Consider the following 72,089-nt stretch of genomic DNA (forward strand, 5'->3'; position numbering starts at 1 on the left):
TTATTTGCCTTTARCAATTTACCAGTTCTCACCATGGACAACAAAAGGATGTAGTAAAAAAGTAAATGGGACCTATGCTTTTAAATTCCTAGCTGGGAACTTGATTCAGAATTATCAAATTACAATTGCATCATTTAGTAAACAAACTGAATTCTTTTCCAATATTTTACAGCTGAAAAGATTTGCTAGCAGAGTCTTATTAATTGCATTTAATAATCTTTTGTAAGAAGTCTGTGCAGAATGTGCCAAAAGCTATTCAGCCCAAGGTTTAAAGGTATAGATCTAGATAATGCTMTATTGACAGCAACAGAATTGTACAGAATTCATTTTGGCTTTGCAATTATTCATGTGTAACACTGAGATTTTTGTATTAAAGTAAGAATTGATTTGTGCATAAATATTAGCCTCCTGAAACAGATCTGAGAAAAGGACATAGCTGACATAAGACTCTAAAGTGGCAGAAGCTAGGCATCTAAATCTGAAACTGAGGTACTGAAACCTTCTATTCAGAAATCTCATTCAGCTATTGCTGACCAGGGAGACCACTGCTGTCCTGGGTTAAGTGTGGTTCCTCAGGAACTGAAGTGCTGCCTCTCTGCAAGCACAGGTACCCTGTTCTTCACAAAAGGTACAAGTCAGCCTGATGTCAAACACACCACAAAGCCTTGTCTGCTTTTAGGAACTAGTGGAGAAACATCTCCTCTTACTCTCTAACTTTCTGGCAAYCTGCAGTTATATTCTAAGAACACATTATACAACCTGTGGACCAGGACCTTCTACACAATTCAGTAAGAGCCACACAATGACTTTCTGGTAAAAATTCTTTTGCACTTCTTTAGGAAGAGTCTTAATCTGCAGTTTATCAGCTGTTTTGGGTATAGCTTCTTTGCAGTCTCTAGTTTCTGAAGCTGTTGTAAAGGAATCCAAGTTACCTAAGATAGAAAGGGAGAGGAAAGGACGTCTCTAATTTAGTTATTATCGTATGCTTCTGGAAAGCTGGAGACAGGCCAAAATCCACACCTGCATCAACAGTGGGACCAAAACCTGCRGTGCTTTCACCTCAGCCACACTCTCTGAGTACCAGGCTGCAAAGTTACACTTCCTCCCTCTGTCTCCCAGTTGGGTGCATCTTGAACTCCTCCTGCCCAGTGGCACAGGTTGGGCAGGAAAGACGGCTGACTCACTGGCAGTCAGAGCMAACTGTATATAGAGGATGTGGTTGGGAATCTACTTATGCAGGAGGAGGTATATAGACCCCCAACATCATGGACTCTATCTCCTGTAAATCACTTTGAAAGACAAAAGAAAGGGTTATAGGCCCTAATAGATGGGAGGAATAAGAGAAGTTATTTTCCTTTTTTCATGAATCATATATGTGTGTATATATGTTGGAAATACAAATTCTTTTTTTGTTGTTTTTGTAACCTATATAAATGAAATTTGGCTCCTCTAATCTCAGGCGTTCATCCTTGATGTCTTGCTGCTTCCATGTTGACACCCACAAAGCTTGATTCACAAAATCCAGTCAGTTCTGAGTAATTCTGTGAGAGCCTGTGTTACCTGTGGCATAGAAGAATAAATATGGCATTGTTATTGTACTTGCTTAGTTTGCATCTGCTTAGAGAGACTGACTTCCTAGGGACACTTGCAATATCCTTTATTCCTGCCTGTATAATGCTTTGCTGGGGAAGGGGGAGAGAGGCATTTGCAAAACAGACCTTGACATTTTCTTTTAAAAGCAAGTAAACAAATGAACAATGGATTTCTGGGAATTCTGGATTGCATTTGCATTTGTCATTTCATTTTCTACTGTTACTACCCCAAGAATTTATAGACTAGATTCTCAAACTCAATCTACCTATTGATAGCTCTTTTTTTCTAATTCCTTTTTCTGACCTTCTGTAATAAAAATACAGCTTTAAAAGTAGACAGATTCTAAAATTTTAATATTAACAGCCGAAGTAGCATCATATTATCCTTTAAAACTATTCTTGTAGAAAAGAAAGATAAGAAACATTATTTTAGCAAAAGAAATAGGCTTATCTAGAGAAAACAAATTTGATTTAAAGTATTTTGAAAATGTATTTGATAAATTGAGTGATACTAAGATATTTTGCATTTCCAGTGCTTTTAACTTGATARCCTCAAACCAGTCTGTAAGCACAGATAAATTAATTCTTGAAAGCTAACCACAAGAGAATGAAATTTCTGGTAATATGTCTCTGTGTGYGCATGTGTGAACGTGTGTGTGTGTGTGTATAAAATTGAATGTATTTCACATGTAATTGTATTTTTTTCTTCAGTTTGTCTTAGTTTTGACCAAGTTATTCTAGCATATTTTAAGGATGAAGATTTGTTTGCCATTGTATCAATGCTATGGGAAGTTCCCAAATTGTCAAAAACATCATTTCCTCTATTTGACCCTACCAACATATACACTGTGAAAGTTCTGTGAATTTTGTTTCATTTTGCCATTAAAAAGACCTAGGTGCAGAAACTTACTGACTTGAGTTTCCATTTTTATCTGTTTTTCTACAGAAACAAGCTTTTAGTGATCATACTTTCAGTTTGCATGTATCTCTACCTGTTGGTCCTCCCTCTTCCTTAGTAGCTCAAGACATGCTGGCCATGGCTGGTTTAACTTCACAGGTATATGTAGAGTCTCAAAAATTACTAATTTCCTTAAAGCATCATTAGAACAGATAGACACTCCAATAATTACCTTCTAAAGTGCTATGTGAGCTCATACCTTACAATACACCTGAGTTTACCTGGGAAAGGTGAAAGGAAGAAGAAAGACAAAGAAGAAAGAGCAGGACCTTCCAACAGCAAAAAAAGGACCAAAGTCAATCACACATGTGACACAAATAYGCAGAAAATCAGGTTTCCCTAGTTCTGGTGCTTATTGAATGACTTGTAGGTGTACACGTTACTCTTCACTGCCTAGAGACCAATATCTATCAAACAGGATTAAATACTGCATTTTGTGGTCTGCCTTTGTTTAGCTGCTGTTTGGTGGATACAGTCAGTGACTACATTTCTAGGACTATAAACTCAGTTATGCCGCTTCCTTTCTATGTGATGCCACCCTAAGCTTCTCTCAGCATTACTTTGTCCTTACACAAAACTGAGTATAAAAATGCTTATAACAGGTGTAGTGTAAATTCACTTGAGTAATCTAGCTGATAATACCTGGGGTTTATGTCCTTGAACTTGCTCTGATTGTGGACTATGAACAACAGAAGGTATTCTATTGTGCGTGTTCRTATGCTGTTAAATCAATATGCTGCTGGAGGGGAATCTTCCACATCATTTATAAATARTGGTGCGAGTTCTGCTCTCAGCAGCACTGGTGAACATGCAAAGTGCCTCCATTGACTTCTGCAGTGTTATGCATTTTGCTGCATGACTAATTTAATCCTCTTTTCCTCATTTAACTGTCCACACTGAGAATTAATGCTCTAACCAGAGATGTAACTGTTGCAGAGAACTGTCACCCCAGATCAGCCCTTCTAAAGAATCTATGTACTAAAATATATAAATGTAAATGGGGAAGCAGAAGAAAAGATGACAAATCAGGAAGACATGATATTAATATCAGATAGCTTCTGAACCATAGGATGCAGAGGAAACTGTCCAGGAAGGTATGGTCTCTGATGATAAAAAATGTTTATTTGCGCTCCTGGTGTTTCACAATACATTAGATTTCAAATCTGCCACTGGTCTCCTTCCCTAGCTTTGCTTTTTGGTGTTCAGCATGGAAAACGTCAAGTCCTGGGCTTTACACACATCTAACTTTCTGACCACGAACTTTATTATTATAGCAAATTATGGCCTAAAGCTGAACTCTCCTGAAAAGTCCTCATGTAGCTGATGCAAAAAATGAAACATGTCAAAAGCATACAAAGTCTTTAAATGAGTGTGGACACATATATTGGAATCTTACTTCACTAGCGAACACAAGTAAGAAATATGGGTGTTCGCAAATAGTGAAAAATCCTAGTCAGAATAATGAGCAAATTAATCAACATCTGGGACAAAAATTGTCAGATTTTTGACAATTGTCAAATTGGTCAAATCTAGAGAAGTCTGAAAGGATAACATTAATACATTCATGAATTACTTAGATGTTTTGGTGAATGGAATAGAAGTATAATTCAACAGATGAGCAATAGAGGTATTTAGCTGAAGGTTATCAAAGGATTTAAGTCTTAAGGAATAATTTTTCACAAGTAAGAGGGTTTTGAAGTGTATGCATTTTTTTCCTGATTCCACCAGTATTAACTTCTATTGCCCACATTTACTTATTTCCTGGTTCTGCTTGCAAAATACTCCACCATCACCTAAATTTCTAAATTGTTTTGTCTAATAAAGATTTCTAATTTTTGAAAACTGATTCAGAAAACTGTTAAAAAATGTTAAGAGTTCCAGCAAAGTGTCTTATTAAATCTTTCTGGGTCACCCAATAATATTGGAGAAGCTAAACTGAAAGTTGGACAACTTCAAGTTATACTGTCTACACTGTAAGATGTATTCCTTTCCTTTCATGCAAAGTTCAATTGTAAGTTATTTCCACTTTTTTGTCAATTTTTATGACATGGTGCAGAAGCTACGTTGGGCATGTCTAGAAGTCAGTCAAGAAGTTTGTACCTTTTGCTAATACAAACAAAGTGTTAGCCTTCTGATGARTGGGGATTATCTGGATTCTGAAACTCCTATACATGGGTCTTTGAACAAAGGTGATTTTAATTGGTGTGTAGCCAGCTGGCTCTTTTGGCARTCTCTGCCCAAACACTAGTGCTCATTTCCCTATAGCAAATCCTTTTGCAGTTGAAGTTATTTAGACAGAATAAAGAGTAAGCTTCCTTGTTGATCACTTGGCCAAATAAGCCACAAAAAAATAGGAACTGTGAAACACCACCAGCAGCAACCCTCCCTCCAGCATTTTCTTCTAACATTAAAAGACTATTTTGCAGTGCTAAGAAAACTAACCTGTAACCTTATGTGTCATATTATCATCTAGTCCCTTTGTAGTATTGGTTTCGATGTACAGAACCCTTAGACTGTAAGATCTCCATGTGTTAAATGGTGGCGTGTGTCTACTCATGTAAAATCATAACCYAATAACGCTGCTCTGCTAAGGCAATAACTGGAGACCTCAGCAGCCTCCAGCTGAAGCGGGAGTTGCCTAACACCGCAACCTGTACATGCAAAACATGTAGGAGCCAAGCCCATGTGCCCACAGGTAAGAGATCATGTAGGAAGCAAGGCAGCATAAGCAATTGCAAAGAGGCAGCTGCCGCTCCCTGAAKGCTGGTGCTCAATGTGATCAGCAGCACGATATACTTCAAAGACAATGTATGGAAGAGTCCCGGGGGGAACGGTCAGCCTTAACTCCTGCGTGCAGGACCAAGAGCAGAAAGGCAGTACCCTGAATGCTCACTTGCTGCACCTTCTACCTTTGGAAATGTTCTCGCTTTGCTCCTTGAGATCCTACACCTTAAAGAGGCTCTGTGCTTGCCTCCCACCAGTGGCTGGGCRTAACATTTTCTCCTCTTCTTAACTTCTGTTCTCGTTCTTACTAACTAGATTTTGGAATTCCCACATTTTTTCCCCCGAGACTCATTTTCCAGTACTTACAAATATACACTAGAAATTTCTGTTTAACACAGTAAATTTATCCAGAACTACTYGATCATTCAAGAACACTTTTTCTCTTAGTAAACATCCTGAGGATGTTGGCACTATGCAGAAAGGTCCATATTCCTCTTGATCTGCTTTATGTTTTCTAATTTCTTTTTTGCAATTACTGTCTTTAGCTTGTAGGGCTAACATGAGTAATACAGTAGAATTCTACTCAGCTATTTTTCATCCCTAGTTTATGACTCATAAAGGTTGTCTGGGAAAGTTTGTAAACATGAGAAATCTCTACTAAATATAATGATCCTATTATCAGTCTTACAAATCAAGGAAGTTCTTGCTGGGTCAGGATAAATAACAAAGGGTTAAGAGGTATACTTAGAAAGTAAATGCTTATGTAAGGTGAGTTAGCTGGTTTCACAAGCAGCAGAACTGAGAAGTTAGTGAAAGAACCAGTTCTCATAGAACTCCACCCATGCAACTCCAACAAAGACAGTAAACAAGCAGTAACATAGGATGAACCAGTTAAATGAAATGAATGTATACACACCCAGTCTTGGGTTACTTTCAGCATTTATATGGTAATGTATTAACCAAAATTGTTAAATGGGCTTATAGCACTATGGAATATGAATCTATCTAACAAGCACATTTCATATTTTACTTGAAACAATAAAAGAATATTTTCTAACGCAGCAGTTTACCAAACACTGGGAGACATGGATGCATGTATGCAATATCTTTAAGCTGTACAGAGAAACACCTCATACAATAGGAATGAAAGAGGGTTTTTTTGTTTTTTGTTGTGTTTTTGTTTTTTTTTTTGCTTAGAACACCTCCTCCTCTATCTTTTTTCTCTTCTGTTTTCTCCTATACATCGTTTGTTGTTTTCTCTTTATTTCTCCACATTTTACTTATTTCTGCTCTTTCTCTCTGCTGATGTTCTGGGCAGTGCACTACAAAAAGAAATCCCTGGCTCTGCTCCTGTTATCTGGTGCTAATGATGCTGTAAAGAGCAAATGCCTCGAGTTCCTGTTATTRCAAACAGCCCTGCTGTTGCCAGACTGCTGAGTGGAATAAGCTGATAGGAGAGGCAGCTCCTCTTCTGATGCTTATTATAGCTGAATCGCAAGAGAGTAAACCYGATTTGTAAAGCCAAATAAAGCTGCTCCCATTGACAGTAAGAGGCCGAAAATGTGCTTGTACAGACAAACCTTTAATGACAGTCTGTAAACATGGTTATCATAGTTAATTCATGGTAAATAATGCATGGCGGGTACCCACWTGTTGCCCTTGATGGCAGGGACAGGCTGCATTTGTTAACCTTCAAGTCACACCACTGACCTCCTTTTTCTTAGGTATCTGAAGGAAGAACAGATAGCTGGATATAACGTAATTAGATGTTGGGTTACCACTAAGGTAGATATTCTGGTCCATTTTATTGTGACATATGTTGGGGTATTTACTCTATGTGTTTGTGACAGATTATTTCTATTTTTAGTCCATGTAGATTTACAAAAGCACATACAGCCAGAGATAATCATTGTCTTATAAATAAAATAGCACATTAATTAATTGTTGATGTAGGATTATCATTGTTTTCCTTGATTGGAAAAAAATTCCCAGAAAGCACCATACCTCATTATCAGCAGCAAAGGAAAATAGCAGCATTGTTATTCTATTGATTGCACCTTTTCAATGGCTGAATTGCAAGCCTCAGGCTGTGTCTGGGTGAGCAAGGGGAGGGGGTGGGGGAAGGATTTGTCTGAAGTTCTTTGGTTTCAGGCTGTGTCATTTGTTTTCCTAGAAGATGATAGTGTTTTGGCAGGCTGTTGCAGTTTTTGTCTGGTCAGCTTTAACTCTGTRTATAGAGCTCTGTATATCTACTGTGTGTTGAGCTCTCACTTTTTGAGTAGCTGTTTTTGTTTATGTGCAAAAAAGTCTGGGAAAAAATGAGAAATTACTTAATAACGTCAAATAGTCAACATGCTGTTCCAGTGTTCTCTCTTAAATATTTTATTTTCCATCTGTTCTTCTTCTCCACCAAGCTGTTTGTAGCCTTTTCTGTCTACTGCTTTTTTGTCTGAACTGTGCATAATGAAATGTGACTCAGGGTTCACTTTGCTAATCATTCCTCCTTTGACCAAAAAGTGCTTTACAGGGCATACATCTAGCTTGGTGGTATCAGGTTTCAGTGTGAAAGTGCTACATTCCTGTCTGGCCTGCATTTTTCTTTGTGTTTGATTTTGGATGGTAGAATAAATGGAATACTTAGACTAAACCCAATTCACACAGAAACAAAAAAAGAACAGAAAAATAAAAAAATACAATTCAGCCAAAGGTATTTTCCATGCTTAATTCCAGTTTTCCACCTATTGTATTATTTTTAATTCTTTTTTTTTTGTAGCTGCCCTGCTCTCATTTTTCTACCTTTGATTTGCTTCAGGTTGATTCTAATTCCTGACTTTCACTTTTGAGCAGAAGAAAACATTGCACTAGGTCTCTGAAAGTTATAAAAAAAAATGTTTTAAAGTTACTTTGAAAGATAGTTGTAGCTTTCACCTTTCGCTTCTTCCTGTAGTTCATGACAGAACTAGCTGGTACTGGCAACATTGTTTTGAGAAATTTCAGAATCTTAAAAAATACTCTGGATTTATATATTATAATTATTTATTTTTGTTTCTTTTATGATGCTAAGGCTTAAATTTTTAAATATATCTTTTATTTTAAATGTTCATTTTTTCCTACCTTTGATCTTGTCTGTAACAGTCCAATTGCCTTATACGGAAGGTAATTTTTTTAAAACAGGCAATTGAGGAGGAGGAGGAAGAGCATTTCTGTCAGTGTAACCTCTTATATGAATGCAGTTATAGGGGTATAAAATAGTGTAGTTAAAGGAGGATGCCATTTTAAAGTGACAAGAATGTTGACTAGTTCTTAAAAACAGCAGACTTGAAAACAGTATTTGCTGTGAACTCCTAACATATAATTGAAAATCTGAAGAGCCTTTTCCATAGACAGTGAGTTTCTAATCCAAGGGAACACTCACATTTAAAAAAAAAATCCTTTCTGGCCATGTTAATTATCATAGTAAAAACAAAAAATCATTAGAACATCCCTTTGTTTTGAAAGTCACATTTACAACTTGAGCATCACCACAGTTGGAGTCATATATCAGAGAACTGCTTTACTTTGCTTTGCATGCAATGGAATTTTTGTGTCAGCTAGGTTTTTTTGGAAGGTTGGGCTTCTTTTAGCTTTTTAAAGGCTATCTTTTTGTTTACTCTCTTTTTGTACACTATCTTTTTCTCTGCTTCTGTATCTTATTTTGCCCTTAAATAGCTTCACTTACTTCAGAGCTAGAATCAAGACCTTCAAGAAAAGGAGGTCCTTAAATGAATTAATCTGAATATTTTCATATTTCTTTAAAAAAAGGTTTGCATATCTAAATATCCCTCCTGGTCTTTAAAAACTGAAGCTGGCATCTGTGTTGGCTTGAATTTAAATGGTCCCTGCAGGCTCTTTAACTCAGAGAGTTATTTATTTTATTCACTTGGTTGATTCTTATTTCTTCCTGTAGGGTAACTCCAAACCTAGCTCTTATATTTGTTTACTTGTCTCACTATGTTAAAAGATTATGTCTTCACCAGTGCTTACGAATTTATTAGTGTTTAAAATGCACTTAAATTGTTGAACTCAGTCCAGTTTGCCTTTATCACCCTATTTTACCTGGAGCATTTTTGCTTAGATTGTTCCCCATGTATCCCTAACAATAAGCTAACTGAATATAGAAAAGTACTGAGTTAGCTGAGCAGAGGATGTAGGGAAGTGTCAAATATACTCTAGCTTTATTTGCTATTAATATATCTTTCATTTGTATTGACTGCAGGGAACATTTTCAAACACAAAAAATTATAATTGCATACCCTACCTCGGCATCTATTAAGAAATGTCACTGACACTTTCTTTAACATGGACAAACTTGTCTCTCAGACAGTATTTCTTCCTGTCCTCTTTGTAATTTCTCCTGTGCTCAGGCCAGCATACTCTGTGCATTATATTCACCAGCCTAGCCCATTTAAAAAGCATCTCATCCATCTATCCCCTGCTTTTTCCTGTCTGTTTTTTCCTGACCCTGTCCTGCAGTTCACTGTCTTGCAGTTGTGCTGATGCAAATTTTGATTTTTTTTTTTTTTCATCAGAATTCCCTGAAAAGACTGGAGTTGAAGACAAGGGAGACATGGTGCAGATTAAGGCCTGAGGAGCAGAGAGTGTTCAGTCAGCATTGCCGAACAGCACCTTTCCCTGTCAAAAGTCTATAGCCTAACCTCAGGATAATGCAGTCAGTCTCTCCTAAAATGTCCTCTTAAATCCTATGCCATTCCATACTATGGACAGAGAGAGAGAATGATACTGTAGCTCAATGGGTAGGAGAATCATTGGATACTTCAGAAATCCAGGCACAAAATTTTGCTCTGAGTCAGCAGAATTTATGAGCTTCCTACCTCCCAGAGCATGCCTTAAATGGTGGGACAATAGCTAAACTGGCATCTCTTTCCATCTAGGAAAATTTCACAAGGTCATAGTGTGTTTCCAGTATAGATTTAAAACACATGTCATAGTCTCCTGTTTCCAACCTGATCAGCCTTTTATATTTGTAACATTGCTCTGTTCTCTGCTCTAAGGTACATGACCACTTTATAATGATAAACAAACATACAAACAGATAAAACAGATAAACAGTAGAATCATAAAAACTAGCATCTGTCACAATCATTTTCTTCTCTGTCAAGAAAAAATATATATATCATTTAGGGATTTGGGTTTGTTTTTTAGGAAATATGAATCTATGCTGTGATACTGAAGAAGGAAAGAATTGAAAAAAATCCAGTTTACATTTGTGTCAACATGGTGAGGTTTGAAATAGTCTTGAACTAGGTCCTGAGAAAAATGTTTCTTTTGCATAAAGATAACAGTCCCTGTGCAAGCAACAGATTGCTGTCAATGGCAGTGGAGCTTCTGAAGTGTGAGGAGAGTAGCTGCTGTGTGCGGTGAAATATACAGTTATTGTAATATTTGTAATAGCCCACTCAGTTCATATTTGTATATCAGCAAGGGAAGAGCAGAACATAAAAGGTGCAAAGATACCTGATCACTAACTGGTGAAGGGAAGTCTGTGTGGTCTTCAATTTAAATCCATGAAGCAAAATGTAAACTCATCAAATGCCAAGATTGTTTTGACTATCTGAAAAGATATTAGCCACTTCTAAAATGCTCTGAAAGATAATTATATACCTGCAGAGAAAGGCAACAGATTTTAATAGAACAAAACTTAAAGCATCTAGAAAAAAAAAAAAAACCTCACAAAGCAGAGGTCACACAGAGCCTTCTTCTGGTCTTAAGAGCACCACAAGATTCTCTGTCCCCCAAGCCACACTTGAGGCTCAGTTTATCCTCTGTCTTCAACTAGTGGCAAATTGTATCTGCATTGTAAGTAACTGTTGTGCAACTTCATGGAAAGCTGTTCTTAAATTACTAAGTGTTTGCTTCTTATGTTATAGCACAGCCATGTAGATAAGCTGCTGCAATTGCTTCTTCTCCAGTTTAACAGATACAATCTTGCTCTCTAAATTCTAGTATAAACACATCTTTCTTCCAGGCTTATCACTTTGATCATGCCACATCTGACTTTGTGTTTCTTTTCTTTCCTTCTTTCCATCACATCATAAATACTACTCGTTTTAGTCCTTTGTTGGTTTAGATAAACTTTATCTGTATTTTCAAATGTCCTGTCAATCTATTCACCTGCTTCACCTCTGCTTTGTCAGGTGGTATCATCTTTTATTGCCYATATCATCTTTGTGCTTTCTCTTTTGATCCTCAGTGACATCAGAGAAGCCTCCCATAAAAATATGTAAGGTCACTAATTTAATTTAATTCACATACTCACTTAAAGCCTATCTATCTCTACCAGGAAACATAAATAGTTCCCTGATAAGTAGACAGCTGGGTGTTACTACTTGTATCATAATCATCTCCTTCTGTCCATTTCATACTTACATTACAGGCACTTAGTATCTTTCCTCACTAGACTTCTTTTAATCCTTTTGCATACGTTGACTAAATTAAAAGTCTGTGTTACACTGTGTTTTATTTTTTYACAAAGATGGTGAAGTAACGTACAGTATTAAGTACATTTGTAGCGGGAAGTGTACTCTCCTTAGTTTTGGTCAAGAAAACAAATATTTGTTTTTAGCTTGTGATTTGTCTGCACTGCTTAAGGTACTGTGTATTACATATTTATCTGCAGAACAACTATAGCAAATGACAGGTATCTGCTAAAAAATCTAACAAGATATTTTATAGTGTATCCTGCCCCACTCCCTCCACTAAGATACTCCCACACACTCTGCCAAAAGTTACTTAAGGCAGCAAAAGCACAGGCAAAAGGAAGGCTTGTACTCCCTTTCCTTTTTCTGCTCACTTCAGTTCATCTAGAACACATTAGCTTAAGCTCTTTGATGCAATGGATTTCCTAACAGTAAATTAGAGAAACTGAAGTGTGGATACACCTGCTATTTTGATGCTTCTGCTATTGGAGTAGTAATCGCTGACAGAGAGACAAGACAAACATTTGGAATAGTAACATTCAAAATCAATGCAGAAAAGTATGATAGGAGGCTACAGACATAAGTAGAGGGGGTATTATGAAGTAAAGTCACACTGAAAATCAAACATGTTTTGGTATGAGGTTACATTACCAGGTCAGTCATCATCAGAGTAATTTTACTCTGTGGTAAATTTAAAGAGCCTTATCTTCACTGAGAACKTATCTTGAAATAGCTGGGTTCGTTATTACAATGTAATTGCACACTGATAGGAGCATTAAAAAGAAACTAGCTTCAGAGAACAAACTAGACACATTATTTAGTACAAGGACCAACTTTTTGTTATGCATATTTAGAGTAATTAGCAAAACAGAGGCCTGATTTATAGCAGGGACCTTTAGATACTGCTGTAACACAAAAAGTCAATAGTAAATACAGTTTTGACAGTATTTTAAAAGCAGATCTAGCTGAAATGACAGTCATTTTAGCTGAAGTGATCATCCCAACTACATGGCCATGCTTACCTTTCCATAAAAACGATTATCCTGCAGTAAAAAGACTACATTTAATACTGATGATGCTATCACAAATGCATATCTTGATCCTAATATGCACGTCCATAACCTGTGGTGATTCAGGAACTGATTCAGCAAGCAGGTGAAGATAGCAACTGCCAGAAGAAGGGTTGTGATGGCAACTGCTTATGCCATCCCAGCCCCATACACTGTTAGAAAGCCACACCTTGCAAAGGGAAATACCCACCTCTTTGAATTCAGTGGGAACTCTGCTGTTCAATCCAGTGGTGCCAGAATTTCACTTGCAGCCTTTGCTTAGGTGAAATACCAATAGCTTTCATTAATTTGTGCCATCTCAAGATGAAGTTTCCCAAGACAGATGAGCTGATCTAAAAGTTTGCTGCTGCTGAAGGTCCCAAAGCAAATCCCAAATCTCACTTATCCAGGCTTCATGCTTCTTTCCCTCCTGAGCTGTGGGATTTGCCTGATCCCTTCTGCCCAGTCATTGCGAGGCAATGAACACAGGCACAAGCACAAAGAAGTAGCACAGAAGCAGTATTGAGCAGAGGGGGGAAGGGAAGGGCCAGGACTACTGCTTTTGATGTCACCGCAGGCCAAACATCAGGCCTAGACTTTGCCACCCTGTAATGTAAACAGATTTCTGAACTTTTAGTGCGAGCTGAAAAAAATACATTAAAACATCCTATGAAATGGTGTCATCATAGCATCTATAACATTTCTTGYATTTGTAGCATTTCCTATATGAGGAGGGAGGACACAGTATTTAGCCAAATATAAATTGCTGATTTTTTTTTTTTCACATTGCCCCTTTCTGATAAGCAAATATTTTGTTATACAGCTATTCAGATGAAACAACTGAGGAAAAGACAGATGAAGCAAATTGCCCAGAGATTTCAACAAACAAGAAAACAAAGAATCTGACTGTCCTGCCTCCCACTCTCCTCTCCACGTCATGACATTTGGTTTTGAACTCCTGAATGCATTTTGCTCATCCTCCTGCAGCATTTCAGTAATTGATGAAGGATTAAAATATAATTCAGGATGACATTCACAACTGGAATCTGCCTTAACAAGAGGCAATGAGTTTGAACTATGGAGGAAAGGGGAAAAATGGTTTCAGAAAAAGAAATTACAGAATTTGAAAACTAATTTCATTTCCTTGTAGAGGACTACTTGCAGAATGTCCCCAAATACATCAGAATTCTGCAATAAGAGTCACTTTCAATAAGCAACCACATTATCATAGTTTGCCCCTAGGTTAACAGTGCTAGACTTCCAGTTAGGGGCTACTTCTACTGGACAGATACTTTTCACTTTCTCTTTGGGTGGCCATTTAAAACAGGTTTCATTGTAAACAGATATGCAAGCCATTACAAAGGTTCTTATCAGTAAAAATATGTATTCCTTACACTGTCAGCATTTTTTCCCGAGCTAACATAATTACAAGGCACTATTGAAACTGGCCCAACCCGTTTACACAGTATGGAAGGAGAATTACATAACACTGCCTATTAAAAAAAAAAAAAAMCACACCATTTTTCAAGTCAGACTTTAAGGATTTTACAAGTGTGACTTTAACTGATCCAGCAATGTGAAAAATGCATCCAAGTCAACTTAGAATGAGAATTGGAACCTTACCTTGTGATAAGAAATTATTTAGGTAAAATGCACAGGGAGGGAAAAAAAAGAATCACAGCTAAAAACAACTGCAGATTAAAAAGGACTCCTTTGAGTCAACAACATCCATTGCTATCACAAGCAGCCACATCATATACTGCCTTTCAGAAATTTGTTTAAGTTCTGTATTAAAAGTTGTTAGACCTTTTCTTTTTGGCTCCATGTGAGAAAGCTCTTCTAGAACTTCTAACTCTGAGAATTAGAAACTTTCCTCTAGGAATAAATGTAGATTCCCTGGGCCAAAGTCTGCTGTAGCTAGCAGGTGTGGCTGCAATGAGAGAAGCAATCAAGGACAAAGGGTGATTTATGTTCCACTTCTGTGACTACTGACAGCCTCAGCACACAGGTTGACTGAGTGCCTGGTATGTTCCTCAGTGGTTGGGCGGTATGGTTGTGCCCCATGCCTAAGCTGACTTAAAGGAAAACCACTGCCAGAAGGGGTGGAATGCTTTCTCTAAGCCCAGGTCTCACAGAATCACAGAATCACAGAATGGTTGAGGGTTGAGGTTGGAAGGGACCTCTGGAGATCATCTAGTCCAACACCCCTGCTCAAGCAGGCTCACCTAGAGCATATAATACAGGATTGCGTCCAGGCGGGTTTTGAATATCTCCAGAGAAGGAGACTCCACAACCTCTCTGGGCAACCTGTTCCAGTGCTCTGTCACCCTCACAGTGAAGAAGTTTTTCCTCATATTCAGATGTAACTTTCTGTGTTTCAGTTTGTGCCCGTTGCCTCGCATCCTGTTGCTGGGCACCACTGAAAAGAGTCTGGTCCCATCCTCTTGACACCCTCTCTTCAGATATTTGTATACATTGATAAGATGCCCTCTCAGCCTTCTCCAGGCTAAACAGGCCCAGCTCTCTCAGTCTTTCCTCATAAGAGAAATGCTCCAGTCCCCTAATCATCTTTGTAGCCCTTCGCTGGACTTGCTCCAGTAGTGTCACATCCCTCTTGCACTGGGGATCCCAGCACCGGACACAGTACTCCAGATGCAGCCTCACCGGGGCTGGGTAGAGGGGCAGGATCACATCCCTCAACCTGCTGGCAATGCTCTTCCTAATGCAGCCCAGGATACCATTGGCCTTCTTGGCCACAAGGGCACATTGCTGCCTCATGCTCAACTTGGTGTCCACCAGCACTCCCAGGTCCTTYTCBGCAGAGCTGCTTTCCAGCAGGTCAGCCTCCAATCTGTACTGGGGCATGGGGTTATTCCTCCCTAGGTACAGGACCCTGCACTTCCCTTTGTTGAACTTCACAAGGTTCCTCTCCACCCAGCTCTCCAGCCTGTCCAGGTCTCTCTGAATGGCAGCATAGCCCTCTGGTGCATCAGCCACTCCTCCCAGTTTTGTATCATCAGCAAACTTGCTGAGGGTGCACTCTGTCCCTTCATCCAGGTCATTGATGAAGAAGGAACAGGGCTGGACCCAGTACTGACCCCTGGGGGACACYGCTAGCTAGAGGCCTCTGACTAGACTCTGCACCACTGATCACAACTCTCTGAACTCTGCCATTCAGCCAGTTCTCAATCCACCTCATTGTCTGCTTATCTAGCCCACACTTCCTGAGCTGGCCTATGAAGATGTTACAGGAGACAGTGTCGAAAGCCTTGCTGAAGTCTAGGTAGACAACATCCACTGCTCTCCCCTCATCTACCCAGCTGGTCATTCCATCATAGAAGGTTGTCAGGTTTGTTAAGCATGATTTCCCCTTGGTGAAGCCATGCTGACTACTCCTGATCACCTTCTTTTCCTCCACATGCTTAGAGATGGCATCCAGGATGAGCTGTTCCATCACCTTTCCAGGGATGGAGGTGAGGCTGACTGGCCTGTAGTTCCCTGGGTCCTCCTTCTTGCCCTTTTTGAAGACTGGGGTGACATAAACTACTGGTTTCTATTGACAGATCTAGTGATCATGTGGTTTCGTATGGTTCTGCTGGAAAACAAATGTGGATTTTATTTTCCTTTGGAGGATTAACTTGTCAGAATATTAGTCAGCTGAACCTGCTCTGAGGGTACGTGATCGCTAGATGACATAGGGGACTTAAAAGATAACGTAAGGAAAGTGGAAAAAATATGGGGCTAACAGTAAAACTACTATTCTGGTGGCAGTTTGCTATTCAGTAAGTGAAATCAGAACCCCCTTGATATCCAGTGTAACTTAGAATAGGGATCTCTAAAATAAGTGACTCAAAGCAGCAATTTTCAGCATTCTCAAGCTCCTAGGAATTGCTTTATAAATCTTATGGCTTTTGGGGAATGCCATAGTTAAATGTAGCATAGCTACATGTCTACCTGAGAAAAAAGTTATTAAAAAAGGGATTTAAGGAAGACCCAAAGCTGAGGGCTAGACAGAGGAGGCAGGAGTGTGTGGAAATGATGATGATAAGGAGCAGGTAGCATCCATCTCAGAAAAGGCCAAGAAAACCTGTTATGTGTACTACCAACCAGAAACTTATGAGTTCTCTTCTCCCCACATCCTTAGATCTTGAGATTGCATCAAAAATTGGTGGATCTTCTTAAAAAATAAATTTAGGATTATTTTTAGTTGCCTTTTTTTTTTAAGGTTTCCACAGTTCTTCCTCCCAGCCTATCAGCTGGAAATGGGTTTTAATATTTGTTTGTTTTTTTAATGAAAGTTACACTTTCATGATTGTGGAAACTGATGCCTTAAAAGAAAGGAAAAGACCAAATAGCACAGGACTTCAAACAAATCAGAGATAATTGCCATTCCTTAATGATATCATTTACATGGATGGTAGATATTAGATGGTAGGTACTGTGAAAATCTTTATAACTGTTGCCCACAACATACAGATCCTCAATGTTATTTAACTGTTTAGTTGGAAACAATGGTAGTTAACACTGAAATACCTTTGAGGAGCTGGGCTAAGTACTGTTCCAGTTACCCTGAAACACCTAAAATCCTGTGACAAATAGATTTTACAGCCCTGAGCTAAGCAATCAGACTTCCCTACAGTGAAGGGGAATACTAGACACCTACACAATAAATATTTCAGAAAGCAGTCAGCTAAGCACAAAGTATCTCACACTCATGAAGAGTGAAAGGTAAAGTGTAGGGCAATGAGCAAAGTTGTTAGACACCTAAGCAACTGACTCAGTATAACTGGCTCATGGATCTGAAATGGCACCTGCCCGTTCTTGAGATCTTAAGCTATGAACACCTTCCTTACATCTGCTTTAAAAGACTGGTTAGCTACTACCAGTTTGTTTTCCCATCCTGTACTTGCACTCCCTATCTCTAACTTTTGCCCTATTTCTTTATTCCTCCCACTGCCTTTTGTACCAACACCCTGTTCTTCYACCCACTGTTGGCTTGTGCCCAGACCTTTTGGCATGTGAGTTGGCAGGCCACAGATGTTAGGAGTGATCTGAGCATGCCTGTGGGATCTGGTCTCACTAGCAGAATAAGCAAATGAACGTCAAATGAAGTAAGAAACATTCACCTAGCTCCTGTCTTATGTACCTTCTTACTTTTTCCTCTGGCTAATGGTTGTATGATACACAGTTGTTCATGCAGGCACTAGGTATACTGCACAGCAGGCCTTGGGCAGTCCAGCTCCCAGGCTCTCCCTCATACCACTTAACACTGTACTGCCTCAAGCTTTGTATGAAAAGGTAATTTCTACTGATTATGAAGGGTCTTGCTTCAGAGCTTCTGGGATATCATTTCAGAAAAGAGCTTTGAGCAACTTGCTAGTAACTGGGCGATGTCAACCAGGAGAAACTGTGCTGCACAGTAGGATGCTGAGAGCTGAGTAGCAGTTTAGAAAATGTCACTAATGTAGTAGATACTACTAGTGGTAGATACCACTAGTGGTAGATACAGATATCAAAGAAGCTAGTAAGTGCTAAAGGCACTGTTCATAAAATGCCTTGTCCAAACAAAGTAATCTGAAAGTTCATGATGCAGTCCAAGCAGCCATCAGCTACTAGTTTGGGGTATCAAAACTGGCCTGAGCTAATTTTGGGATTGGGTGTGAAATGTCTGACCATGTAAGACTCCATCCCAGTGCTGAGCATCTCCAACTGGCAAATACAATCCAAATCCAGCATAACCAAATCCACACTAACCCTGAGAGAAGGGTATGCTAAGTGTACAACCATCTGGATGTGGATGCTGAGTTCCTTCCACTAGGAGCTAATTCTAAGCATGGGATAGCAGCATTTCCTCAGCAGTGTAGCTAGGTTTGCTTCAACAGAACTGTCCCATGACAAGGCTAACTTCACTCTGAAGGAAAAATTTCATGAGGCAGCTGAGCACATCTAGTTCCTTGCTACAACCAGCAAGGATGGGCCTGTTCTCCCATTTCTTTCTCACATCCTCCCCTCCTCCTAACTATGTGTTTGTGCTACTTTTATGGTCAGTACGCTATTCTGCAGGTAAAAACTATTCTGCAGGTAAATCTGATAAAAAGGTGGAAGGGGAGAATAATTTTCTGGATATTTGGTGAGCTAAATTAATTCACTAAATTGTCAGAGGACTATCAAAACTGGCATATGGGAAAGTCTGCAAAGGTGAAAACTGGGAGGTGGGCCCAGGATTGTACTCTTTGTGAAATTTTATTGCTAGGTCATGCAGGCATCGGCAAATTTCACAGCTGAAACTCAGTGCAAAGAGAGAGACAGAAAGAGAGAGAGTGAGAGAGGGGAAGAGGGGAAGAGGAGAGAGAAGAATGTGAATGTGACCTCTTCCTTTTGGAGACAGTAATCTTCAGATCAGATCAGCTGCTAAAGAAGCAGYTGCTCTTCACTTCAGGAGATAACTTAACATCTACTTTTCCTCCTGAGTAAGGGAAGTTTTTTTCAATCAAGGCATACCTGTGGTAAATATTAGCTCAGAAAATTGCTTTGTCACAGTATAGATCCGTATTGTCAACAGTATTCAAGCTCCAACTAACAGATGTTGCACATTACTCACTTACTGACACATGCATATAAAATAAAGTTTGAATAGAAGTTACCCTTTAATATATAATTAATAAAGATTAAAGATATGTAGTGCTAATATTTTTATAAAGATGAACCATACAATGTGCTCCTCTTCTGGACTTCAAACAAACCACATCTATTTTCTATTACATGTATTTTGCTTCCCTTTTATAGTGTAAATATATAACTTTAGATTTGGTCAAATTCTAAATGCTATCAGTAGAGCATTAGTGCGCCATTACTACTTCCTTCTTCCTTCTTTCTGCTGTTTAAATGTTCTAAATGACATATACATTTTAAGAAATCTCTGAGTGAAAAATTATTATTTAAGGCAAATTATATTTCTAAACTTTAATATCACAGGGACACCAAGGTGTAAGTTGTTGCCCTCTTAAAACATCTTTGCTAAAAACTGTCTTGCCTGAATAGGAGTGTAGCAAGGTGTGAATTATACCCTGATAGCAACCGTCGCTTGATTGAGGTGTTAAATTTGAAAGTTGTTATTTTAACTCTGAACAAGACAGTCTGTGAAAAACATTTCCTGGATTAAGAATTAATTAATTAAACCCCAGATATTGTTGGCTATTTTTTCCATTATTTCTTTTTATTTATCCCAGTAATGGATTGTATTTTGTTATCATTATTAAAAAAGTAGCAATCTAATTAAGGCTTAATTGGAAACAGCCCAAAGTTTTTAAAAAAGGCAGAACCCCATCATCTGTTCCCCCAGACATCCAAATCTGTGACCATTCCAAAACATTACTTTGGTTCCCTCCATGTGGAAGCTAAGGAGAGGAAAGGAGGAGCGTCACCCTGCTAGATCACTCCTACATGGGAAGCTGAAACACAGGGCACACACTGGCCTCAGGAATTTGCCAGTGCTCCTGGCTCTATCAGTTGGGATGTAACATTAGAGTTTGCACTCACAGCATTATTATGAAATAATGTTCTGTAAATATGCCTTGCACATCTTTTGCTGCAACTTCCCCATGTTGAGGAGACCTTAACATAGACTATCTCCTGACTCTAGCAGCTATTTTCAGCATATCAGCCTGATTTGCCCTCAGCTGGTTTAACCAATGCTGAAAAGGACAGCTAGAGCCAAAAAGCTTAGCTGTACAAAAGTGCCTGTTCTTCCAATCAGGGCACATAAACCTGTATAAGCACTATTGAAAATTCTTTTGAAAAGAAAATGGTTGTGTAAGCTAGACATTTCCCTCCTGTAGCTTGGGATGTGGTTCCCCAGCAGCTGAAACTGATCTCAGCTGGGGTATTCCTTTCCCTACCTTCCACCAGCACTCTCTTTTATGCCAGCTGGCACTCAGGCAAATAAGCAGGAAAACAGTTCAGGGAGCTGAGAGGGCTGAAAACAAAAGGGATTCATCTCTGGCCAGCCCAGCTTCCTGAACTAACTTATCAGCTGGTGTCATGAGTTCCAGTGTCAGCAAAGAGCAGATGTGGGAATCCTGGGGTTGGGGAAAGAGCAGGACTGTGGCACCTCCAATTTAACCTGACACCCTCCAGGTGTATTCACAAGCAGCAGCAGCTGCTGCCTGAAGCTGTTGAAAGGAAAAAGTCCTTTCCCTCCTACTCCTTTCCCCTCTCCCAGCCATATGCCCCTGTTCCCTCCCTTGGGCTGGCTCTGGCCTGAATGTGTGATGCAGTCGGTTGGTCCACAAGAAAACATGTCCAGGAAAAAAAAGGCAAGGACTCACTCCTACAAGTAGAAATTCGAACCCAAAGTTCCAAGAGTACTATTTGCTCCTTCTCTTTATCTTCCTTTTTGCCCCTGTGTTTTTTTCTTCCCTTCCTGAGACATGTTGTTATCCACATTAGGAAATGTATAGCCCTAGAGAGGTTTCCTTCAGGAATTTGGGTGGCTGGCCATAGCAAGTCTTCCAGGGGTCAGGATGGAAACAGTAAATAAAATACTATTGAAAACAGAAAATTACCATTTTCTTTCCTGACACCAGAAGAACCACATTCTCAGTGCTGTGTGCTTTCTAGATCTCTGTAATACAAGGATGGGGAATTTCTATTTCCAGGCTTCTGTAGGTCAAGCCTATGTCAAGTGATTGTCTTCCACTCTTCCCCTCAAAAAACAAACCAATAGTAATTCAATTTATATAGAAAGGTCAAGGGGATAAGGAAGTGTTACAGGGGCAGTGAAAAAATTATTCACAAACTCAGGTTGAAATTGGCAAATAATTTCCTCTCAGAAAAAGTAGAGGGAAGCTGCAGAAATACGCAAGCCTTTTTATTTGGCTTCTTCAAAATGAAAGTTTGGTTTTGGATATACTGACCTGTCCCACTTCAGAATTTTCTAAACATACTTTAAAATTGCTTCTTTTTGTGTGTGTGTGTGTGTGTGTGATTTTTCTGTGTAGAAACATATTAAAAAAATTAAAAGATTTCACTGATATTAATAATTGTTTTGTTTCAAGATATCTGTAAATTTATCTGATGTATGGGTTCTCATACTAAGATTTTTATTAAAGACATGAAATGAAACTTTTATATTTAACTTAAATCTTAGATTCCTGAGCATGAGATGGCATTCTCCATGAAGAAAAGTCCTAAGCAACTATACATTTGCAAAATGTAGGTCTAAACTGTAGGTCTCTGCTACAGTGGTTGTCTCTTCCTTGCTCAATGGATTCTGCCTTCACCCTGGATTCTTTTTCAGGCTTGATCCAAAATGCTGGAATTAGTAGAAGTCTGTCTGTTTAAAAAGTTTTGAACCTGACCTTATTCTTTGTAAATGGAATGGCTTTGGTCATTTTGACAGTTTTTTTTTTTCCCACTCATTTTGGCCAGATGTGAGCTTCCAGGAAGTGCAGGCAACTCAAAAACTACATAATATCATATCCTCTAAAAAATCTGTTAGCTTTATGTCTTATTAGACTGAACTATGTTTTTAATAGGGAAATAGGGATTTCTTGCTTTTTAAAAATAATCATTATTTAAACATCGTATTTAACTTACTCTTAATTTTCTAACGTAGGACAGTTTTCAGGAACGTGAATGTTACTGCATCAGTGTTGCTACTGATTTAAATGAGACCAGGAATAGGTCTGTCCAGGCTAGACAAAGTATGGACTTCATGTTTCCTAAATGTAGTACAGCATTTCTTTTAATTACTAGCTAGGATTTATTTCACAGAAGGGTGAGGATCTCCATTCTAATCATGAATCATTTTCTCTTTCTGTAATGATTGCCTCGTTATACTTTGCATGGTGTATAATTTCTGGATTGACAAAAGTGGATAGACAGCAGAAAACCTCCCTCATCCAGTCAGCCTAAGATGCTCAAGTCCGATTACCCTTTAAAGCACAAGTCTGCAGCACATATAAAACAACAGATGAAAACAAAATCTGAACTTCCCCACTTTGAGGTCCTGGTTCCTTTAGCTTAATATTACATTAATGATATTTTCTTTCTTTCATAGGATGGAAAGATAGTTCTGTTCCATGTCATTTAATAAAATGCTTGAAAACTCCCGATTTAAAATTCTGTGCTTTGTACATAATATCTAGCATCTTATTGGGTAAATTTGTTATTGAAAGGAAATCTAACAGGTGCTGTGAATTGTCATGTCTTTACAAAATGTAAGCAGTACTTAGCTATACCTTCATAGAAAATAACAATGCATTTACCCTACACCCTGTAACCTTATCAAGGAAATAAAGATTCTGAGTTGGCAGGTAAAAGCTGCAGCTTTATTTACAGTAACCAACTATTTTAAAGGATGTCAGTGCACATTCATATATTCATTATTCCAGCAGAAATGGAGACACTACAGATTTCATCATTAGGAGTCCTCTACTGAATGAAAGGAATAACACCTCCTTTTTAGCTAGGTATTTGGGAAAATACCCTTATGAATAGTTGCGCATTTGATCCAATGTTTTCAACAAGAGCAGAAAGGATTCTGCTTTTAAGCTCTCATCGGATCCATACTCATGGAATATAATCATATGAAAAAAATACATTTGAACTTTATCCATTTTAAATGCCAAAGAAAAATAAGTAACTAATGCAATTCCTGCCAAAATTCAAATGTGTGGAATACAAGATCTGGACTACATAGATTTTGCCTTTGTGTATTTGTTTTCGGGGATGTTTTCTTAATACAGACAGAGCTGTGAACATCATAAAGTACATCCTACCTATATAACTTGTCCCTTTTTGTACAAGAATAAACCATAGTGACAGAAACATATTTATGTCAGTTATCAGCTTTGCTATTGCACTATATATAATCACTATGTAATAATGTAAGCATAGCAAAAAATGCTTAGAGAACAATGAATTATCTTGAGAATAAACCTCATAGAGAGTGCTGTATCTTGCAATAAACGTAACTGATGGTTTTGCTGTACATGGAGTACAAACCATGTTTTTCTGCAATCAGCTGGAACTGCTGTTTTGGGTGCCATGCAGCTGCATCATATTATAGAAGAAATTCAGATTATAATTTCCTTTTACAAACCCCTTTATCTTCCTTTTGTCCTATTTTCTGGTTTTAGTTCAAATCATTCACAGTCAGAATACGTATGCTCTATATAGGGAAAGCACAACACATTACAATAGTGTTGCCATGGGGACTGATTAAGATACATTTTTTTTGGTGTTCTCTGTAATAGCAAAAGCCAAAAATCATGAATAGTAAAAAGAAGCCATAGCTTTCTTCTGTAATTGTGACCATGACTGCAGCCCGTCCACACTACAGGTTTTTTTTTTAATAATATCCCAGATTTCACTTCTGCTGATATAGACACAGTTTAACTGCCCACCCATRTTTTAGGGCATTTTGGCTAACACATCACCCAGTTTCTACTCCTGCATGGCAAAAATAGCAGAGCTAGTATTGTTTGCCAGGCTCAAGTGTACCAGTTGCTGTGCTATCTAACCCCACCTAAAACAGGTGTTGCTGTGGTAAGGCAAAGCCAGGAAAACCCTCTCCCTACCAATGCTCCCGAGGCTCTATGTTGCGGGTCGGAAACGTCCTGGACCCGAACAGACCCCTGCACAAGAGCGGACACTTCAGCGGGGTCATGGTGTAGGAGCGGCCTTGGCTGAGGCACTGCCTCRCTCCGCGACCCCATCCCCGGCCCGTTGCCGAGGCGTGTGGCCACGCAGGACGTTTCCTGCGGCCCCAACGGGCAGGACGACGGCCCCAGCACAGGGCCAGGCGAGAGGGGAGGGAGAGACAGAAGCCGCGACCGGGAGCACAAAGCAGGTGCCCCCCTCCCCTTCGAGGGGCGGGCAAGGCCGGCGCGTGTGCGCTGCTGGTCGCCCGGGGACCCCAGGGCAGGGCGGCTCGCCCCTGCCCAGGCGCTTTGTGTGAGCAGCCGTCTCCGTCCCCGCCCGCCCACGCGGGCAGCTCTGCCGCGGGAGCCGTTGGGGCGGCGGGGGCGCGTCACGGAGCGGCCGTTGGAGCCGGGGGGAAGGGGGCGCGCGGGGCGTGGCGCGCGGCTGGTGCCTGCCCCGCTCTGCCTTGGCGGGGGGCCAGTGCCGGCCGGAAGTGACGGGTGATTCACCTGCTGGGCGGTGCGCGTGGGGCGGGGCAGGGTGAAGCGCCCGTCGGCGAGTCGCGGCGAGGAAGCGCCGTTGGTGTCGTTGGCGGTGCCCGCGCCATGGAGCCCCGACTCCTGGCCCTTGTGCTGCTCTGCTGCGCAGGTGGGGCGCTGGGACGCGCCGGGGGCGAAGCCCGCAGCCCGTGGGAGGGAGTAGGGGGCTCTCGAGGGGCAGGTGGAGGGAAGGGGGCGGCGGCGGCTCTGCCGGGCTGGGAGCGAGGGCGGCGGGGGGAGGGCGGCTCCCTGCCCCGCTCCTAGCCGGGGAGAGCGGCGGTGGCGCCCGCCCCACGCGGAGCCTCTCGCGCTAGCCCAGCCGCCGCTGTCCGCGGCAGGCGCGGGAGGGCTGGGCGGTGTCTCCGTCCCTCCCAGCCCGTGTCCTGCGGCGGCCGTTGCTGCCGAGCCCCTGGCAGCCCGCGAGGAGGGGGGTCTGATGGGGCGGCGCCTTCCCGGACAAAGGTGCGGTGCTGCCGCTCCGCCGCCCAGCCGGGGCTCCGGGGCGGACCTGCGCTTTGTTCGCGCCGCTGCTTCGTTTGGTCGCCTCCCTCTTCGTGCGCGCCTCCGCTCGCCCTTTCTCTCCCGGGCGACCCCCGATGCTGGCTGGAGGCGACCTGTTCTGCTGTGGGCTTCGTGTTTCTTCCTGGCGTGCTTTTTGGGGAGGGAAGTGGTGGGGGTTGGAGTGGCTCCGCTCTCGCGTTTGTGCAGCGGCCGCTTTGCGTAAAGGGCTTTCTGTGGAGCGCGCAGCGGGCGACACTTCAGTCAYGCCTGAACCACACCAGCAGAAGGCTGCTGGTGGCTGTGCTCGGCTCTTCTCAGATGGGGACGGCATCGTCTCTGCAGACAGTTACGTGCCGCGACGGTATTTTAGCTAGTGAATCCAAAAGAGAGAACAAGGAAGTTCCACGAATGAAAGTCGAGTGAAACGAATAAATAAACTTAGATTTTTTTTTTAATATGTGTATGTTTAACATCTATTTAATAATTGAATATAATTTCAAAGTTGGTCCTGCTTTGAAAGGGTTGTTTGGACCAAGTGACTTCCAGAGAAGTCACTTTGCAACTGATCTGTTCTGGATTCGATGAGTATGATTGAAATCTGTGGAGAGAAAGTGAGAGAATTTGAGGGAAGGAGAAAAGAAAGTAGTTGAATCAAGTGTACATACACTAGCTTGCTTTTCTTTGTGAGGGAAAACAAAGGAATACATAATATCAAACTAAAAAAAAAACCCACACATGCCTTGCATGTTAAAAACAGAAAGTAAGGATATTTTTTCATCTCAAACGTTTAGTGTTGCTATGTTTTTGTAATGAACCCAGTTGGAGTGCCATATTAATATTCCTTAAAAATAACTTTTTAAAAAAACATTGTTTTAACTAAAGCTGGTTCAAGATTGTATGAAACTACAGGAGATGACAAAACACCTGAGGAGGTTAAGGTTTACAGTAAAGTGCATATCAGTAGTGTCAGGAGGACACTTTTTGTTTCCTGTTGAAATGTCAGTGACATTGTTGGTGTAACTGCTGTTTTGGGAAATTACTCATGGGATTGAAATTCTGTATGTTTGAAAGGATATCAGCAGTAGTTCTGTATTTACTCTTTTCCTCTAAACAGAGTTAAAAACAAGGTATATGCTGTGTTAAAACTATTAATTACTAGTATTTGGAGAGTGGACCAGGGATTAAGATTTGTGTTGAAACACTTCTAGCTAATGCTGCAAACAAAGCTTGTCTTTAGCAAAATGTGTACTGAGAATATGTGCTGTGAGTGACCTGGATCACTGCAAGGGTAGCAAATGATACAATGTATAAAGCTAGAAATAATTAAAGTATGATGCAAGGTATAACCAGAAGTAAACTTTACAGTTTAGCTTTACTGAAATATACAGGTGTCTTTCAACTTGACTTTGAAATTGGATAACTTCCTAAAGAAAATAACATATACGAGTTTTCTTGTGTTTTGATTAGTAATATCTTTTTGCACAGTTACTTGAATGACTGATCCCTGAAAGATGCACATACTTCACAGTCCTGTGAAGGAAATAGTTTAATAGTCTCTATATCATAGAAGCTGATACATCATTTGAGCTTTTTCATCTTTTTTCCTTCATTGGGCTAAGTTATTAATGTTTCTGGGTCTGTGTTCCAGGCAGTCATTGCTTCCTTCACTGAGGGAACAGATTTCAGTAACTGGCATTCTCTGTATGGACCAGACCTTAGAGGAAGCTAATCTGCACTCCATGCAGTTGTGTGAAAGCCACTGGCAGTGGAGGATTGTCTAATTGCTGAAGTCCTTACTTGAGTTTATGATAGTGGAGTAGTTTGTCATCGTACTTTAGGATTTGCAGTGTGTGCGCCATTTTCACTGTTTCATTCCCCCCCCCCCCGCCCCCCCATAAGCCTAATTTTTCTTGTCTCCTGATCATTAAAAGTAGAGGATTCAAAATAATTGATTTTTTTTCAATTCAAATTTAAGAGAAGGAGGCTTGTCTAATCTGTATGAAATATACACTAGTTGCCTGCTGAGGGTGTATCTTTATCTGTTGAAACAGGGAAGTGTTTGGGTTTATGTTGTCCCTAAACTCTTCTCAGGGGTTTAAGTCTCTGCTAAGGTCAATTTCACAGCCATAAATAATGAAATTGATAACTTCCTTTTCCTTGCAGGAAAGGAAAAGTTCATCCTTGAGCATTTAAGAGGTACGAGGGGAGAACAGTCCTATTCTCCCATAGTAGTATAGTTAGTTATGAATTAATTCTAGTGACTGCCTGTGTCATATTATGTTGCTGTACAGCTGATAAATAACTTGTGCCAGTTTCTGTTTGCATTAGGGCTTCTGAAAAGTGGCCACAGAACAGGTTGATGTAGTGGAGTCTTCTGTTCTCTCTTACAGACTTAAAATAGCATGGAGTCACCTCTGGATTGCTATTTCTTCTTAAAGTGATTGTACTAGTTTTTCACTATCTAAAAATGTTCTCCAAAGCTGTGGTGAGTGAGAACTTGTTGGCCATTTGAAGGACCAATACTAGTTGTATGTATTGTAGACAAGTATGAGCAGTCATTGAGGATTCCCAAAGTGTGCAAATTCAGTTTAACTTAAATGGGTACTGCATAGCTGTTATTGGCAAATCCTGGAATAAGGTAATAAAAATGTTGTACCTCTTCAGATCTTGAAGTATTTCACTTAGACATTTTATTTTTAAAAACTGTTTTCCAAAGAGAAATACAGAATTCTGGTTTGAAGTGGAAAGTTCAGTGGTGATGCAGGTGCTGGCAGATTGTTTTGGTGGGTTTTATGAATGTGCAAATTATTGTATGTTTGATTAATCCTAAGCTTTCCAGAATGTTTGGTCATCTCAAGAGCTAATATATTGTTACACAGTGTCAGTGGCACTGAGCATGTGTTTGCTATGATTTTAGGGTGACCATGCATACATGTTTATAAGCTTTTCCTGGCTATATGGTGCTGAAGAAAACATTTCATTGTACTTGTAGCAATTCAAGTTTATGTGGACCCTCAGAAGACTGAGAATAAATACAGATGCCTAACTTGTGATGCTGATTTAAAAAATAAGATAGTGACCAATGTCTGAATTCTTAAAAGCGTGTAATGGCAGAGTGCAAATTTTCAATTGCCGTGAAATGTTAGGATACCCAGATTAGTATCAGTCTTTGTATAGGTGGAAAAAATTGGTTGTGCCAGTGGTGATCAGTATAGCCTTCAGAAGGCACGTTATACAAACTGGTAATGCTTTGCACATACATCCTCAAATTAAGAATAAGAGTTGAAATGCAGTCTTAAGGTAAATAACATAACTTTTGGCAGGAATTTCCTTAGTCAATAGTGATAGTCATCTCATGTTGCTGCTCTTGTGCTTTTCACAATAGTAGTAGTAGGTACCTTTATACTATATAGATATTCTACAGTGTGTGAGACTTTATTTTAATAAATTGATTTTATATTAATAAAGCTGGATAGATTTTGAGGAAAAGTCTGTGGTTATTGCAGTAGCATTAAATGGTGTTCATAAAACTTGAAAAAGCATTTTTTTAGCGAAGTTCATGCAGGAGCAGAATCTAATGCAGACATTGTAAGTGAGCATTTGATGGTTATTACACTTTTTCGAATTTGTATAAAAAAGAACTTAAATCTGTTAATGTGTTTTTCTTTGTTTTGAATAACAGGATCTCACAAAACCTTAAACTAGGAGAAATTTGACTACCGTGTGAGTTAAATGATCATTCTTATCCCAGTCTGGCAATTTCTAACCCTGGTATGCCTGTTGAGGAGTAATTTTAACAATTTGCAGGCTTCAGCTGTTTGAATTAGTTGGAGGGGAAAATCTCAAGTTCTTAAGTGTCCATTGACACTAGAGATCTGGTATTCAGGACTCCTTTTCTGGGTTTCCTACAATCCTAACATTTTGAGAAGCATGAAAAATGTTAACGAGAGATGACTTAAATTGCTGGGTTAAACTAGTTACCCCTATAACATCAACCTAGAGACAGAGTTACAGTCATTTTGCCCTAACCTTCTGTTTATCAGAAAATCTTTTATGCAGTCAGAATGCTGCTGTAAAGATTACTCTAACTGGTCAATTTGGATGGTCTGCTCTCACTGTCTCCCCTTGCTGGCTTCCCCTGCTGTGTTGCATCAACCTTACACTGCCTGTTTCACTTACAGTGCCTGTCACAGGCTCTTCCAAAGCTGATTCTGCTTATTTTAGAGATGAAACTACCACTCCCAAATGGTTGTTTTAGCTTCCATCACTGTTTTTAAATATATATTTTTGTGTGAGTACGTGTGTTGTCTTTGTGTCCATTCATCCTTCAAGAAATTCCTCTAAACGTCTTCAAATCTACCTCACAATCAGTATCTGCAGAGGTCTGTATGTACCAGGAACTCATTTTTGGGGCTGTTGTTTCATTGTAAATTCTAATTAATTTAGTTGTCAGTTGTTGCTTGCGTGAGTTTGTACTTTTAATGGCCAGGATTCTCTTTTTGCTCTTGTTACAACTTCTGGTTCATTTCATGGAGCTTTTAGATGCTTTTTGAAACAAGCATTTAATAAAGAGAGCTTTTAACAAGTTGTGTGGTGTGGCTCAGTGGCTTGTAACAATGGCATAACCTAACCAATTGCATCAATGTTTTAGTCACTGCTAGCTATGTATACAGTTAGTTTATGCTGGCTTTTCTTTTTCTTTCATTTTATGGAATTCCTCTTTCTCACTAGTTTGCATCTGTCAGGGCATGGTTATAAGAAAAGCCACTTCAGCCTGTTGCCATGGGAGTTAAGTGTCAGTCATTGGCAGCTTGAACATGAGTAGGCCCTGCATCCTTGCTGGTCATTTCCTTTACTGTGCAACTGCTTTAGTTGTGGGAGTGTACAGTGAATGGGTCTGAGCTGAGACTGCTTAAAACTTTTTTTATTAATTTTTAAATTAGTTTCCATAATCTGGTACAAGAAAGAGTTGTGCGAACAACTTATCGTGGCACGGGGCAAGGAATGAGCAATGGGAAGATGGCAAATGAAGGTTAAGGGGAAAGCCAATTCTGCTTGATCAGTATTTTCCAACGTGAGAGAGAGATCTGTATAACCTTGGCCTGGGGGGAGCTGAGCTGAGGAGTCTGACTGCATCACTAAATCAGGCAATCAGTTGAATAGCTAGATGTTACCTCAAGGACTGGGGGGTTTTTTGTTTGTTTGTTTTTTTCTTGTTTACGTCCAACGTTGTGTTATAGCTGGCATTCATCTGACTCCATGGTAAGCCAGTTTCAAAGTCAGAGAATTAGTAGTTGTTTGTAAAGTTGTTCTTCTACCTGAACCAACTCACTGAGATCAAAGGAGCCTCAGCTCTAGTATAAGAGAGTCAGTGGGATCATCAAACAGTTAGGAGTGGAGTGTGTAACTGTTGATTATTATTAATTTTTTTTTTATGTCACGTGCTTGTTAGATCATGTAGTAGAAAACTGCAGTGTGAGTAGACAGGATATGGAGCTTTAGGGCCTGCAGGCTGRAGCCAGTCCTGAGCCCCCCACTAGTGACGCAGTTGTTCTTTAGCTGCTTGTTGAGAAACATCTAAGGTGCTTGATGGTTAGAAGTTCTTCAGTTCCACTTGCTGCCACATTTTTATTTGATGTGGCATGTACTAGACATTTATGAGTACATCTTTCTAGCCTTATAGGTGTAACTTGCACTTAGAATGTTGAAAAAAAGATTACTGAACAAGAAATACTTTGGATGCTTAGAAGGATGAGGATTTTTTAAATTCACTACTGTTAACTTGTGCAGACTGAGATTGTATAGGTAGTTAAAACATCATGTGCTTGCCAATCCTGGGCATATTTTGTTTGTTTGTTTTTGGAGGGGGTAAGCAGCAAGGAACCTCTTGTCTCAGTTGTGTTAAGGCATGAGAATAGTGTGTATATATTTTTAAAGTCTCTCTCAAATTTTAAATAACTAGTTAACTCTGGCTATTTGGGGTGGTTATGTTATCTGGTGGATTGACTTGTTGCACACCGGGTAACGAATTCCTGGTTTGGGACAACAGTTATTGTAATTCTTTGAGCTTATTCCTTTCTAGGTATTTCTTAACATCATAAAAAACAGAAGCAGGCAAGCAACCACTTTTTTTTTTCTGTCATTGTGTTGCTCACTTTTTTTTTTTGTAAAATGAACAAAAAACTTCCCAAAACATATACTACTGAATAAGATCGTTTTCAGTATTGCTGCAGAACTTGCACATACTAGGAAAATATTGTTCAGTAGCTCAGAAGAGCCAAAACCGCTTTACTCAAGTGAAAATAATATGGCTGCTCAGTTAAGTGCTTGATTGTAATTTAACTCCCTAATGCATTGACTGACAGATATGCCTAACATGTTCACAATGAAAAAGGGCTGCTTCATTCAGTTTCCTTCGTCATTTGCCATCAAATTAGCAGGGGTGGGGGGACTGTATCATGTGACTTCATTTGCTTAGTGATTGTGTAAGCCTTCAAATATCAGATTGTAATTAGAAAAATGTAACTTGCAGGACTGAGAGCAAAAACCAACTCCAGCAGTTGATGTAGATTCATTGGAGGAGAGGCAGGCTTTTTTATGAATTTGTAAGTAGGGTCAGGATTTGGGCTGCTGTTTGTTGGCTTAGTTGGCTGAGAAAAGTCTTTGTAATGGTTGGAACCCATTTCTTTTACTCTGCTAATACTATTTCTAGATAGTTCCTTAATGGCTATTAAGTGTAGTCTGAAGGTACAGCTTCATGTTACGCTTAGTCACATTACAGATGTAATGTGATCACATCTGGTGTAACTTCATGTGTTCGTATAGGCTGTTCCCAATGCCAGGGATCGTTTTGGGTTCCTCATTCCCTTCCTTGTGCCAGAGCTAATGTTGTGCAGCTACTGAACAAATTTGTTCAGCTGATACACTAGAAAACTTTCTTGACATGGACTTTTTCCTATTGGATGAGTTAATTCAAATCACTCTGTGGCTATGCAACCGGGGGGGGGGGGGGCTGGGCAGCGCTGCTTACTCTGAGAGCTGGCAGCGGCTTGGCTGGTGTAGGTGTAACACGAGGTTGCTCTCTGTGGGTGGGATTCCACAGCAGCACGAGCAAGGCTTTATCAAGGCTCCTGCAGTGTGACAGCTTTTCTGTGTCTAGCGATGTGCTCCTACCACTTGCCTTGTGCATGGCTGACTATCCAATTCAGAGAGCTCCATCTGGAAAGAAAACAAACCCTCCCGTGCTGTGTRATTTTTAATGAGGTTAACTCTTTGCTCTGACTTTTTGCCTTTTTTCACGGTGTTATACTGGCGTAAGGGAGGGGACAGAATCAAAACTGAGGATGAGAAGGCAGGAGCTCGGCAGCTCCAGATTAGTTTAACTGTCTCTCCCTTAATACGGCAGGCTGAGCTAGGTCATGCTGGAACATTTAAATGTGACCAAACACTAAAACTCAAAATTAAGTGATCTTCGGTAGATGTTGGGCTAGACAGTATGTCTGTGCTTAATCTTAATAACAAGTTTTTGTTATAACACCCACTGCCCCTTTTTGTTGGTTTCCCCCAAAATAAGCCTATCCTTTACTTCACCAATGAGGTAGAAGTGCTCCCTCTCTCAACTTGATAAGCATGCTCCCATTGAGTAAGGTCATCAACTGCTGTGGTTGCTAGGATACTTGTTTAGTGACTTTGGGTTCAGCAACAAACTTGAAGAATGTGCTGTATGAGTTGGGAGCCCAGGGATAGCTGTAAAAAGAAAAGAGTGTTGGAGAGAATCTGAAAGCAAAAGGGAATGTCAAGGGAAGAAGTGAAATTTGTCTAAATAAATCAAAGTGAAAGGTCAGCAAGGCTTTACCCCATGATTTTTAGTTTTGTTCTTACTTGCATAGCTAATCTGAGTTCAGTTGGGAATGAAATGAAGCTCATGCTATATATTTGCAGGATTAGGACCTTCATTATTTGTAGATCTGTTTAAATCCTRCCATTGTGAATTTTTACTTTGGGAGGAGGAGTGACTTAATTGTGCAATCTGTCTTATTTCAACTGGGACTGGAGCATGCAACTTATCATGAATTCGAGCAAGTTACTCATTTGATCTGTCTGAGAAGTTTTCTATTACAAGTAACATCCAGACTGAGGGAGCATATTTTTGCAGAAGTCTGCTTAGTCTGTCCATTTCTTGTGGTTTGTTAGTGGGGTTTTTTTTTTCTGTTTTTTTTTCTTCCCTCTTGTAGGGCTTATCAAAGAGTAATTTGTGGATTCAGTTTATAAACCATAGGTGAACTCTGGTACAAATTCGGTAACTTAGTGGTTATTGTTGAATTGGTGTGTGTTATCAAACTTCTCAGACTAGGCCAATGCAGAATTGCTTCAACTTTGGCTTCTGTTCAAAACRGAACACTTTAGGACAGTGGTTGTGGTATTCTGAAGTGGACTGGTCATCTTGAGCTGCTCCACAGAAATTGTGAGCTTGGAGAGTGGCAAAACCATTTTTGAAACTGGTCAGATTTCAGTTTCTGTGTTGCTTAAAGCCATGTTTCTGTGGAAAAAATCAGAGTTGCAGGGATCAGATAGAGAGGAATAGAAGACTTATTTTTAATGGTGGAGTCCTGTTTAATTGCGCAGGGGGAAAAAGCCTGAAATAGATGGGGAGAAGGTAAATCCATTATTTAGCCAAGTCGTGTATGATAAAAGAACAAACCCTGGGTACTTTGAGAGTTAGGTACAACAGGGAACCTTTGCCCAGTAAATCTGCCTYAAAAGGTGTGCCTCAGAGTCCTGAATGACAGTAGCTGTCACTGTTGTCTCATCCTGAAATCATGGCTGTCAGTATTTGTCAGATGTTGTCCAAGCACACCTTTCTGGATTGGGCCCTTTTGGGGTTTAGGTGGAGGGATACWTCATTTATTAATGTCAATAGGATAGAAGTGTTAGGAACAGTTTTGACACTTCTCCCTACTAAGATGAAGGCTCCATGAACATAAAGCAAGAATTCCAGATGTGTGATGAACCTCCTAAGTAAAAATTAGATGCCTGAATTCATTTGCTAGCTCATTCCTGAATTTAGGTGCAAAATGCTTTTTCTGACTCAGGGTTGACAGTGGTGCAATAACACTTACTGCTTGTCTTTTAAAATACACTTCTTTCTCAAAGCAGTCTATATATAGTACTGGAAACACTTTAAAAGTTTCTGTTTAAGTACTGAGTTGCTTCTCTGGATAACCCCAAATCTTTAGTTCTTTGCTTGAATAATTGATTACGATTAGTATATAGGTGCAACAGATGATCTTTTAAATGTTTTTTTTTTTTCCTTATCAGAAACTGTGCTTGATTTATGAAGTTTATATTGTAGCATTGTATGATAACCACAATTCAAGAGTGTTCAGTACAGGGGGAAAGTGCAGTCAATGAAACTAACAATAAACTGTTTGACACTACTGAAACTAGCAAGACTGTACTTTGTTAGAAAAGCTTTGCAATTTGCCTTTTCCCAGAGCTGTGTTATTAAAATCTAAATTATCTGCAGAATTCTAGAATTATTGCATATTAAAAACAAACCTGCTCTTTAGATTTGTATCCTTTATACGGACAGATGCAGTATGTTATGYCATTTCTTCTTTCCCTGTTATATTTAGTCCTGTATAATTATTTAGCTTCTGGCAGTTTCTTGCCTGTTGCTTGCCTSTTCCTTTTGCTCATCTCATGCTTATTCCTCTTGCATAAGGTGAGGTTAGTTAAATGGTCTTCACTGCTAGATGTCTGAATAAAAATGTTCATAGGATGTGTATTGCCCTAATATAATTTTCAGATTCTGTCCTGAAATACTTCATGAGAATCCCTAAATACCATGGAGGTAAAATAGAATTTTAGAGTTTCATTCTCATGTCAAAAATCCCCAAATCTGTTGATGAATTTGCACCCTAAAGGGAAGACAGCTAATATTTTCTGTGTCCTTCCATTAAACTTTCATTTTTTCTTCTTTCTTGCCRTTATTCCCGTAATGTTCACTACGTTAAAGACTCTTTAGAGTCCAATATTGTGTGTTGTTCGATGTCTTGTCTTCCATGGAAGAATGGTGAAGTTGAGAAAATAAATATGAGTAAACCTGGCTGACAAACTTCAGTCAACCTGCARTCTCTCTCCCATTGTTGTTCAGCCCAAACTTCTGAAGTCTGGCCTACTTCTGCAGAAACTGAAGTAGGACTAACCCTGCCTTAATCTCCGTCAGACCTCCCAAAGACCAGAGTCATGGCGTTTTCAGGGTTTTGCAGTGCGGTGTAGACTGCCAGAAGTTCTAGAATTTATGACACGTGGAAAGATAGATGTGCCAAAGCTTCCTAGCTTTTTTTGCCCRAGTGCCTGAAGGCTCTGGCTTCAATGGGGCCATGCTCTTGCTGTTGGAGGTCAGATGCTGGAAATTCTGAGAACCCAAGCCTTGAAACTAGGCTTTCTGGCCTTTGAGGGTCCCAGTGGTAGAGCAAGGATTCAGTTTATGGTGCAGTCAGTTGTGATATGCTGTGGCAAAGCACTGCAAGCTGTGTTGATGTGACCCTGACTGGATGCATCAAATAACTAAAGTAAGTAATGTTAAATATTCTTTTTTTTTTTTTTTTGGTAACTCTTAATCCAGTTATTCCATTAGTAGCACCCTGACTTGCAAAGAATTTTATTGGCATAACTTGAGTGTACTGAATTCTTGTGTAATGAGGAAGCAAGAAAAGCTTGATACAGATGGTGACTTCTTGTGGGGATTTCAGCCATGAAGAAGGCTAACAACATGTTTGTTTTAGACTTTACCAGGAGACATGGGAAAGTGTGCTCCCCCCCGGGACTCCTCAGTGTAACTGCTAATTGACAAGGATGTTAATATAAGTTGACTCCTTGGGTCCCATAGTGTCTTACTTGAGAAATGTAGTTTTGAAATAAGACACAGATTTTTCTAGCTGAGTGAATGTGGGAAAGGAGTTGGGAATTTTGTTTTATAATGCCATTACAGTTAGCTGAAAAAGGTACGTGCTTACAAAAATCGCCTCTTGTTCATAGCTAATTATTAACACGATCTGTTGATGGAAAAAGTGCTATTCTGTAGACAAACCTGATATTTTGCAACTACAGAGAGGGCTGCAAAAAAGTTTAACCTGAGATGGGAATTTTGACCTGCTTTTGTTAAATTATGAAGAATGGCAATCTATTATTTGTATCTAGAGAGGATTTTATACAGCTTAAAACTGGTTTAAATACTCCAGTTAAAGACTTGTCTGGGGTAATTTTGTAGCAAAATGGGTACAGCTTGTTCCTCCTGACATAATATTTAGAGATGATGCTGGGGAGTTGACTTTTGAGGTGGAAGTCTGTCAAGCAAAAAGACTTGATTGCAGTTGTGCAAACATCTAGAAGCTGTATTTGAGAGAAGACCCCAAGCAAAAGGGTCTCTTACAAGTGATTTTTGTAGCTTGCAAAGCATGAATATGCATCTCTTCTTTTCATTCCTGTTTACTTCTTAAGGCCTCATTATGTGAAGAAAACCTTTTATGCACTACAGCCCTTTCTTTTTTTATGGGCAGGTATTGACGAACAATATAGGTTTTGGAGAGCCACTTAATAAAGCTGAAATATTATGCAAATATCGATTGCTTATAGATCAAAGATGGCATTAAGTACATCAACAAAAACCACTGAACCCAACTTTTAGTCCCTGTAGAAACAGTCCTCACTTCTTGGCAAGCATCAGGGAGTACAACTGCAATTTCAGATACTGATTTGAATCTGGAGGCAGTCTTGGCTTCACAGTACATCTCCCCCACTCCTGCCCCCTCAGTGTATTACTGTTGCCATATGTTCTGCTCTTCCAGCTGATTGTTTACCTGTGCTATTACAATAGTAAATGGGAGGGATTGTGTTTATAGGATTTTTAACGCTTCTGTAACCTAGCTCTGTCTAATGGGCAGAAAYATTTCTGTCAAGTTTAATGCATGGACTTAAATTTATGTGAGCCAATAATCCAGAATTTCAGTACATACTGAACTGTTCATGTTTTTCATTAAAAAATAAAATTCTAAATGCGAAGTAAGTGATCTAGTTAGTTAATCTTTCTGTTATTTGTTAGTATATATCGCAGTTCTGATTGTACATTTATTCGAATGGAGAATCYGTTGCTCCATTTTTTTGTTGATTTTCTGTATTGAAGATTCTTTTAAATGATACTAGAAAACAGTTGCCATCAAATAGTATCAAACACTTAATTTTACTAGATTATTTTAAAAATACTAATAATGTAGTTTGCTAGACTGTGTTCCACTTGAGTGATATTTGAAGGTGTTTCCAGATATTCAGAAAGGACTGAAGTTTCTCAAAAATGATATACTATTTTGCGCTCCTTTAGAAATAATATGAAAAACTTGTTCAGTCATGCAGAGATGTTAGYTTGCAATGCTATTTGGGGTTAATTTTCCTGAGGAAGAATATTTAATTCCACACTGAGAACCTCAAATATAAATGTTCAGAATCCAAAATGTATATTGACCTCTTAGCTTCTGATAAAAGCTCTTATAAGGGATTATACTTAGTATTCTGCACCAAGGAATAGTACTTGTCTATTGTTATCCAGTCAAAGGTTTATTCTTCTGTTTACCTCAACCAACCTTAGCATGTTTTCTCCTTGTAAAAGTATTACAAGAACAGTATCCATCTATTTGGACCAATTCCACTATTTTGATAGCTTCCAATTGTTCTTCTGAGAATCTGTTGCATGCTTCTGAGTCTGTTTTGAACTTTACAATGATTAGTTTGCTGTCATTAAAAATGATAAATTTTAATGCTGAATAGCTTTGAAACATCGGGATAACTAATTTTAGGAACCTGCATCTTTCTGGTGTGTTAAAACAAGTCTGAAAAGGTCTGAAATCATATCCATAAAACCCTGCTAACTAAAACAAATACATATCTTCATGCAGCTTGATGAAATGTCTGCCTGTCACATGCCAGTGCCTAAAATGCCACAGTTGATCCACTCATATTTTGAGGAGCATTCTAGGGGAGGGAACAGAAATTGAATCTTCCTGATTTAAGTAGAAACTACTGGAGGAAATGATATTCTTCAAGCTCTCCCAAGCCTCATCTGATCACAGTGTGCATCAGCTTCATCTAATCTTTAATGGAATTATAAAATCACTTATAAAGAAAGGGACCTCGATCATCCAACTTTCTGCTCCAAGCAGAGTCAACATTGAGTACCTTGGTCTTATCTATATTAGCCATCAATAAATTGCCCATCCTACCCAGCAGTGGGCCCACATCTTCCTTTTCTATTCTTCTGTTGCTAATGTACTTGTAGAGACTTTTAGTTGGGCTCTGGCTTTTCTAATGACATCCCTGCATGCTTGGGCAATGTCCTCTTCCATTTGTAGACTGTTCTCAGTTCCACCTCCYGTATACGTCCTTTTTGTATTGGAATTCGGTAATGCTTTCTCTGTTTAGTCAGGCTCAGCTGCTGATACATCTGCTCTTTTTTCCTGAGTATTGGAATGTACTGATGGTGTGCTTGGAAGCAAGTGTCCTAAAAGACTTGCCAGCTCTCTTGAGCTCCTTTGCTTTTCAGAGCTGTGTCCCACAGGATCCTACCTACTGAAAAAAATAGTCTGCTCTTCTGAAGTCCAGGATCTATACTGTGCATTCTTTCCTCACTCCTTTCAGCATTTTGAACTCTACTATTTCATGGTCACTGCAGTTAAGGCTGCCATAGATAATCACATCCACAGCAAGTTCTTCCTTCTTTGTGAGTAGCAATTCCAGGAGAATATAAAATGGGTTTAGCCCATTTAGCATCAGTTGTTAAGTTCCAGAAACCTCCTGGATTTTGTCTTGCTGTGTTGTGCTTCCAATAGATGGCAGGGAAGCTAGTCTTCAATAAGAACCAGGCTCTGTGATTTAGAGACTTTCTGGAATTGCTGAAGCAGACATCATCAGCTTTCTCACCCCGATCAAGTGGTTTGTAACAAACTCCTAGCCCAATGTCACCCTTACTGGCCTCTCCTTTGATCCTGATCCACAGGCTTTGAGCCGCCTGTTGTTCATCCCATAGAAGAGCTGCTTATGTTTAAACTGCTCCTTCATGTTAAGGGCAATATACTTCCTCCTGTTCTTCCCTTTCTGTCTTTCTTAAAAGCCTGTATGCATCCATCACAAAACTCCAGTCATATGAGCTATCCTACCATGTCTCAATTACACCAGTGTCATAATTCTGTATACAGGCACCTGAGGTGGATCCCCCTTCAACCTGTTTTACCTTTCCCAAGATCTCTTTTGCCTCCCACCAACCTGCCCCATGTCTTTACCATTCCTGAACCTCTATTCTTTTGCTTAACTACAAGCTGCTATCACCATCCTTTGGTATACCCCCATTTAAAGCTCTTGTCACCAAATTGGCAAGTCTGTCGGCAAAGATGTTCATAACCCGCTTTGTCAAGTGGATGCCATCTCTCACTTATTAGTCCTTGTAGAGGGGACTCATGGCCATGGGCAGCACCAATCYTGTAGCCAGGTTAGCTTACAAGATGTGCCTACCTAAGCCTTTCCCCTTTCGTATGTAGGACCAAGGAGAAAACCCCCTGGAGTCCCACATCCTTCTCCTTTGTCTCCAGGGTTTTATAGTTGCTCGTGATTTGCTCTAGGTCTCCCTTGGCAATAGTATTGATGTCTGTGTGGGTGAGCAACAAGGATTAATAGTCCAAGGGCTAGAGAAGTCTTGACTGCCTCTCCAGCATGCTGAATCTGGCCAAACCTCCTTTGGCAGCACATCTGGCAGCAGACGTGTGTCTCTGTCCCCTGCAGAAGGGAGTGTCCAACCACTGTTACCTGCCACTCCCTCTTGGTGCTCATGTGAGAGAGAGACAAAGTGGAAAATGGCTCTATATGCATGTATTCTTTGTGTAGGAAAAAATGTGAAACACTAGTATAATAAGAATCAGCTACTGGGAGACATTCAGTAAGGAGGGAGTAGAGACTCATGAAAAATCAGAGTTGGAATGCTCAGGCCAGCCTTTGTTTACCTCTCTCTCATCAGGTAATGTGTTATAAGCTTGGCATACAGAAATGATAGTTGAAGCATATAAACCTCAGAACAATTCTCAGTTTGCACTGATGTGTTTTACATGCAGTTAGGTGTGCACAAACATGCTACTCATGTTTCAAGAGTTTCAAGTTTTGTAACTGAATCTTCTGCGTAGGATAAATTTGTGGCAAGTCACTTAAGGCTACTATGTTGGTTTTGGTACTTGGGTTCTGCTTTTCTTTGGTGTATAGCTGTTGGTCACTGTGTTTCTTTAATCTGAAGAATATGAAACATGGAGCACTGTAAACTTCAATTTGAACTGCTTCTTATATGTGACTTTTAAAGCACTTTAAGCAGACTGCCCTGTGTTTGGCAGAGTTATAGTAGCCTGGTTTCCTAGGACTGTGTCTCTGAAATGCAATGCTTCAAGCTTTTAACAGAATTTTTCTTTCCCAGTGTTCTTGCTCCCTTTCTCGTTGTTCTGCCATATGGACGAGAAAACAGTATGTGTAAAGTCTACTCTGAAATTACACTTAATTGCCAGGCAAGTCAGTCAATCAGAGGCAAGAGACAGTCAAAGAATCTAATGTTTCTCAGCAATGACAGAACAAACAAATAACTTAAGGGCCTGTTGGTTTACTCAGACAGTTATTTCTCCTTTTGTTTTTGGTTGAAATTGTCCAAGAGATTGAAAAGTAATGGCAGAAGAGGAAGAGAAATAGAACATTAATGCWCAATATAGCTGAAAAATGAACTGCAGAGAGAAGAGAATTCATGTGCTGATTTTTGACTAACTTTCTGAACAAATGGAGCTTGTATAATCAGTCTAGTGTGTGTCAACTCAAAATCAGAAATTTTTGATTTTTAGTAGTACAAATGTGTTTTAACACCTCTAATCCTAAGTATGAATTCTGTTACCAACTGCCCACTGAAGAAGCAGACATGATTGTGTTCCTGTTACCTGAACTACTGGAAATTTTCTTAAATTCTCAGCAGGTCCACTTGAAAGGGAGGGGAAAGTATATGTGTATTCTGTAGTCATCTGTTCTAGAACTTCAAAAGCCAAAGTAACTGTTATTAGAAATGCTGTCACAGAGCAGAAATACTGTTTCAGTCACTGCAGTGATTAATTATTACTTCAGAATTAAGGGTTTTAATTTCCCAAGTTACAGATTTGAAGCTTATATGAAAGCAACATTTTAATTTATTTCATCCTCAGTCTCTGAGCTGCATTTGAAATCGTCTCACTTTCTTAATCTAGGAAAATCAAAATATGGTAATATAATTTAGTGATAAACTTAAACATTGTGTTACTGTCCTCTAAGGAAGCTGTGGAAGAGAGAGAAACAAAGGAATATGATGTCTCTGATAAATAGATGAGGAATTAAAGTTCTTTGTTTCATGTTTCCAGAAAGCACAGTAAGTACTGGAAGCTGTGCTCTGAATCCACCAATTTCTAGAGTTGATGGCTAGGAATAATACTTTGTTTATATGTACAAAACTGACCAATTTTAAGGATTACACTGTAATATRTTTCAGTCTTCATTTGACCTTTTAAGAGGTATAGAATGGCTGATTTACACTTGGAAATCTGAAGGAATCCTTTTGGAAGGGAATGGCAGCCACAGCAMGTCACCCAGCATTGAGATAGTTAGGAAACAGTAATAATTCAGCACAGCAGCAGAGAAATTAGTTGCTCGGCTATTTTGGCAACRGTCAAAACAGGTTGATACACATCTGTGTTGGAATTATCTTTGAGAAGATGTACATAGATTGGTAGGAAATGTTGTACATAAATTTCTTCTCTACCTCAAATTGAGTGTGGTTTTTTTTTTTCCCCCTCCGCCTGGAAGGAAAGTGTGGCTTTACAAAGTAATACCATGAATGGTAGGAAGTGAAATAATTCTATCTAATTAGTAATTTTATGTTTTCARTAACTATGGAGCTTTTTCTTGGAGGTTTCTGTCTGGAATTTAGTATGTGACACACACCTTCTCTTTTCAAATGACTTTTTTTAATACCTTTTAAAGATCCTTTTTCTTTCAACATCAGGGGAAAAAAATCCCAAATACTTGATGCAGAGCAAGACTTAAAGCAAAGTGATTGATATTGCAGTCTGAGCTACTGCAGAAGTGCACTAGAGCTAAGGCAAAGTACAAGCTGGATAGTAACTAGAACTAGCACAAAAGTGCGAGTTAGGTAARTGCGCCATTTGTAATAAATTTTTAATTGCATTACATCTGCGACTGCTTTTACAGACACCCCCAAAAGATCTGTCCTGTTCTCATTGGCCACTCTTCTTGTGACCTTGCATCTACTGTGGCTGTAGTAATGTCTGCATGACGGTGTAGCTATAATGGGCAGCAGCCTACACATGTAAAATGACTGTGGAAAATCCCCGCCTGTCATCCAGCAAGGTGGAAAAAACAGTGGATGTACAAATACCARACTTGTTTCCATTAGGAAACAGATGCTAAGCAAAGGAATATCTGCTTTCCATTTCTTGATAATGGTGTGTGGGTCTACCCGCTTGATGAGGGAACCCTATGTGCCTTGTAAAATACAGGAAAATCTTGCTTCAGGCCTTTTAAATAAGTCTGTAAATTCTGTTGGGTTATTATACAGATTCTTTTTTAGGACTTAATTGAGCAAAATCAGTTGTTTGGAAGCATGTTTTCCTTTGAGCAARCTGTTCAAATAAGGATGACAGCTATTTTTTGAGGAGGAGGTCAAGCAGAAAGGACTGGCAAATCTAAAAACTCATTAGGATTTTTGGAAAAGTTTCATCTGTCCACTTCTTGTAGATAAAACGGTCCATATACTTCAAGACGGACTAACTTGATTGGATATAACCCAAGACTTCACAGTAGTTCTGTCAACCCTGGCTGACCTTATGAATATGTTTCATGCCCTAATTTTACCAAAGAGAAAGTGGTGATAAGTTGCTGCTGTATGTGTATGTGTGTATATACTTACATATATGTATATATGTATACACACAGGTGTGTGTGTGTGTGTACTTTCTGTGGGAGTTGGATTGCATAAAAATGTATGTTATGGTTTGAAAAGTGTAACTGCCAGTTGGATATGATTGCAAATTAAGAGTAACTTCCTTTGTGTTAGGAACGTAGTACTGTACAGGATTTTTTTAGTGGCAATAAAATAGTCTGGTGAATGATATGATTTCTACACAGAAAATGTATGTATTGGATTTGAAAAAGGAACTGTATAAACTTGGTTTTCTAAGTGGGCATCTGAACTTCAAAAAAGTTGAGCTTTTTATTGTGCCTGTAATAGTTGAGCTTCTAAGTAGCTGAGGCTTTGGCTATTTGGAACCTATGCAATTACTCTCTCATGGAGGCTGGGTTTAGGTATTCCTTTCTGGAAAGAACATGCTGATATATAATAGAACATTTACTGTGAAAACTGCTTGTGAAGTGTTTTAAAAAATCAAAATAAATTTTTGTAGGTCTAACAAGAAGCTTAAGTATAACTTCAGCTGACCAGTCAATGTTTGAAAAAGCTCAAGGAGAGAAGGTTACACTGCCATGTACTTTTGTACTCTCGGAAGAGGATGAAGGCCCACTAGATATTGAGTGGGTCTTGATACCAGCAGATAATCAGAAGAAGGAACAAATAGTAAGTAGAGACCTTTTTGGAGACTGTTTTAATTCAGTTGTTAGAATAGGTCAATGTATGAACTTTGTTACTGACCTCTATTTTTTTTAATATATATATTTTTTTACTTTCACCTTTTCAAGATGGGATGTTTGTGATCTTAAATTACTTTGAAGCACCAGTCATGTGAAATACAGTGGAAGCTTTGGAATAACAGAGGTTAAGTATGAAATATCAAGAAATCTCTCACTATAAACTTGTTGCTCTCTAAGGAAGAACCCCAAAATTAAAAATGTTTCAGTTACAGAAAACAAACTGTGCTGTGGTACCCACATTGTCTTCCTGACTGAAAGCTGATTCATGAAAATTTGGTTTTAAACATAATTTTTTTCATATTCCGTTCTTTGGAAGCCTCGTCAATAAGGCAAGGTGACCTCTTCAGTAGAGAAGTTTTACAGAAGGAATGCTAGAGCAATTTTGAATAGTTTTCTTTAAGCCAGAAGTTAATGCTGACATACTGCTACTGTTTGGGCATGTGCTTGGTCAGAATATGCATTAGTGTACTGTTTGTGGTGATGTCTTGTAGAATGAGATATTTGGTTATGTCATGCTTCTGGGATTATTTAAAACGGTAGAAAGAAACTGTCAAGAATGTGAAGAAACAGAATTGTTATTTCAAATATTTACATGCCAGGTAGGTTTTTGAATCTTATTTCTGTTTTTGTAGATAATTATGTATGCTGTAGACAGGATTTACAATCATTATTATGCTGCTATGACTGGACGGATGCAGTTTACTAATCCTGATCCCAGATCTGGTGATGGTTCATTGGATATCCTGAATTTAAAATCAGCAGACACTGGCACRTACCAGTGTAAAGTGAAGAAGGCTCCTGGAGTTCAAAGCCAAAAAATACARTTGACTGTACTTGGTAAGAAGACGGTGTTCTTGAATTTTCAGTGACCTTTTTTTGCACTCATGATGTCCTGGATGTGATATATAAAAAGAAAACTTCTGTAGGACAAAGTCATAGATCATAAATACATGGTGATGCCTTTGTTCTTGRGACACTTCTTGGGGAGGAAAATCTCTTTTTTTAGGGGGAGAATTAAAGGAATAATATTCAAAATAATGAGTGTTTTCTTTTTGTTTTGTTCTTGCTTTGTTTTTTAAGTTTAGTTCTGGCTTGCATTTCAAAGAAACTCTTTCCACGCATAGAAAGCATTAGGTTCACAAGGTTGATTTCATCTTTAGCTAAACAGTCTTACCAATTAGAACAGTAAACATTTTGATTGTGACTGTTATTAATTAAACATTTTGTTTGTTAGTAAAGCCGGCAAGGACTAAATGCTCCATTGAAGGATCACAGGAGATTGGAAATGACATTATCTTGAAATGTGCATCGCAAGAAGGATCCCCGCTTTTATCCTATGACTGGAGAAGAGTAGCTGGCACACAAGAACTTCCTGCCACTTCTGTGCTGAGTATTGTCAAACTTTATTATTTACTACTCTGAAATACTTAAGATTATATTCCTATTTTTGGCTCATTGTGACTTGTGAGCAACTCATGCTTAGTTTTAGCATGGAATGGTCAAGATGCATGTCACTTCTGCTCTCTGTCTTTTCGCTGGATAATATAACTGACATTTGAGACAAACTTTTTTTTTTTCCTTCAAAAAAAAGAAAAGATTCACTGGAAGAAATCTGTAAAGCTTTAGGTTGAGAGAGATTCTTACTATTAGGCTTCAGAATCGTGCTCATTCCTGCATGAATGTTGTGGCTTCTCTTGCTTGCTGATCTTAGGCTGCTTTTCTGCCCAGTTGAGCAGTGGGAAAGAGAATAGACTCTAGGCCAGTAGTTAGAGCTACCTTCAGGAAGGCAATATTGAGAGCTTGCATTTTTACTAGCTAAAGGAGAGGTTGAACCAAAGTCTTCACCTCCCAGGCAAGTGACTGAATTTGTTGCTTAAGATGGGTGCATCTCTTTGGAACAAAAGTTGTCACGGGTAAAAGAGGAGAGAAGGCTTRTCCTGCTCTTGAATGGGCTAACATCCAGGAAATGGTTCTATGTTACGAATTTTGAGTGATGGATTCCAAATTATTRTGGTGGTTGTATTGGATTCTCTTGTGAGAACTTCTCAGAAGCTTAATTTGTGAGTTTTGGTTTTGTAAAAGTTCTTCTGGAACAGTACTTCTCAGTACCAGTTCTTTTGGATCTTCTTTGTAGTTACGAAAACCTTAACCCTTGATGTGGGTTTGCCTTGCAGATTGATCAGTTTAAAAATCTGCTCATAAGTAGACATACTTAACTTAGGTTGTGCACAGCGTATAGGACTGAGTGTATAGCGTGATATCATGTCTCTAAGAGTAGCCAAAGTGGATGTCTGTAGGAAAGAGAATAAGAATTTGCTGCTTCCTCATAGCAGTCTCCTATTCTTCCATAATTGTTGCCTCAGGAGTTTCCTGAGGCAGATGAGACTTGATTAATAATAATGATAATAATTAAAAAATCCCACCTCTCCCTTCTGTTAACTTCCCCATTCTCCTTTGAACTTTTGTAAACTATTAGTATCTGTAATATCCCATTACATAGATCTCTAAAGTTTAGCTACATGTCTGAAGAAACTCRCACTGTTCTTTTTGATCCTGCCTCTTGGTAGTGCCATTTGATACCCCATTTCTTGTTTTGATGGTGAACAGTTGATCCCTGATGTCCTTCTCTATGCCACTCAAGATTTTAGGCTTGTTGTATTCCCCTTCCTTCTCCACACCCCAAATTTGTCTTATGGTAAATAAAAATCAATTGATGATATTAGTGCTGGAAAAGAGTGAGTGAGGAAGTATGCATGTGGTGTGTAACCTCATATAGCCATGCTGTTTTGGACACCCAAGAATATAGAGATTACCTAATTAAAATATTAAATAAGTACCCACTTCTTGTCCAGCTGAAGGAGGTGTAGTATCTTAACAGCTTTGGCCTTTCAAGTGCTGATGGCAAAGCTATTAGCAATTTAYGTATGTGAGCCATTTGAAGTTCACATAGTAAGACCTTACACAGGTAGCTGCCAATGGCTTTGGAAGCCCTAGTAGAATATTTTTCCTATCACTGATTCATATCTCCTAGACTGCCAGTATAGCTAGACTTAATTGGTTTCTCAGTGTGATGTTTTGGTTGGATCCTTTTGGAATTTTGGATGTGGTTTCTTCAAGTATCTACATCTGRGCTGGTTGCGTAGAATCAGTTTAGACACAGTGAATACAAAGGGTACTTCTAGGACGCAATTAATATTTTGTGTTTTAGAATTCTGTTAGGGTGAGAGAATCAACCCTTTTAAGTATCCATTCCTCTCCACTGATAGAGATACTGTTTGTAAGCTTAATATTAAGTCAAATGCTATGGAACAAACTTCTAATAATGTAAAAGGCTTTTACAAAAAATGGTATTTTGCAACATGATAGACTTCTGTTTTCATTTGGATATTATTTTTAATAAGGCTTTTTAATTRAGAGTTTGTGCTAGATTAATAATTCTGTTGTATTCAACATGAAATTAATCTTTGGAAAATGGTAAACCTTTGTCTTTCATTATTTGTAGATAAGAATACAGGGGAACTTCTCTTGAAAAATGCCTCTCAAGACTACTCTGGTACATACAGTTGTGTTGCCTCAAACAGAGTTGGCACAGATGAATGTTTTGTTGAGCTGAATGTCACCCCTCGTAAGTGTTTGCTGTGTAGTAGTCGCATATTGTTTTGTATCTTAAAGAGCTAAATCTTGTTTCTCTAACCTCCTTAAAAAAAAAAAAAGAAACTCTACTGTGCAACTGATGGTTGCCACTTTGTCTCAACTCCCCAAATGCTAGGGCAGGGGTTGAAGCATACCCTCTATGATTCAGTGATACTGTTAGCCTGGAACATGGGGAAACATGCTATTTTTAAAGTTGAGTTAAGAGAAAAGAATTATCTAGTTGTACAAATCTGACCTTTGACAATCGATATTGTAATTTATCTATTCTAGCTATAAATACAGCTGGTATAATTGCTGGAGCTATTGTAGGAACTCTACTGGGCCTCTTTTTACTGGCTTTTCTCGTCTTCTGTTGCTGTAAGAAACATAGAGAGAAGAAATATGAGAAAGAAGTACATCATGATATTAGGTAATGACATATCTCTAATTTCTGAACAGCATAAATGGAAAATTAACTTTTAAGTGTGTCTTTTAGTATGTAAGATACTCGTGGTTGAGAACTCTGTTTTAATTTGGAAAGCCTGTTAACATACTAACAGCTGATCTGAGAACCTTTTTGTTTTGAATACTGCATAGTCATGTGTATCAAATATTTCAGTAAAAATTTTGAAGGTGATGAGTTTTTGAATATTTTTAAACTTAGGGTAATGAGTGAGCTTTTTTTCTGGCTACTGTATCAGAATAAGGAAAAACAAACGGAAAGCTTGTTTTGTAAGCACCCAAACAGTAATATTGACTGAAATATTGTTGAGTTCTCCAATTTTTTTTTTTTTCTTCCTCCAGAGAAGATGTTCCACCTCCAAAAAGTCGCAGTTCAACAGCCCGCAGCTACATAGGCAGCAATCGTTCTTCTCTGGGTTCAATGTCTCCCTCCAACATGGAAGGATATACTAAAACTCCATATAGCCAAGTCCCAAGTGAAGACTTTGAACGTACTACTGGTCAAAATCCAAACTTTGCACCTTCAAAGGTAGCTGCACCTAATTTAAGTAGAATGGGAGCTGTCCCTGTGATGATTCCAGCACAAAGCAAAGATGGGTCCATAGTATAAAATGTTATTAATTTAAGTCCTGTTTTTAAATGTTCATTATAAGTGTTAGAAAAAAAACTACCTTGTTCCATTCCTCACTTAAACAACGGCATGCAATTTTCATTGAAGAAAACGAACAAGTTAGTTTGAAAAGCCAATAATTTTCACTTTTAATTTCAATCTTACTAGTATATAACAGTCAAACTATTTGCTAAAAACGTTGACGTTCCTATATAARTATTGGACACTGAAGGTATTTGGACTCAGGGAGGTTGCTGAAGAGACAGGATCAGCTAATATGCAGTTCTGAATATGAAACAATGAGACACTTGAGAAGTAACAAAAGCATTTCATATGTAGGTCATGAGGTTCCTCAGAGTCCCTGAAACTTTATCTTCAATTTTGAAATAACAGAAATATTTTAACTTTTCCATTTTCTGATGAAGTTGCAGCTGGTTGAAATACTTAGAATGACTTGGAATTCTATTCAGTTTGAGTATTTATGCAGTTCTTTGACTTGATAATGTTTGGAGCACTTGGGCTCTTATTTCTTTATTTTTATTTGACTGGTTCAGTTAATTCTGTCTAAGTTTAAAATTTCAGCGAGTAGAAATGTGTCAGGAGACCTTGCACGCTCTTTGAAACCTCAATTTTAGTGTAATAGCAACTAGTTCTGGTCATGTCAGATAACTTAATACTAATGTTTTCTGGCATAAGAGGTTCTATCCGGTTGTTACTAAGGGTATCCAAACTTTAAAGTCTATATTTTATTGTCACATTAAGAATGAATATGTATCTCAATACAGGTCTTAAAATGCAAGATACTATTAACTTTTCTAAAGCCTGTTTAGGTTCTAAAGCAGTGCTTTTTTTTCCCCAAACAATTATCTAGAAGCTCCATGGGGGTTTTAATGAAAGATGTTAAGTAAACAGTATTTGACATGTGTCCTCTTATTCTAACATCACTTCAGAAAATCTTTTCCCACATTCATACAAGCAGTATTTAGCCTTTCCTTAAGACACTAACACATTCTTTATTTGAACTTGCAAGGACTTAAGTTTGCTTCTCCTTGCCTCTTCAAAAGCCCTAAATATTAAAAGATACTGACTTTAATATTAGTTTCATGCGACCAGAATCTCAGAGAAAGTAGTTGTCCAGAATTGTTGATATGAACTTCATGTTTCAAGACTTGATTAAAACAAACAAACAAAAAAAATGCTCTTCCCAGTTTTAAAAAACTTAAAGCGTTACAGGAGGAATAGAATGATTCCTGATCTTAGTTTCAGACCTTACTTAAGGACTTTTGATATCTTCTGATGACTGATATTATGTACATGTGGAAGTTGAATTTAAAGTTTAGTGCAGATTGAATCTCTGTAGATTTTTTTTTTCTTCCCTCCTCCTCCCTATTTTCTGCTTGCCTCCTCATCCTGTCCTGTGAAAGAATAAAAAATAAAGTGCCCCTTCAACTTATTTCAGCTATAGATGTTAAATTGCCGACTGTTTTGGAAAACTCTAAAGGAATATAGTATGTGGCACTGATGTTGATAAAGGAAATGTCTGAATAGCCTATTGAAAGATGTTAGGTTTATTTGTATGTACCAACAGTGTGAGATGAAAAAATTGCCCTGAACTTCTAGGTTCAATGTCTGCTTTCTTGTAGCTGCTTAGATCTGTGACAAAATCTTTGGCATATTACTAATGTTTGTTCTAGCTGTAGTAAGGTGCACAATTTTTGGCTGGCACTACTAATACCTTTCATATTGAATTCAGAGACTTGAATGGCTACTAAGTATTCTAGACTTACAATTTTTCATATTTGGGACTTTTTTAGATTGTAAACTGATACTGTTAGAGTTCAGATATTTTTATCTTTCATGTGTGCCTTTTCAATAAACTTTGCCTGATTGTAACTCCAATTTTTATGAAATTTCTGGTGCCTAAATTTACTGTCTGGACAGGTGCTTAGAYGATGGTACAGATTTTTAAAACATGACACTGTGATCTGATTTCTTTATTCTTATGTACTGTTTATACCTCTTCATGCCAATTTTTGGATGTGACTTCAGTGGCTCGCTCCATCATTCTGTACCTCAAAACGTCAGTTACTCCTTCAATTTCTAAATATGAGCTAAGTGTTTATATTCCTGAAAACTGTTCACTTGTTGTACCAGTGAGATGGATGACTGACTCTTACTTGTGTGGTAAATAATAGTTTAGTAACTGTGCCAAACATGCTTATGAAGAAGAACAGTAGATGAGGAGACACCTTTTTGCATCCAATTATTATGTTAGAAGAGATTTCTGAGATTTAATATATACTGATTGATTGTTTACCTTGAAACTAAGACCTTCCTTAATTGAAAGGGTGTGGTTATTTGCATCATAAATACAGGTTATATACAAAACTAGAACTGGATCACAGACTAAGAAATAGCTATAGACCTAAGCAGCCAGGTACCAAAACTACTGAGGCCGATTTTTACCCATCTGTGGGCACATGTGAAATGAGCTTTTTGGTTTGCCCTGAGACCCTGTGCTTTCAGTCAGGTAAGCACTAATTCGCTTGAGAACAGAAATTTATCACACAAAAGCAGACAGAGGAGAGTTTACACATTTAATGCTCTGTCAGCTTGCACAAAATAATAAATGGACAGAACGGAAGGACAGCATGATGTGCCCTCAGAGCCTAGCTGTTAGGCTTAGCAGCCTTGACAGTGTCTGTCTATTTATGTAATTGCATGGAAAATAAGGAAATAAGAACTGGCAGAGTCCTTATCTGAAATAAAGAACCTCTGACTTGGGATAAACTTTGCCTCAAGTTCCTAACATCATGCCTTTTTGAATGGATAAAACTGCTATGAAAACCATAATACTGCTATTGGAAGCAATTTCTTTAGCGAGTAGAATGCTAACTTACACTGGATTATGATTCTTAAAGCAGATACTGTAGCTTAACAATGTTTTCTAGCTGTGTAGGAGATAAAATGGGTAAACACTTGAAGTGTCAGATCTTAGATAACCCTGCTAACAGAACTCTTCTAGGAAGTAATGGCAGCTGATATACCAGTTAGAAGGTGGCATTTTAAATGTCTTATTTTATAAAATAAATAAAGGAGGGGAGTGATACTATTATGTAAATATTCTAAATGAACTGAAGAAACCACTAGTTAGTGTTATGACTGTAAACTTGCCTGTTGAGGACTCCTGTGTTTAGAAGAAAACCCTTAATTTTAGCATGGTGTGAATAAAGTGTTAGACTTGTAATATTGTAGAGGCGATGTAACATTTGTTCATACATTACAAGCCTCTTCATAAATTTTCTGAAATGGATATTTAAAGGTATTGGTGTGAACCCTCCTTACCCAAAAATGAGTACTTCTTTTTAAAGTATATAGTGCACAGAAATGCCTTTTCAGAGGGAATAAAAAATGTTTTTTGAAAAAATGTACAATGCCTACTTCTTTATCCACTGTGATAGTTATATTCATATTAGATGTTTGCTTCCTGCATAATAGTACAAATGAGACTTTTTAATATAATTGCAAGTTTTTCTGTAATAAAACTGTATATTACTGGTTTCCATAATAGGCTTTTTTTCTTAACCATGTGTATTCTGGATCACTTAGATCTCTGTTCCAGTCTGAAGTCATCATGAAACTATAACTTTAAACCTTGTTTCATATACTTCATAGGTGCTTTAATGGAACCCTTTGGGTTTTGGTCCTCTAGCACTGAGGCACAGCTCAACTGAAACTGGAGCAATAATATTTCTTGGAATCCAAAATGTTATAATATTATGTTACACTTCTCATGTCCAAAGCATAGACTTAAATATTGGTATGAAATTCAGTATGAAATTCAGTATGAGGCTTTATATTCCCATTTTTGGGGGAGAGGGTATTTTAAAATACAAGGAGTGGATTTGGAAGAAAAAAATCCAAAATTTTAAGATGCTGTAATTCTGTGACAGACTTGTGTACTTTTTGAAATAAAACTGTTAGAGAAAGCAGTAGTCTGTCTTTATTATAAAACAGCATTTATGTATGGCTTCAGTTTTCTCTCTGTAATTGGAAGTTTATTAATAAATATAGCTGTGTATACCACACTGGCATTAATCACTTTATTTCTTGTTTTTTCTATCCTTTTCTAAGAAGGAAAAGGAAGTAAAACTTTGGTTATTTTAAGTTCTTCTTTAGCAATATGCATGCACTTAATGTTAATTTTCTAATTGTAAATACACAGATGTAGTGATCAATTTTAGACAATCTCAGCGGAAATCCTAAAACATAGGAACTTCAGGTTATGTTATTTTGTCTCTATTTTAGGTAGATTCAAGTATCCTTGGTCCTGATAAATATTTTTTTCTGTTAAAATTCAAGCAATGTTTACAGTATTCAAAGCATGTTGATTAAAAACTCTTCTTTTTATACTGTTGGCCAACTTGATCTTTTTTGATTCAAATTAAGTTGACTCTTGGGATATTCTCTGCCCTTTGGCCTTGCAAACCAACTGATTACTGTCCTTGTAATTTTATCTTGCCTGAACTCACTCTCTCCAATGTCATCTTAAATACTTAGTTTTATGAAACAAAACCTGGGATAGGCTCTGTTGTTATTAGTGACATGTATTTATACTTAAGTTGTTGGAAGCCTAGGTAGCTTAAGTTTATTCTTAATATATGCATAGCTTCATATGGTAATGCATACCTGTGCTTTGCCAGATGTTTCAGTCATTACTTCATGTATACCTAGGAAATCTGTGCTTAATACATGTGCACACAAGCATTTAAAGTTAAACAGTAAGAGTACTAGTGGAAAAAACTTTTTTTTTCAGTCTAAAATTCAGATTTTTGCCTAAATACARAAGGCAATTTAATTAAAATAAATAAATAAAAATAAAGGTTCAGATTATCTCCTTATTTGTAGACTCTGAAAAACCTTTCTACACCTTTTTAATGTTAACTTTAAGACTTCTGTGCTTTTCTCACTTGGCAGTTTTGCCACAAATGGAATGTTCATGCCTCAGCTGCTCCAACTCTTTTTATTTAGAGATAAGGTGGTGCCTGTGAATTAGAGAAGCTGAGAGGCCCACTCACATCTCTTGGTATGCAACCACTGGCAAGAGGCTGAATGAATGACTGGGGCAGTACAGCTCTAGACTACTGCAAAGTTTGTGCCAGCTGGTCTGTGGGAATTCCGACAAATSAACTAACACTTTCCTGTTGTCCTCTCCTCTTACAGGATGCCTCCATATGGTAGTTCTACAGAATCTTGTTGGTCCTTACATATGTATTAGACAATGTAATGTGTTGGATAAATCTGTTTTAAAAGGTCTTCATCACAGGTTTTTCTCTGAACATCTTGGACCTACTGGGTGCTTTGAGCTTACTGTTTCACATTTACCTCAGATGGAGAAGCTTTGGTTCTTTCAAGCACTGTAGTAATGTTCATAGCTAATTATTAGACTGCTTTAGGAAACACTTACTGCCAGCCACTTAGCCTTGCTTTCTCGTCTTTGAAATCCACAAAATGAAACCAAAACGGCTTGTGAAGAAAACAGCTGATTAAGGAGCAAAAGCAGGAATTGAATGAAAGAGCCTATGAATGGTGCTTACATTTCCAAGTCTGAGCTTGTTTTAAAATTACCTTGCAGTTGTGGGGTAACTACAGATGATTGCTCAGGACATAAGGGATTGCATACCTGTACTTGAGTTATACCAGTGAGTGTTGTTTTGTTTTGTTTTGTTTAAGCTTGTTTTTGCAGAATGGTACGGGCTCAGCTATCAGGAGAAGAATGTGAGGTTTTGCTTCTGTAAAATAACYGCAAAGAACTGGCCAGGAGGATTTCTTTGTTTCTTCGTCTGACTTCCATTCAGTGAAGTTTCTGAAAATGGAGATCTTTTAGGATTTTATTTCTGTATTGTGTGGGTCAATACTAGTGAGACCCTCATGTGTAGAGTTCCAAAGACTTAAGTCTTCAGCTGTGTAGGACTGGCCAGGTTGTTTTTGTACAGCAAAATAAATAGAATTCAGTAGCAGCAACTGTTAGCTGGGTCAATCTTTTTAGTTAATCAGTATAGGCATAAAAAATTGTTTTGTTTTGTTTTTTTATATTTCAATGACCAGATAAAGGACACTTTTCCACCATATCATGCAGAAAACATTAAGAAAGTTTTGCAGGTCACCCTTAAGCCTTGTATACTGTCAGGATTATTAGATTGTTGTAGGAAGAGGGGTAACTTTTTTTTTTTAAGTTGGTTATGCAACTTGATTATGTAATGATTTTAAAATGTAGCAATATTGAAATAGAGGTTAACATCTGAAAACGCATCATTTTACTTTTAGTAATTTCATTTTTTCTTCAGGGGAAAAAACTTTTTGAGGCAGTATGTCCACTGGGAAACTCAGAATACTCTGTGATGCGATGACAGTTGTCCCACTTCTGAGGGCTAGAAGCTTTGGTTCTGGTAAGTTTCAGACAGGCAGGATAAAAGTTTAGTGTTAGCTGAAGGGTATTGAACTTTTTTTGCAGGAATTCTTTTCCAAATTGCAGAATGAGGAAAAGGAAAATAGTGGAAAGGAAAATAGATTGTTTTGTGGTGCATTTTAGAGGAGGGACCTGAATTCTGGAAATACAAGGAAGGCTTGACTTCAAGAAATTGAACTGTTTCGAACTCTGGTTTCCAGCAATGTGTGTTTGTTTGTTTGTTTAGTAATTTTTTTCAGACAATCTGCAAAAGCTTTGTCCTTTTTGGAGTTGTTTATATAGCCAACACATGATCGTTGCTTGAAAATGCAGCATCCTGTTCTCTTCATATCATGAATATTTTCCACATGTAATGTTTCTGGTTATATTATTGCTAACAACACTATGTAAAGAGTCAGAAACTGTAAGAATTGCAATAGATTAAAATTTCCTGAACGCCCCATGCAGTGCAAGCAGTGACAGCATAAGCTTCTCAGTACTCTAGGCCCAGACAGCTCTAGAGGTGCAATGATCATTCAGATTATGTAGTAATTTACTCAGTGTCTTAAATGAATACTAAATTTGGTGGTAAAGAGCTACAGAAGTAATGTCATCTAGTACCACTACTCTAATAGCTTCTAATTATGTCAGTTTTGCAAATTATGTTCTGTGTGAATAGAAAAGGAACTGAGATCCTGTCTCCCAGTCTGTTGTGGCCAGTTACAAATACTCAGTGAAGTAAAATCTTTTAATAGCTAATGATTTGGTCTACTCTGTAATTTATAAGTGAAACTATTATCCCCTACAGGAATCTGAATCTCATTAATTCATATCACTTGGTAGTATTTTACTTGTAAAATACCAGTAAAACTTTGCTGAAATTAAAGTATGCAGCAGAGCATCTGTTCTCAGTGTTTAGGTCTGATTTTTGTTAATGGTTGTATCATACTAGTCATGTGAATGCATGGTGTTTCAAACAAACAGCTAGTCTGCCAAAGTCAAAGCACTTACACTATGCTTGACTTAACTCTAGGAGATTAAGGTAGAATTATTACTTAAGATTTCCATTTACCAGTAGAATCGCTGAGATGAGGCACTGATATGCTTAGGCCAGAAATAAAGACGACTGGTGGTATAAAACAAAAAAACTCCTGAATTATTTCTAACTTCTGAACAAAATGACAACTCTGGGGCACAGCTGGTTGTTTGTGGAACATGTCAAAAAGCTTATGTTGTGGCTGCTAGCACTGTACTTTTTATTAGAATAAATAGAATGCCCTTTCATGTCACTTGTAATCCTATAACTGTCAAGAGCAGAAACAGTTCATCTAACTGTAAAATATAAAATAAAGTTTGTAATTATTTTAATGTATTCTTCCCTGTTCCTTGTTGGTAGACAAGGAAGATTAGTGTATTAAATGGATACAGCTTCAGGTGAACTGCTTAGTGTTGCTTTGGTTTCATCTTTGTATTCTATAATTTAATATTAAAAAAATTACTAAAGAGTTTCAGAGTTTTTTCCCCTCACTTCCAACTTCATTGATTTTTTGGACCAGGTGACTCTTTATGTAACCTGTGTAATCTACATACCTTGTTATCCCAATTTAGGATGGGGAAAAATCAGTGTATGTAAAACACAACACTTCAAAAATATTGTCATCTCCCATACTGTCTCCAGCCCCCATGAAAAACATTTTATGGCTAATGTAAGTGCTTTCAATTGAAACAATAAAGTAACAAATTTCCCTTGAGAATACTGACTGCCCTCTTGTGGTTGACACTTGGCCTCAGTCTTTTTCTCACTATAACTAGAATATAACATCCATTTTTATTGATGGTTTGCAGTGATTTACTGATAAGTAAGTTAGATTTTCTAACTTTAAGAAGAGTAGTCATCTTAAATGCCAGAAAAATATGTTCTTATTGCTTACTCAGAAAAATAATTTAGGTAAGAAAATAGTTGTTATAATCTGTATCAATTAAGACATTTTATTTTTCAGTATAACCTCTGACAAAAAGCTGTAAGCTGTACAGAGATAAGTAAAGGAAATGCACAGCTGAGGTATAAATGTAGTTTTTTAGCAGGTTTTAACATTTGTGATGAGAAACACTACCTTACCTTTACAAAGCCTACTGCTACATAAAATATTCAGCAATATAAAGTTAGTGAGGCAACTGAAATATTATAAGCTTCTACATCTTTTTTTTTTTTTTTTAAAAAAAAAAACCAAACAAGTAATTGAAACCTGATTGGCTAATATGGCCTGGAACTTAGTCATTGAAATTATAGCTTTTCTCAGACTGAAGTTAAGGTCACTAACAGTGTTTCTTAATGTTTTTCATTTGAGGAATCTCTTTCCTGAAGGAGCTGCAAACACACCTTAATTGTACCTGTTGATCCTTTTAGAAGCAAGAAAATGAAAATGGGGTTCTTATCAGACCTGTACATTATTTGTATAATGTTAGATCTTGCACACTTGAAAGGCATTCAATTTATAAATATAAACTACATTTTTAAAAGCAAGATTATGTTGCTACTTGAAGTATTTTGGGAGTATTATTTAAACAAGAAATGGGTATTGGTATGAATTTTTTTTAATAGAGTATCAACTGGGTGGACAGTCAGGAATTTCAGCCAACCTGCTAAAATACTTTATTCCTAGATAAAAGAGCTGAGAGTGTTAAAGTCTTTATACTTCACAGTCCTATTTGTTGTCTGAATTAGCATAATTTCCCTGCCCCTGGTTATACTTKGGCAAGCTAAGATTTTAATCAGTACTCTGAATGGTGTATCCAACTGACAATCAAAATCAGATCATTATATTACACATGTGAGTTTTATTCTGACAGCATCCTGTGTCTGTGTCAACCATATTAACTAGTTACCTTGCTGCTGCCTTTATGGTTTGTACATGAGAGGGGAAAACTGCTGAAAATGCAAGGACCTTAGGACATCCTGAATGCTCTGCATGGCTAATAGAAGTTCATGCACCTGTAGTAATAGCAAAAGAATTCAAAGGCAATACACATGGTGTTTTTAGAAGACAGGAAGTCTGGTTAATGAAGTAGTGGATTAGGACTTGCGATGGGGTTGAAGTCCTGGGTCTGTTGTGACTTAGCCATGTGATTTTTCTTCTTTCTTTCTTTCTTTCTTTATTGGAACATTGGTATCTTCTGCTTAAATGTCAGTCTCCACATCTGACAAAATGGTGGTAGTTCTGTTGACTTTTAGGGATTTCTGGAAATAGTCTTTCTCATGCTTTTTTTCAAATCTATCATTGACCAATTTTATCAGTCTTATTAGCTGCCCATATAAGGTTTATTTTCATTTCTTATCTTACCACAGACAATTTTCAAATATCTGCACTTAAAACTAGCTGGAAAGGATTTGGGGAGGAGAGTGGGGGTTGGCTTTTTATCTGTTATAAAGAACTAAATCTACAGTCATTGGCATAAGTAGATGTAGATAAGTAGATAGTGATGATTCTCTGTTGCCTGTTCCTTTTCAAAGAATAGTCAGCTGAATTTAATGTGTTTCATTGTATAGGAAACAAATTTATAAATCATGACAAATGTTGACCAAATTTGGCAATTTATGATAGGGAAGTGTCTCATTGAAGAAAGAAACCTGATATTTGCATTCAGACAGAAGTGTGACTTCATTTGTCATCTTCTCATGCACTAGAGATTCCACTTAAGTGAGCCAACCACAGAAAATAATTTAATTGGGTTACAGTTAATCCTGATGATAAATGAGAAACTAGCCTTACTAGTTTCAGTGTTCAAACTACTTGATCCAAACCATATRATCTTTTGTTTAAAACAAAACTAAACACTTTTCCAAACTACTACTTTAGCTAATCTATATCAAATATTTATCTCTAGTCTCTTGAAGATAAGAACCTGAGATCTTTGAAAAGACGTGTTTTTGGTGAATATTAACTGGTGTTGGTTGTGTCAAGGTAGTTAGCTTGGTCAGATCATTGTGGTTACCTATGTTGCCTACTGTCTGCTGTTTTTGAATTCTGTCCTGATATTCATTCTTCTAACTTTCTAGAACAACCTGGGTATTTCAAGATATATTAAAAATAATAGTAAGATCTCATTAGAAACTTTTTGAGGGTAGCAGTTYCCCCAAAGCCCACTGCCAGTGCAAGGGGAGACCCTTCTCTGGAGGCTTTGTCACAGAACCCAACTAAGATTCCTGCTTGGAATCAGCTTCAAGGAAGACTGCTTCTCTTTTCTGCCACTGACATGCATGTAAGAGGAAAAATTAATGTAGGCTAGTGTCCCCCATTAGTCAACCGGGTCACTTGACACTCCCTCCCCACTTTTCCCATTCTGCTCACTTATAGGTATATTGGAAAGTATTCTCAAGATAAAGTAGCTCATCCTATATATTTTCAAATACAGAATCAAGATTTAGTGAGTACTTCTCTTTGTCTTCTGTGGTCATGATTGATACTGTAGGTATCTAGCCATATATACTTACCCTGCCAGGCTGAGGGGAAAGAGAGAAATAAAGCTCCTTCCTGACATCATTGGCTTTGTTAGCCATGAATTACTCTTTTTGTTTAGCTTTTTGTACAACTTTCCTTTATTTACAACTCTTCACTTACATTGAGAGTTGACTTTCTTCTATCTTTCTACTGCATTCTGCTTTTTTTATTTCTGATTGCTGGATTTATTTCATCACTGAAGCAGGTTGGATTTTTAGACATTTTTTTCCCCTTTCTTGAGTATAAAATATTGCTATTGAATAAGCTTTTCTGGAGGAATCATGCATTTTATTTATCTTTCTATCATAGCTTTTGTTCCTAACCAGTTTTACTCATTTGTCTCAGATTTAGCTATTGGCCACTTTAAAATACTATATTTGTGTATTTGGTTTAGACTGTCATCTGTTTATCCAGACTAAACATAATAAAGTTATAACTGTAGGTACCTGAGCAGACAGACGGTAATTTCTCATTTGGGGATTAATTGATATTTGCCCTTGTGAGATTCAGAAGAATTACCACATCTTGTTTATAAGTTACAACACTGGCATGTTTTTTTTCACTTGCTAGATTTCAATTCCCATGTTAACTCCTGATTTTTCTGTTTGACAAAACATTTTTTTTTTTTTACTCTTACTGGATAGACATTCTCTTCCATAAGAACAGAGGAAAAAAAGAAAATCAAGGGTGAAGGTGTCAGGACAACTGGAAGAAAATACAGCACGATCTGTTCTCCTTTCTAGCTCTTTTAATCATCTGATTTTTAACTTCTGCTTTTCCAAACAATTGGGAGGTCAAAATCTATCACCCCATTCCAGCTGGTCTCTGTATGCCATATAGCAGACTCTTCTTTTTTTTTTTTTTTTTTTTCCTTCCCATAGCCAGGATATGCTAATTGTCTACAGACTCATTCATGCAAGGGAGTGAACAGGATGTGCTTGATGGAAAGCTTTGATTGTAGTACTTACATGCGTGCCTTATTCTTGAGAAAAGCTAGATTTATAAACGTTTTGGCATGTAAGAGTTTGTTTCTGCAGGCTTTTCCAATAGAGTAGGCTAGGATGAACTGTGTGGGACGGAAGTTCCTCCTTTTTTTAGAAGGCATATGTTTACCAATTATTAACTAGTTATCTGTTTGAAAGCTGTTATGTAAGAGGCCACAAATACTTGTGCTGTGTTAGCTGTGGTGCAAAGACAGGAATATAGATGGAACAGACACTTCTTGCCTCAGTGTACAATCTAACTAACCTCTTCCAGAGTATCAGTCAATTTGATCGAATATGATTTCAGGCTCATAGCAGTGCTCTTGTTCCTGTGATATTAGAGATGAGGACAGCTGTATTAACTTGGGGTGGAAAAAAGTTTCAGGAGGAAAAAAAATACACTGCCAAAAACTTCCAAAATGAAGAGAATATTGGATAAACAATCCTGAAAATTACTTTACAACACTGCTAAATGTAGTTGTTCTGCTAAAAGAATAATTTATGAAGACAAAGTATATAAGCAATAACCAGAAGGTTGTAGAATAACTCCTCATACTAGATTGTTTTAAATATAGAGAAGGCAAATGTGGTCATTTAGTGCCAAGTATTGCTTGGCACTGCTTTGAATTATGTTTACAAGCAAGGTGTTGTGAAGGTACTCAATTACTTTTACTGTCATGTGCAGCTGTATGATTTTATACAAAACCTAATTCTGATCAAAATGTGACACTTTATGAAGAAGTATGTAGGAGAAAGTGAGATGTTGCGTTAGATAGCCTGAATCTTTTTTTTTTTTTTTCATAATTGGTCTTACAGAGGAACTATAGAGCGTGTTCAGTACTTCCATAACTATTTTGGAATTGAGGCATAATTTAAACATCTGTGAGGGCTTAAAGCCCTTAATAGGCTGAAATGGTGGAGTAAGAAAATTAGATGTTTCCAGTAATGCAATATATCCATATACATTTGTGGTTTATTAATTGCAAAGAGTTGTTTTGTGTAGAATATCATATTTTGAAAATGAATATTGATGACAGCAAAACTTGAGTGCGGGCAGCACATAAAAGATATTTTTGCAGCATAGAATGGTAGCAATAATGTTTTAGTTATCATTTTTCTTAGAATACCAGGATTGAAGTATTAAGTCACAGAATAAGGAGCTTTTATTAATAATAATAATAATAGCAGTAAACAAAAAATTGGGGTTCTTTGATAATTTAAGTTACTGGCATGAAACTGATGAAAGATCTAAGTAGAAATTCACCAATACTTTAATGAGTGATTGTGGTAGGCATATGCTGGGAAATCCAGAAGAATTTTAAAATAACCTAAGTGAAAATCCTAGAAAATCTGCTATGCATTTAAACGTATATTTGTTAGTAAAAGCCTAGAGAGTGATCCTGTTAGCAGCAGCCCACTCTATTGACTTCAGTAGGAATTAAAGCATGTTCTAAATGATCTATCAATCATTTATGTTTATCTCCATTTATTAGTGGACTTTGCCACACCACTTCACTGGTTTTATGTAAGGCACTTGTATAAACTCTAATCTGAATGACCATAATTTGGATGATTAGCTGAATCATAAATTTAATTACCATATGTTATAATATCTAGACCCTTGTTAATATAGTTTAATGATATTCTTTTTTTTTATAGTATGACATCGCACACAAGATTGGTGACATAACAGTGGTATAAACATGAAGAAACAGGCATGATTATTTGCATGAATTTCAAGTATGGTGAAACTGAAGTTCATTATGAAATGAAGTGCTTTTTTTTTTTATTTAACCTCACTTTAGACTGAAAATTCTAAAGTAGACTATTAAGTTTTGTAAGTACAGAATTTTTTTCTTCTGAATATTTTTAATGCAAAAATTACAATGTGACTACCAACACTTTCCTTACTAGTTCTGTACTTTGAAAAGCAGACACCATCACCTGCTCACCCCCCCCAACCCCCTCTCCCCCAACATAGATTCAAAACTCAGGTTATAGAAATACAGCTTTAAGCAGTGGGGCGTTGAAAGAGATTGTCATCGTAAAATTAGTCAAACAAAACTACTCTGTATTTTGGTTCTGCTGATTTGATAGGGAGTGTATTTTCTACTTAATGTTGTAGTGCTATTAATAATGCACCTGAAGAAAATGAAGTCTTATAACCTGTCTATGAAATGCACTGTGTATTTTAAGACTATATATTTTAGAACACTTAATAAAAAGTACTTGAACTTTACACTTGACTGCTTTAGCATAATCTGTTAATACAGGTGTTGTAGTAATTCATGTCTGTACACAGCCTCATTGTTTCTGTTCCTCAACTTACCTTATAGGATTTGGGGAAAGAAGAGTGCATGTTTAAAGCAGAGCAGTTATACATTACTGGTCTTTGTCTTCTATGCCATGGAGGCTTTGAGTATTGATTTCGTAATGAAAATATTTATCTCCATAGCTGTGTAAGGATGAGATCACTGTAGACTAGTCTTTRGAATGGGAGCTTAGTAAATCACTTTCTCTTAGCCACAACTTATATGATAAAAGTAGTGGGAGTCTAATACCCCAGTGATACTCGGGCATTTTAGATAACTCATTGTTATCTGTCACAGTCCAAATAAGTTAGAGCAGTCTGAAGGATGATGTAGCATTTAAGAGCTAATAACAAGGATATGCAAACTTAAACCTGTCTTTCATCGAATATATATTTCTATGCTCTTGAGAAATACTGGGTGTATGTGCATATGCTGTGGGGTTTTTTGTTTGTTTGTTTTTTACTGTTGTAATATATAGACACTAATTTAAAACTTAATCCAGTGATTTCTGCTATACCAAGCTACCATATAATTTATTGATGAAACTGATGGCTTTAATGTTGAAAAGTTGGGTTACTTATTGGATTATTTTTTGCTTCTGTTTTTGAGGAGCATGCCTAATTCTAGAATAAACTCACACTTGGATGCTTTTGACCAAAAGATTCATATAATTAGTTCTGTCATTGCACATGAAAAAAATACGTAAGACTATCTAGAGAAAACAATAATATCTTCATAAGAAAAAGGAAAGAGAGGGAGAGTTTTTGAAGTGTCACAGGATTAAGTTGCCAAAATCTATTAAAACCATTCCAAATTTAATTTATTTTCAATATCATAATTGCAGAAAAGATACTTTGTCTTTAAGAAATGCTCTATTTTATGCCGAAACACTGCATTCCTCATTCTCTCCTTTGTTCATGCTGCCTAAACTTGTCCGTGAACAAAACTGGCAAGAAATTAATSAAGGTAAAATTCCATTAGGATTAGCGTGAAAGTAACCGGGTCAAGAAGCAGCAGCTGCCTGTTTAGTGTATGTTCCATAAAATTCTTTGTTTTATAGACAGAACTTCTCTTCTTTTGTTGCAGTGTTTTCCACCTAAGATGAATAGGTTCCACCCCCCCCACCAACAAACACCACCATCTAAGTGCTTAATTACTACTGTTTTAGGAGGAGGAGGATAAAAGTAGGAGTTATTGTGCAGGCTTACAGTGTTGTTTAAAAACTGACTTTCGTAAAAGAACTCAGGAAAAATCTGCAATGCTTGACTTACTGAAGTGTGTTCTTGAAGAAATACATGAAAGAAAAAATTTTTTGAAGTCAAATTCCTACCTAAATTAACTTTTAATGTGTTTATACTTTTAAATAAAGAAAAAGTATGTAACAAATACTGTCAATGAAGTTGTGTGTGTGTATTTTGCAATGAAATTTACATTTCTTTTTTTCTTCAAGGAAGCTAGTAACTACTAGTTTCAACTGCTTTGTCATCTGTCTAATGAGTTCCTTGGCTAACCCTGATCACAGAACAGCTGTTCTTAACAGCTTTTCAGATACCAATACTGAGTATTTCACAAAGTACTGAATAGTGACTGTTTAGTCCATAAATCTGCTCCAATGAGATGACCAAGTAAATGTTAATTTTATGTTACAGTGGGAGAGCCAGGGTAGAAGGGTTTGAAACTTGTCTGGTGTCACACAGAAAGGTCAAAATCTCTGTCTAATTCTCCATCTTCTGCTTTCTGCCATCCTGTTCATGCTCAGAAGATGCAATAATGAAGCTTGGAGATCATGCCAAGAGAGATTATTGTGACAAGGTGGCTGTTTATGACTTATTTTAGATGTCAGTAGGCATTTTTACTTGGTTATAGRTGAGATATTTAGCCCTTTATCTTTTGCATCTTAGATGTAGAGTGGCTTGTGTAGCCAGTGGGTGGAGAAAACACCCCGGCTTTCATGCCAATATTATTAAATTAGGAAAAGCAGTGGTGCATTTCACATACCTTAAATTCTTGCCAAGGCTTGCTTTTTACAGTAAAGTTCAAGCAGGTGCTTATTTGGTAACTGAGCTCTTGTCCACACCCAAAAATATCTCCTCTGATGTTTTACATTCAAGCTAGCCAGCCAGGACCTAGCTAATGGGACAAAGCCTAAATGTTGCCTATACTCAATATGCTGAATCTTTTGCTAAAAAATGGATAAGCTGACATACAATTTTTTTTCCCACAATCCCTACATAATATGTTGTTTTATCAAATGCAAATCATTAGATCAAGCTGACTTTTTACTTTAGTTCAGATCACTTCTGTTTCATGTTTCCCAAAGCTATTAAAGACATCTGGAAAATAGTATTGTGCTCATCTCTTCTTGCATTTTCTGTCATCTTCCGTGTGGTTACCAAGCATTCTAGTCATGTAGACTTTTAGGTTTCATGTAGGCTTTGGAAAATGTATGTTGCAATCTGTTACCAAAGTTGCTAATATGAGTCCAAACTGCCTAGCTGTTGGCTCACACACTGTCTTGAGTTTGGAGTGAGCCAAATAGTTCACCAGATGGACTTCCCCATGGTCTAGGGGCTGGTTCAGATTCAAACTTCACCTTACAGGCAATATGGCTGCAAATGGCTCAAAAATGGAAATAAACTATGCTAGTGCAAGGCCATTTCACATTGCTACAATGGTATCCATGCCTGAATTTATATCATTGTAATTATTTGCATAACATTAAAAGAAAACAAAAAACCCCCACTCTAATCCTGGTTATACTTGCATGTGCATTTTAAGAAGCAGAAACTCAGCATGCTAAAGAATGAATCGGTCCTGCCTTTCTTGCTCTTGGCTTTTCATTCCTCACATTTTGGCTACCTCCTATCCTTTGTCAGAATAAGCATTGGTGTAGCTGCTGAGAGCCATATCAGAGACATGATTTAGTTTAAAATTACTTATGTATAGTGTAGGGTTTAGTTTTAACCTAGATCTGTTCATYGTTTCAGTTTTCCAGGCAGCTGCACCAGTATTTGTGCTGACGAACGGGGAAGGAGACAGTGTGAAAGTGGGAACAAGGATCAAAGTACAAGAGAAAGGCAAGACAACTTCTTTCAACAGCAGTGCTAAAAATGCTCAAGGCACTACAGCTTAAGCATGTTTTGTTTTGTGCTGATTTAAAGTGTTATAAAACTGTACTGATCAATTGGGTTAATTTTGCTGCTTAGTATTAAGAAAGGCTTAAGGCTTAATTCAAGCTCTTAAGCATTTCTCCATTTTGCCTTTCTCTAAATATCTACAATGCAGATGTCAACATCTAAGCTTGTTGATTAGAGTCCTTTAGTAGTCAATGAAGAAACAGCAGCTTATGCTAGACATGATTCATCTGACCAATTTACGGCACAGTTCATCTCATATAGACCTCTGTCTTAAGTACCTGATTCTCTCATATGACTATAAAGAAGTCTAGACTGCAAGGTCAAATGAAGGTATTCACCTTGCTAAGGCTGAGATGAATCCCTCTTAGATTTTAACTACTGGAAAATATTGTAGCACAAAATTCACTATAGAAATGCAGTTGTGAGAAACAAGCTAAAAGCAACAGTAGTGGTACTTCAGAAAATAATGTCCTGCTCCCTTCCACAACACTGGAGTTCCACCCAATACTCAATACTCTTTGGCTCAGTTTGGATTATATTCTTGTTTTCAAAAGCTATTCTCATTTCATTTCGTGCAGTGTCATGAAAGATTTGTAATGCTACTYTAATGAAGCAGTGAATTAAGTTGATTTATGTGGTTCCACCTCATTTTAAATTCCTTTAAGACAAACAGTCCTTGTTATGCAAATATGGGGGGGGGGAAGCTTGACGAGCTTATAAGCCATTGCATTTCTTTTCAAAGTTTTCACTTGGTTGTAATGCATCTRTTTACTGTGATTCCATTCTGTCTGGTAATTCACACAAGACTCCTTTGTGATATTCCTTCTAATGCTGCTTGAGCAGTTGGTTGGTATGGATGCCTTAGACTGGAGATAGCCTATAATTTTCTTAGGAAAACAGATCTTAACATTAATAAAATGGAATAAAACGTTCAATTGTAGCTCCAGAGTACAAAAAAAGAATGGTACTTAGAGAAAACCAGTAATTGGAGAATGGTTGGAGAAATGGGCTAGCAGGAACCTCGTGAAGTTCAACAAAGGGAAGTGYCAAGTCCTGCACCTGGGGAGGAATAACCCCATGTACCAGTACAGGCTGGTGGCCAACTGGCTGGAAAGCAGCTTGGTGGAAAAGGCTCTGGGACACTAAGTTGACCATGAGCCAGCAATGCACCCTTGCTGCAAAGAAGGCCAACAGAGTCCCAGGCTGCATTAGGAAGAGCATGGCTAACGGGCTAAGGGTGGTGATCCTCCTGTTGTATGCTAAGAGGCGCTGGTTGTTTTGAATCCCACAAGAAAGATGCAAACTCTCTCAAGAGAGATAACTATTGTATTAATATCTAAAAAAAGGTAATGGCATGTTKTAAAGTCTTACATCCCTTCTGATGCTGGGACCCTCAAGTTGATACAGCATTGGATGGACCTCTAGTCAGGTGATGGCATGCTGTGCAGATCCTGTCTGTGGCAAGGTTCACCTGTATTGCATTATTCTGAGTTTTTATAGGTTTTTCTTAGAAGTTCTGTGAGCAAAAGAATGAAAACCTGTTGCTTCTCTTCAAAATAAAGACAAGGACATGCTGGTGGAGTTATCACTGATGGCAAGTGGGTGCCAACTCCAGGCTCTTCCATTATGGTTAGTTGGCTAAGTTCATTCTATGTCAAAGAATAGGTGCAGCACAGTACAGTTCTGAAGGTCAAGTGACAGTACAGCACAGTACCAATCTGCACCTACTCAGGCCAACTTATGTGGATCACAGCTACTCAAGGTACAATGGTTTTCCAGTCAGGARCATTACATGTTCACCTCTCATTACATGTTGTTCTCTCCTCTGGTGAGACCACAGCTGGAGTGGTACATCCAGATCTGGGCTCCCCAGTACAAGAGAGACAGGGGCATACAGGAGTGAGTGCAGCAAAGGGCCACAAAGATGATTAAGGAACTGGAGCATCTCTCATATGAGGAGAAGCTGAGAGACCTGGGACTGTTTAGCCTGGAGAAGAGAAGGCTGAGAGGGGATCTTATCAATATGTATAAATACTTAATGGGGGGGAGTAAACAAGACAGAGATGGACTCTTCTTAGAGGTATCCAATGGCAGGACAAGAGGCAAATGAACACAAATAGAAAAACAGAAGAAAACACTTTTTTGGAGGAGGGTGGTCAAACACTGGAACAGGTTGCCCAGAGGGGCTGTCTATCTCCATCCTTAGAGATATTTGAAACCAGATGGGACATGATTCTGGGCAGTTTGCTGTAGCTGACTCTGCCTTTTGCAAGAGGGGCTTGGACAAGACAATGGGGCTGGACAAGAGGTGCCTTCCAACCTCAACTATTCTGTGATTATGCGAAAAAGTTGCACATACCCTAATTCTTTCTGCATCAAAAATGGTGATCCTCAGCTACCATGTAAATTTGAAGATGCTGGAAGACTACAGACACTTCAGCTTTTGACACTGCTGTTTCCAGGCACATTCAGCCCTCCTAGCCTGCTCAGAAGCCCCCTAGTCTCAATAGGATGAGCAGCTTGCACTGCATTGCACATGCCTTCTGTTGGCTTCCACAGGTTTGAAATTTTATGAGTGTATGTACATATCCAAAGTATGTTCTCAGGATATCCTGCTGCAGTCAGTGTGGACAAAATACATTGGCAATAGTTGCCACTTTTCTTTTATACTCAAAGGAGGTGGTGGTTGATAATCTGATTTTTTCAACTATGAGCTTGCAAAGATGTATGCAGTTATTTTAAGTGACTGAAGTAAATCCAAGTTAAAGTCTCTCCCTAAGGCATCTTGTAAGACAGATCCATGTGGACAAATCACCTTTAGCTTCAAGGACAGTGTAGATGCGATACTGGCAGTGTGCTTCTCTGTATTATTTCCAAAATATAAATGGATCAAATACAAGTGAAAAAAAGGAATTACTCCAAACTCTAGAAACATAAAGAGGGAAGGATAAAGAGGGAAATCATTAATTAAAAACAATATCTTTTGCTACAATGCAGTAGAATGTTCAAAGTCTGCTTGCATAAATTCGCATACCCAGGCACAGCTCACTAGATTTTAACAAGAATATCTGAGACTTTAGTGTTCTTCATTCCAGCTTATTTATATTGCCTCAGATGTCTTTTATTGTTTATAGGAAAATGTAATATGTTAAGAACCTCAAGTAATTTATTTTGAACATAATACAGGTTACATTAATGTTCAGGAAGCAGCTAGACCTGAACAGYGCCTGAGGTGATACTGAAGATGTAAAAATGCTTGTAAAACACTGTATGTGCTGTGTTCATTACAAATAAATCTCCAGTAACGGAGTAAATTGCATTAATTAGAATTATTGCAACAGGAACTGTGAAGCATTGACTGATAAAGGAAGAATAATGGAATTTACTCTGCCTTCTGTGGTAACACAATATCATGTTGCATTTTACTACCTTCGATTGTCTGACTTGCCAGTGTCATTTCTCTTTGTCCTTGTGACTGAGACATTATCAGTGCAACAAGAATGTGTTGCCCATGCAGAAACATCACTGTTCCCTTCACATTTGTCTTTCTCACCTTTGAACTTTTTTCTTTGCAGCCCTCTGTTATCAGAATCCAAACTTTTCCAAAGGTCCTGTTAGTCCTACTCATGAGGTTGAGAAAAGTAGGTGGTAAATCTAATAAATCTTAGTTTGCACACATGCTCTAACATGGAAACCAAGTGTATGCAACCCTTGCAGCATGAATGGCTGYGGTGCTTGGTGGTCTTAGTCACAGAGGTCAAGGTGATCAGGCTTGAGAGTTCTTGCACAGGGAAGCCAGAATTGAAGTGGGTGACTTCCTTCTATCCTCTTTTTCCCCTCCCTCCAATCAAAATCTTGTCCTTTTATAAGATGTTTGAGTTTCTAGACAGTTCCTAGCCCTTGACCTTTTCAGCTGGACTATATGCTGCATGGAGCTGGGGGGCAGTGGGGACGTGTGTTACTTTCCTAGGACATAGTAAGTGCCTTATCTTGTTGCTCAACTTTTTTTTCTTGCTAGGCTTTTTCTTCTTTTCTGAAAGCAAAAGGAGTCTTTTATCAGCTCTCAGGGTTGTATTTCAATGACCAGTGTTCGACTATCAGTGAGGTGTCAAAGAGAGAGGCCCTCCTGTAGCAAATTATTATCATTTGTGGAAAGAATAATATAGCTTGAGGCAAAGTGGTCATCCACAAGGAATCAGTGTGAGATTGGAAGGGAGGGTGAGGGGCCTTCCCTACAGTCTCTGAAGAACGTGTATGCTTCTAAGTAAAAGAGAACTGAGCCTGAGCGCTGTACCTCTCTTTGTCTGGGGGGATTGTCATCTGGTAGGTTGGTTCCCTAGCGCTGTTTGGGATGCTCTGGTTGGTCTCTCTAAGATAATTCTGCTATAAAAAAGGAATCAAAGTGGACAGGCCCTAGACTGCTGCCAGGAATTGGACTTTCGCCCTCTTTTTCTTAGCAATGTTCACACACCCTGGGACCTGACAATCTCAGTTTMCTTCCAGCCTGTTGATCTTGAGCCTTGTAGAAGTGCCAGAAATGGCAGAAAGGCACCAGCCAGGTGTACGGAGTTCCCTGTGTTCCAGGTCTGTGGAGCAGAGTAGTGGTGACTGTCTGGACTGGAAGGTTTTGAATACCCTCTGGTGGCAGATTGTCATGTACAAATATACTTATTTACATTTCCCAGACTCCCTGGCTCCTGCTATGGTGAATGGAAAACTCATGTTCTGTTTTGCTTTTTTTCTTTTAGTAGCAGGAAAGTGGCTCACCCAATATGGAGCTCCAAGAGACCAAACAGAAAGTATAGACTTTCAGAGACACTTTTTCTGTACTTTTAGGACTAGCTCCACTGATTTCTTTAGCTGAAGAGTAAGAAAAACTGCTATTTGACCTAAAATAGTGCTATTATTATTCATAAAACTCATTGTACCCAAGTAAATTGGTGTCTTACTATATTACACTAAAAAGCCAAATTTTTGGTATGTCAGTGGATTGCCTGGAGCAAGAAAATATATGGAAGAACATAAGCTATATCCTATGCACTGATATTGGTGATGGCTGCTCTTACTTTGTGTGTTCTGAATGTATTTGCTTGGCATTGCGCTTTCATGCAGAAGAGTAAGGATTAGACTTGTCCCACTGTGAGATGATTCATGTATGGAGAATGTGCATATTCAGAAAGAGTTAGATTTCAAGAGTAAATCATTGAAGAGAAGCTTATGATAGGAATCAAGAATAAATTGATAGCTGAGCAAAGAAGAAATGTATTTAATAAAAGGCAATTAAACTAAGAACTTTTTATCAACTTAAATCTCAAGCAATTATGACTGCTTGTCTGACAATTTTTGTTGAAGTTGCTGTTCTTAATTCTTTTTTAAAATGTAAGTTGTAGATATACAGTTCATTCTTTGAGTTCAAATAATATGTATTTATGTATATTAAAAATATACATTTATAAGTAAACACTTATATAAAAAACAAATATACACTCCCTGAGGTGCTTTTCCAATTTTATCACACAACGTTGCATTAGTACAATGTAAAAGCTTATGTAATATCAGAGTAGGGCTGGATATTTAAAATTAATACAGCATGAACTAGATGTCAAACTGTTATTTGTTTTATTTGAAAATGTTTAACATTATCTAATATTTAGCAAAATAAAAGTTTCCCAATTTATATATTATTCATGCTTTCCCAGAAATATTATCATAACCCAACAATTGGCATGAATTCTATCCAGCAATGAGCACTGTAGAA

General features: G+C 38.1%; 1 protein-coding gene across 1 annotated transcript; it reads left to right on the plus strand.

Moving 5' to 3' along the window:
- Positions 1 to 25,042: 25,042 nt before the first annotated feature.
- Positions 25,043 to 49,744, plus strand: CXADR (CXADR, Ig-like cell adhesion molecule). The gene is made up of 7 exons (XM_026073131.1): positions 25,043 to 25,093; positions 44,004 to 44,173; positions 44,880 to 45,084; positions 45,482 to 45,637; positions 47,750 to 47,872; positions 48,172 to 48,310; positions 48,685 to 49,744. The coding sequence occupies exons 1-7, from the start codon at positions 25,051 to 25,053 to the stop codon at positions 48,950 to 48,952; spliced, it is 1,104 nt and encodes a 367-aa protein (XP_025928916.1). The 5' UTR covers positions 25,043 to 25,050; the 3' UTR covers positions 48,953 to 49,744.
- Positions 49,745 to 72,089: the final 22,345 nt, after the last annotated feature.

This window comes from Apteryx rowi, unplaced genomic scaffold, assembly GCF_003343035.1.
Source record: "Apteryx rowi isolate R43461 unplaced genomic scaffold, aptRow1 scaffold_362, whole genome shotgun sequence".
In the NCBI taxonomy this organism is placed as follows: Eukaryota; Metazoa; Chordata; class Aves; order Apterygiformes; family Apterygidae; genus Apteryx; species Apteryx rowi.